This window comes from Carettochelys insculpta, chromosome 1 (genome assembly GCF_033958435.1).
Source record: "Carettochelys insculpta isolate YL-2023 chromosome 1, ASM3395843v1, whole genome shotgun sequence".
Classification (NCBI taxonomy): Eukaryota; Metazoa; Chordata; order Testudines; family Carettochelyidae; genus Carettochelys; species Carettochelys insculpta.
The window spans coordinates 9,603,113-9,674,984 of record NC_134137.1 but is presented as its reverse complement, the minus strand read 5'-3'; the positions used below and the strand labels follow the sequence as shown (position 1 = coordinate 9,674,984).

At 45.0% G+C, this 71,872-nt stretch overlaps 5 protein-coding genes and 1 pseudogene across 5 annotated transcripts; 4 read left to right on the top strand and 2 right to left on the bottom strand.

Annotated features, from left to right (window-relative positions):
* Positions 1–9,222: 9,222 nt before the first annotated feature.
* Positions 9,223–10,158, bottom strand: LOC142003380 (olfactory receptor 51G2-like). Its single transcript, XM_074980284.1, has one exon. The coding sequence runs from the start codon at positions 10,156–10,158 to the stop codon at positions 9,223–9,225; it is 936 nt and encodes a 311-aa protein (XP_074836385.1).
* Positions 10,159–22,447: 12,289 nt separating this feature from the next.
* On the top strand, positions 22,448–23,383 carry LOC142003372 (olfactory receptor 51G2-like). The gene has a single exon (XM_074980271.1). It carries the CDS (start codon positions 22,448–22,450, stop codon positions 23,381–23,383), a length of 936 nt encoding a protein of 311 aa, XP_074836372.1.
* Positions 23,384–34,038: 10,655 nt separating this feature from the next.
* Positions 34,039–34,974, top strand: LOC142003364 (olfactory receptor 51G2-like). Its single transcript, XM_074980261.1, has one exon. It carries the CDS (start codon positions 34,039–34,041, stop codon positions 34,972–34,974), a length of 936 nt encoding a protein of 311 aa, XP_074836362.1.
* Positions 34,975–50,722: 15,748 nt separating this feature from the next.
* LOC142007695 (uncharacterized) lies at positions 50,723–52,543 on the bottom strand (annotated as a pseudogene).
* A 302-nt stretch (positions 52,544–52,845) lies between these two features.
* LOC142003357 (olfactory receptor 51G2-like) lies at positions 52,846–53,781 on the top strand. The gene has a single exon (XM_074980248.1). The coding sequence runs from the start codon at positions 52,846–52,848 to the stop codon at positions 53,779–53,781; it is 936 nt and encodes a 311-aa protein (XP_074836349.1).
* A 9,355-nt stretch (positions 53,782–63,136) lies between these two features.
* Positions 63,137–64,072, top strand: LOC142003349 (olfactory receptor 51G2-like). Its single transcript, XM_074980237.1, has one exon. It carries the CDS (start codon positions 63,137–63,139, stop codon positions 64,070–64,072), a length of 936 nt encoding a protein of 311 aa, XP_074836338.1.
* Positions 64,073–71,872: the final 7,800 nt, after the last annotated feature.

The following is a 71,872-nucleotide window of genomic DNA, read 5'->3' as shown; positions in this document are numbered from 1 at the left end:
TGGGGCAACAAGCAAACAGTTTGTCTCCTTGCTCAGGAGCATGCAGGCACTTCACCTGAGTTGGCAGAAGGGGGGATGCTGCCACCCAGCTGGTGGATGGTAGAGGGGACTCACGTCTGCCCACTCCACTGCACCCCAGCCCAAGGCTCTGTTCGCAGCAGTGTCTGCTGCTGTGAGGGTTGGTGGTGATCCAGACCTCAAAATGCTGACCCGAGGCACTTTTATGGTTCTCGCTATCCCCTGGGCCACTTCTGCTTCCCTCTGAGTGCATATCTGGGCATCCAGTTGGGCTCCTGGGGGCTGAAGAGGTTCCAGGTCGTCCAGACCAGTCCTCCACTGCTTGCAGGTCTTGCTGCCTCAGCCAAACTTGGGCTGATGGCTAGGGCCAGTGTTCAGGCTGGTCCTCTGGGTCAGGCCAATCTCCAGGGGCTGCAAGAGCTTCCAGAGCCGGCTGGGGTCCAAGCAGTCCAATCCAGTCTGCAGCCACTTCCAGGTATTGAGGTTCCAAACAGACTTGGGGTGCAGGCTAGGGTTGAGTTCGCTCCTCAGGGTCAGGCTTGTCCCTCGCTGTTTCTGGGTTATCTGGGATCAGCTGGGATCCCGGAAGTCCAGGTGAGTCTTCAACCATATGCTACTCATATGGTTCCAGCAGGTCCTCAGCTCCCAGGCCAGGAGCACTGGGCAGAACTCTGGTTCCTCTGGAGGCTGGGCATAGACTGAGCCCTCAGACTTTGCTTTTTTTGTCCTGGACCTGCCTCCTGACTTCTGGTTAGGTGACAGGAAGGGATTAATTTTGGCACAAAATGGCTCCCAGAGGGGTTTCTATACCAATGGGTCAGGGGGTGGCCGCTCTGCCTATCCATAATGGCACCCAGATCTCTTTCTTGTTAATTCCTAATTTAGACCTGTCAAGACTGTTCCCCACTCTGACACTCCAAGTGTAGAAGGTGGAGACCTACAAGAGATCTTAAAAATCCCATTCTTCTATAAGGTCCTGCTTAAAAGCTTCCCAAGGTCACAGATTCCCTGACCTTGTGATGTAATTGCCACTGTGCAAGTGAGAAAACCCTTCTTTACAACCCAGCATGACACACTTGGGATATGTCCCTGTGTGGTAACAACAAACTCTTAATCCTCTGTTAAGATAGAGAGTTTGAGAACAAAGAAAGAAAAGAAAACAAAATTAAATTGCAATCTCTGATAGCTGATCTTTCAGTCTTAGGTGTGCATATATACAAATCCTTCTGTAGGACACAAGAATCAAGTCATTGCCTTAAAAAGGGATTTATTAACAAAACAAAAAGATATACATGATAAAGTGTATGTGGTCGAGATGTTACAGAACAAATAAAGAAAAGGCATAGATTAAAGCACAGAGAATTACTTCCCTGAGATTAAGTTTAAAAGTCACTGTGCACAGGTGGTTACGTCAGCCAGCCTAAGAAGTCCCGCACCAAACCCAAAATAAAAAATAAAGAACCTGATCATGTCTGGCTAAATATTTCCCTTCTATTTACATATCTGTATGCTCACATTTAACTCCATCATGAAGCTCCTGAGAGCTCTATGCCAGTCCCAAGCCTGGATGAAGGAGGAGGGTTGGTCAGTTGTGTGTCAATGCGCTGACCATCAAACAACAATATGAATGAAATCAGATGCAAATGAAATCTGTTGGACGGGATCAGGAGAGATATGTGGTTGTGAAGCCATTTGGTCAGGAAACGAAATGAATCATGAAGCAGGAGTTGGATTCCTTCTTAGCAAAACAGCTGGAAGAGCATTATTAGGATACAAACCAGTGAGTGCAAGAATAATAGTTGCTCAATTCAAAGCAAAACCGTTCAACATCTCAGTCATTCAGGTGTGTGCACACACGTTGGACAGTACGGAGGAAGAGACTGAGCTATTTTATAAAGACTTGACAAAGATGGTGGAGGCGATACCAAAGAAAGATGTGTTGATCATCAGAGGAGATTGGAATGTGCGGTTAGAACAGATAATGAAGGTTGGGAGAGAGTCATGGGAAGGTCTGGATTTGAAGAAAGAAACGAATGAGGTGAGAAACTGTTAGAGTTTGCTACAGAGCGTGAGATGGTGATTTGCAGCACGAGATTCCAAGAATAGGACTGTGGGAGGTGGACATGGCAATCGACTGATGGGAAGTCCAAGAACATGATAGATATGATTTTGATAAGAAGAAGATGGATAACATCAGTACAGCAGTGCCGAACTTTCCAAGGAATGGATATAGATTCAGACCACAGTCTAGTGATCGCAAACATCAAGATAAAACTAAAAAGAAAATGTAAGACAGTTTAAGAGAAGAAGAGATGTGGCGAGACTATGTGAGGAAGAAACAGGGAATGCATACAGAACAGCACTCAAAGAGAAGATTAAGAATATTGCCACAGAGAAATACCTAGAGAAGAGAGTCACAGGGATAGCCATTGCTATAGAAGAGGCAATTGAACAGACTGTTCCAGAAGAAGAAAAGATCAATAAGAAGTGGATTATCCAGAAGACACTGAAGTTGATTCAAGAGAAAAGAGTGTTGAAGATCAGAAGAAATGTTTCTGAGGTGGCAGAACAGCAATATAGGATGAAATGCAATGAGGTAAGGAAAGCAGCCAGAAAGGATAAGGAGAAATGGTTAGAGGAGCAATGTGAAGATATGGAGAGGTATCACAGTGAATGTAAGACCAGGGAGGCATATAAGACAATGCGGAATATTAATAGGAAATGGCAACTGAAGCAGATGGTGATCAAAGATGAGAACGAAGAAGTGCTGGTGAACAGGGAGAAGATTGCACTGATCTGTACAAAGGACAGTTTGACCCGAGAGCCTCAGAGAGACTGATTGAAGAATTGAAAGAGATATCTCCCCTGAGAATCGAGAGTGACATGGATATTTTAAAGGAGGAAGTAGAAAAAGCAGTGAAACGACTAAAGAAGAACAAGACCCCTGGAAATGATAAAATCACAGGAGAGATGATCAATTATGGTGGAGAAAGCATGATTCAGGAAAAACACCAACTATGTAGTACAGCATGGAAAGAAGGGAAGGCGCCTAAGGAATGGACAAGATCTGTGCTAGTCACAATACCCAAGAAAGGAAGTACAGTGGAGTGCAAGAACTAAAGAATGATTGTCCTAATGAATCATCTAGGTAGGGTGCTGATGATGATACTGATTGAGAGATTAAGTTCACAGATCGAAGAACATATAGCAGACAAGCAAGCAGGGTTCAGAAAAGATAGAAGTACCATACTGCAGATATTGGCACTGAGACTGATAGCAGAGATAGCTCGACGAAAGAACAAAAACATATACACTTGCTTCGTCTATTTTCAAAAGACATTTGACAGTATAGATCAGAAAGTGACTTGGGCAGTGTTGGAGTCATATGGAGTGGATAGCAGACTGATACGGTTGTTGAAAGATATCAATGATAATGTGGAGGCCATGGTGTGAACTTGCGGGGAGTTGGGAAGTTGGTTTAAAACAAGTAGAGGTACGAGACAAGGAGATCCAATATCGCCAAGTGTCATCATCACACATCTGGAAAGAGCAATGGACAAGATCAAGGAAGAGGTAGAAGGAATATCTGTGCACGGGAAAAGAATTAACAACTTGAGGTTCGCGGATGATATAGTTATCATTGAGGAAGATGAGGAGAAGCTAGAGAAAACAGTGCAGGTGTTAAGCGAAGAAGGGAAGCGGTATGGACTGATTATGAACATTGATAAAGCAAAAACTGGTATTTGGAGATAAGGAAATAGAAAGGAAGATCAGTGTGGATGGTATTGAACTAGAAAATGTAGAAAAGTTCACATATCTGGGAGCAACATAATGCATAATGTATGATCCTAGATTGTGGGAAGGAAATAGCGACTAGAATAACGAAAGCAAGAGTGAGTTTGAAGGTGATGGATAAGATCTGGGAAAAACAAAGCAATTAGCTTAAGAACGAAGCCGGGCATCTTGAAAACGTGTGTATTCAGCAGCATGTTGTACGGATGTGAGATATGGGTGATAACAAAAGATTCAAAAAGAAGAATATTGGCATTCGAAAGGAGTTGTTATAGAAAGATTCTGGAATAGGATGGATGCAGAAGGTCACCAATGAGGAATTATATAGGAAGATACAGCTGAAAGAGAACCTGCTGCAGAAGGTTATAAAACAGAAGCTACAACTATTTGGACATAGTTGCAGAATGAAAGACAAGCAAAAAATCAAGACCCTGGTATTGGGCATAATGGATGGTTCAAATAGGAGAGGCAGACGCCACAGAGAATGGGTAGATGATGTAGTAGATTGGTGCAGAGCTAGTCTACAGAAACTAAGCCACTCTGCACTGGATAGTGAAAGATTGAAGGAAATAGTGAGAGAGGCATCAGACCCCAACAGGCACTGAGCCCATGGTTATTGATGATGATGCCCAGATTTGTTCTGTGGGCTGTACATTTACTGAAATCCTACAAACTGGGCTCAGACTTAAACCATTTCTGTGTGTCTCCTCTGGCCACACAAAAGACTCCCCCAGCAGGTAAATGCTTCAATTGAAAAATCTCCATCTCTCTCCCCATTGGATCACCTGGCTTTTGGACACATAGAACCTACTATCTGTGGGTTTAACCCTTTTTTCCGGTCATTCAAAAATTACAAGATCCCATCATTTTGTATGTATAGTTCAGATTATGGTTTTCCAATATACATGTCTTTGCATTTATCTTCACTGAATTTCTTCTGTCATTTTGTTGCCCAGTTGCCCAGTTTTGGGAGATCTCTTCATAAATTTTTGCCATCTGCTTTGGACTTATGTACTTCGAGTATTTTTATTTTTATTTTCTGATAAGTTTGACACCTCATTGCATCTCCTTTTTCCAGATAATTTATAAATACGTGGAACAGTACTAGTCCCAGTACAGATCGCTGTGGGACAACACAAATTATCATTCTCTATTCTGAAAACTGTTTATTCCTACCCTTTGTTTTGTATTTTACTGGTTTCTGATCCAGGAGAGAACCTTCCTTCTCATCTTGTGATTTTTTATTATTCTTAAAGTCCTTTGGTGAGGATGAACTTGAAAAGACTTTTTGAAACTCCTAGAACAATATGTCCCATGGATCACCCTTGCCGCTATATTTGTTGGCCCTCTCAGAGAATTCTAATAGGCTCATGAGGCATGTTTTCCCTTTTCAGAATCTCTGTTGACTTTTCTCAAACAAATCATGCTGATGGATGCATCTGATAATTCTCTACTTTATGATAGCTTCAAGCAATTTGTTTGGTACTGAAGCTGGGGTTAATGGCCTGTTGTTGCTGGGACAACCTCTGTATCAACATCAAATTCACATGGGACAAAGGTGGATTTAAGTGATATATTACATGTCACACATAGTAGTTCTGAAGGTTGATACTGGAGTTCCTTTGAGAACTGGGTGAATTCCTTCTGGCCTTTGTGACTTATTATTGTTTAGTTTATCAATTTGTTCTAACGCATCTGTGACTGGAGGTCACCTCCAGGGTGCAGTCGGATAGCTATTGGAACCCCTCAGCACCCTAACCCTTCAAGCATGCTGGCATCTCCACTCTCCTGCTGACACAGCCAGGCTCTCTAGGCCGTGGTATCACCCAGCATGACAGCAGGGGGGGTGCCACACTGAAATGAGCTACTTGAGGGCTTTATTTAAGTCAGTCAAGGACAAAGCCGATGTTGGTATTTGTGTGTGAATGTGTCCTTGTGTAAATGGAGGGTACTAGACATGACTACATGAGTTGCATGTTGGCAACTGTTGTGAAGATTTAAGTTCAGGAGTGGCCATGTACTGTTTGCACAAAAAAACTTTGTTATGACCATGAGGACTGCAGAGACGTAGCAGAGAAGGGACTAACTACAGACATGCTGTTATGTAAGAACTGGGGGATGTGGAACATCTTGGATTGAGGCAGCCTACCCAGAATGGTTTTCCTGTAGTTACTGGTGGCAGGTTTAGTAAACTGAGACAAAGAACTAATGATGAGCTGAATGGTTAACTGAAATGTCTGAAATTTGGAGATGGACATTAATCAAGAGCCCTGATTTTGAAGAGGTGTGTATTGAGAGCTCCCTGTGCCATATTATTAGAGGAGACATCACATGGCCATCAGGACCTGGTTCTTATCTTCACACTCCTGTACAGTATGTTTGGGGAGTGAATGTGGAGTGGCTGGCATTTATACCCTAATATAGAAAAGTATTTAGACTACTATATATCAGGACAGTGCCCAGGGTCTGCTTACTCCCTTAACCAATAGTGGGGTCTATTTTACAGCCAGATTGCCAGACTACAAGATGGGGTTTCACAGTCTTTCGTGAGTTTAAAGAGTGGCTTCTTTATCTTAGGATTTGTAAAGTTGTGTGTGAGTGCAGCTAAAGTGTATGGGGAGATTCCATGTGGGGTAAAAGAAATAGGAAGAAGGGGCTTTCAAAGTCAAGGGTTTTTTCCGAAAGGGCCCTTGGCTACACGGGTGGCATGAGTTACGAAAGCGGCACTTTCATGTCAGGGCCTCATTAGAATCTTCCAAACTCCCTCATTAACATGCCCCTTCTGAAAGGGAGGAGTAGTGTGACCACAGCCTCTATGTCTCTAACTTGTATGATCTGGTTTTGTGCCTTTGCCTTTCTAATTTTTCTCCTATGTACTTCCGTCGTTTAAATACATACTTTTTAATTTGGTGTCTTTTCCCCTTTTTGTAGCACTCTTGACATTTTGAGATCATTTCAGACCTTCTAGTTAAGCCAGGATGGTCTTGTGCCATGAATAATGTCTCTTAAGAAAACTGCCAAATGTCTTTGATTTTCCTCTTAGACAGGCTTGCCATGGGGTCCTATCTACCAAGTGTCTGAGTTTGCTGAAGTCTGCCTTCTTGTAATCCGCAGTCTTTATTTTGCTCTTCTCTCTCCTACCATTCCTTAGAATCATGAACTTTATCATTTCATGATCTGTTTCACCCGAGCTGCCCTCTGTTTTCAAATTCTCAACCAGTTCCTCACTGTTTGTCAAATTCAAACCTAGAACAGACTTCCCCTGCCCGAGTAGCTTTCTCCACCTTCTGGTGTAAAAAAAAAAAAAAAAAATGTCACCGGTAGGTTCAAAGAGCTTGTTGGGTTATCTGTGCCCTTCTGTGTTATTTTCCCAACAAGTCTTGGTAGCTGAAGTTCCCCTTCTCCACCAAGTCCTGCTCTTTGGAGGATTTTGTACTGATTTTGTACTGACAAGACTCATCATCAAGATGTGTTAGGAAGACGTCAGGCCCTCGACTCACTGCCCTAATTTGTCTCAAAGAGCTGAGTGCAGTTATTATAACATCCAGGTACCTTGCTATCCTTAACATATTTATCTGTACAATTCCCCAGGGCAGCAGGGTGGTGTTATTAATAGAACTAGGCAAAGTGACCTCATGTGTAGAAATCAAAATTCCCAGTTATCACTTTCAGGGTGGGCAACCTCTTTCCCCAAGGTGAGGCCCCAAAAATTTTAAAATAATTATAGTGTTGAGCATTCTGCTGTGCACATGTTCAACACCCACACCACAGTACCTGTTTCATATTTGCAAATAAAGAATGTATTACTATATTTTGAAACGGTAGAGATAATATAGACAGTACATCTGAACTTGTATAATCACTCCATGTTGAGCAGAACAATCTTCATTGTTAGCCATCATCTTTGAGTCCATCCTAAGGCCTACATCTCCGTCTCTCATTGTCCTGGGATGCCATGTTTATAATATTTTGTGATGTTGCTGCTCTCTCTCTCTCAGCAGTCACTCGATCACAAATAGGACACCTTCACATCACTCTCCTATATGTGAGACCATTGAGGGCTAAGCAGCCTGATTCTAGAGCCGCAGATCTTATCACAGGAAGGGCAGTTGTTGGTAGCTGTTGGAAAGGCGAAGGGTAGTTTTTGATGCTCTTTTCTTCTTCTTTGCCTCTCCTCATCTGCACTGCGGCAGAACCTCTCAAATTTCACCAACCCCTCATGGACTACCATACTGATTCTTCAAAAACATCAAGAAGTCCTGTGGCATTTTATAGACTAACAGATATTTTGGAGCATAAGCTTTCGCCTGATGCATCTAACAAAGCAGGTCTTTACCCATGAAATCTTATGCTCCAAAATATCAGTTGGTGTATAAGGTCCCACAAGACTTCTTGTTCTTTTTGAAAATGCAGACTAGCTTGGCTACCTCTCTCATACTGATTCTCATATTAGTCTACTTGATGAATATTAAATTGAGGTTTCACCCTCTCTCTTTTTTGTATTTCCTCCCCTTACCTATGTGCAGGTGACTGTCTTCTATTGGTTAGTGTACTTGGAATTCCACCCCATTTTTGTATAGGTCATTTCTTTGCACCTTTTACCTCGTGAAAAGGGGGATCACCCTATAGTGAATGGGCTGGGCTGGGAAAGAAGCTATCCATGACCTTGTCAGGGAGATGAGGCCCATTTCCATCCTCTTCTAGGCACCTGGGTGAGGAGACCCAGAGCCAAGGCCTGAGTCCCTGGCAGGACTGCTGTGTGTCAGACCTTATTCAAACACACAGCTCTGCTCTGAATTAGTGGGGAGTGGGCACCATTGGTGTGTTGCCCAGAGCAACCCAAACAGGGAAGTGCTGCCTGAATGGCTTTTCCTGAGGCTCCGGAATTGATCATGTCTCTGACATGACTCAGTTGCAAGTTGTAGCCCTTGTGGATCATGCAGTACCCAGAGGACTTAAGGAGGACCAACGCTACCACTGTAGAACAGCTCCTCAGTTTTTCCCTTTCCACAGGCTTTCTTAACCCAACAATGGACAGTGACACAGCAAGTGTCATAGGAAACAACATCCACATCCCTTCACTGACTGTAGCAACCAGAATTCTGAAGTTGGAGCAGCCACCAAAATGTTTCTTCATGGCTAACGTCCCACTGATCCAATGGTTCTCCATGAAAAAAGTTGCTATTAAAATGCTGCTGTTGGCCTTGGTTTTCTTCCCGATTGAACTGTACTCCCTCAACTGCCCCTTTCCCATTGCTCTAGGCCTTCCACCCCATCAAAACATCTCTCTTTCCAGAACAAAGATCAGTAGCTCATGTCCTCTCAGCTTGAAGGGTTCAGGATGGAGGTAGAGGCCATTGTCCATGTTCTTTGTCTCCCATCTCCCCAGCAAACAGGTAATGGATGGATGGTTCACTTGATGAGCGCCCTGATGATCCTCGCACGAAGGTGTTTGCTTTTCACACTGTACACAATTGGGTTCAGCAGGGGAGGGATCAGCAGGGAGACGTAGCCAAGAAGAATCTGAAGCAATGGAGAAGAGCTTTTCCCAAATCTGTGTATCACAGACAAGGCAATCTCAGGTGTGTAGAAGAGCAGGACGGCACAGAGGTGGGAGACACAGGTATTGAGGGCCTTGAGGCTCTCTGTGTGTGACGCGATGCTCAGCACTGTTTTGAGGATCATCACATAAGAGAGGAAGATGACCAGCGAGTCCAACCCCATAGTCAGCAGTTTAGTAAACAAGCCATAGATACTATTGACACTGATATCAGAACAAGCCAACTTCATGACGTCCTGGTGAAGGCAGTAGGAATGGGAGAGGACATTGGTTTGGCAGTATGGGAATCTTTTCAGGAGAAAGGGGAGTGGGAATATTACAGCCAGTCCTCTTATTGCAAACACCAGCCCCATTTTAGCTATTCTTGGTAGGGTTAAGATGGAAGCATATCTCAGTGGGTCACGGATTGCGACAAAGCGGTCAAAGGCCATCAACAAGAGCACGGCAGACTCAGTACACTGAAGTGAGTGGATGAAGAACAGCTGTGCAAAACAGGCAGTGAGGCTGATCTCCCTAGAGTTAAACAAGAATACACCCAGTATTGTTGGTATGGTAGATATTGATATGCCAAGGTCTGTGAGGGTCAACATGGAAAGGAAAATGTACATGGGCTCATGAAGGCTTTGTTCTGTTTTTATAATGAAGAGAATAACAGAATTTCCTACTATTGAAATAACATACATTAAGCACAAGGGGATACCGATCCAGAGATGGATGTCTTCCTGCCCAGGTATCCCGGTGAGGAGAAACACTGCAGATTTGAATATGGTGTCATTGACAGCTGACATACTATATGGGGCAAGGTGTAGGAGATTTGATCTTTCTTTCCTGAAAGGAGAAAGAACAGGAGTGTAGAGGGTATTTAATAAAGCATTTTTATACTCTGAGTCATTCTGGAAACTTTGGGAGGTCATTGGGAAATGAACAAATTCAGTTTTACATTCATAGCACTGACAGGAAGACCTATATGGCCAGACTGGATTGAACCTGTAGTCCTTCTCGCCCAGTGGCCAGTGTCAAGTTTCAGAGGTAGCTATGACATACAGGCTGTGTCTACACGTGCCCCACACTTACTAATGAAGCGCTGAAATGCATATTCAGCGCTTCATTAGCATGCGGGCGGCAGCCGCGCTTCGAAATTGACGCTCCTTGCCGCTGCGCGGCGCGTCCAGACGGGGCTCCTTTTCGAAAGGACGCCGCCTACTTCGAAGTCCCCTTATTCCAATGAGCTCATGGGAATAAGGGGACTTCGAAGTAGGCGGCATCCTTTCGAAAAGGAGCCCCGTCTGGACGCGCCGCGCGGCAGCAAGGAGCGTCAATTTCGAAGCGCGGCTGCCGCCCGCATGCTAATGAAGCGCTGAATATGCATTTCAGCGCTTCATTAGTAAACTTCGAAATGGCCATTTGCATGGCCATTTCGAAGTTTGGGGCACGTGTAGACATAGCCATAATCTGCTCCTAGGGAAAGGTTTTGCCATCCACCCACTAGCAAAACATAATTTGTGGTATAGATCAGGATGATTTAGAGCTCTCCCTAAGCAAATTTTAAAAGCAATCTTCATTACTGTCATTGGGGTTTCTCATTACCATTATCAATATCCAGTCTCTCTTGGAATCCTGCTAATCTCTTTTACCCACTGTTATTTTTTCATGCATATTTGACAGCCTAACTGAACACTGCATGAATTTATAGTTGTGAGTTTCACACTGATACCCTTTCAGGACTTCTGCTTCTGATTATGATCCATTTGATTGTGACATGTAAACCCATGTCCAAGGTGTGGGAAAACAATATTATCTTTCCTGCATTTATGCAATATGCAAACATGTTTAATTACCTCATTTTCCAGGTTGAACTTCTCCAGTTCAGAACCCCCAGGTCCTGGCCAATGACAAAATTTGCCAGCCCATGGGAGATCAATATTTTCTAGCATATTACCAACACTTCCACTGCTTGCTGGGCTCTTTGAAGACATAGGGATAAATCACAGCTAAATAACAGCCCCAAACACTGAAACCCAGGACTGGTGTCTGTAAACAAACTGTATGGGGCCACAGGAAATTGGTCAGACCCCTGATAAGTGCTCACCTGGCTAACTAAAATCATTTTGGATTACGGATGTTGCCAGAGGAGAGAGTGACGGATTGGAGAGGCTCAACCTGTATGTAGCTAGATCAATAGACAGATAATTTCATTTTCCCTGTACCTATGAATCGAAATTATGCCATTGCCTCTTTGAAGCATGTGAGACAAATTCTTTGGTTTAAGTGTTTAATTCATTAACACTAACTTCAGTGGTATCCCTCTAGATTTACGTATATTAATTTAATAAATAACAGGCTCAATTAAGGCATCACAGATAGGTGAATAGTACAAATATTGGTACTTCACTAATATACAGCTGAGTGTGCAAATTATTTCGGCCGTGTTCATGTGAGAGGTGATGGGAGTAAATAACTTATAACCACTGTAGTATTCAACATTCCTGCACCTCAGTGCTAATCTTTGTTGAAACACAGACCAGCAGTGCTGTTCTCTCTGGATTTTTTGGAAACATTTATACAGCAATTGAGGAAAGGCTGTGTTCAGGACCCTGAATGTGTAAGAAACAACTTCTTGCCACTTGGCAGGAGCCAGAAACATAGAACTGCTCATGGAACATACACACACTTGGGCTAGGTCTACACTTACTGTGGAAGATTGAACACTTAATGACAACCCTGGAACACACATCAACCCCAGAACTTCTGTTGAGCAGCATGGTGTTGAGGAAAGTTGAGAGGAGGAGTGCTTCTGTTGACCCTCTGCCATGAAGACAGACAAGGAAGTCATCGGCTGCAAAGTCATTTTCTGATATGCAGTTGATGCACCAAAAATTGCATAGCAGCCATCAACCATCCAGGTAAGTGTAGATGTGGCCTTACTAGCCCAAACCTTTTACAAACAGTATTTCAAGTAGTTCCGAGATACTTTATAAAGAAAAAGCTATTAAGCAGTCATGTTACCACTGCTCCTCCTATAGAGATTACAACAGTTGTACTGTTGGCTGTATTCATGTAATCATAGATTCAATCCTAGAATCATAGAATACTAGGACTGGAAGGGACCTCGAGAGGTCATCGAGTCCAGCCGCTTGCCCCAATGGCAGGACCAAGTACTGTCTAACTGTCCAAGTACTGTAATGAAAAGTTGGGTTGTAATATTTTTATTACAATGAAAAGTTTTGGCATAACTCACATGTCAATCCCTTTTTTTCTCTCTGATCTCCTTTCAGAAAGGATTGCTCACGTTAACGTGGAACTTAAAATGTAACATCTGTCAGCTGGATGTCTTCAGAATCTGGCAAGCTAGCAGCCCCTCAGCCATAATCCAGTCATTTGTCAGCAAATAAAAGGGCAAAGACAGCTGACCTACAGTATGCTGTAGCTCAGGGCCCAGATGGAGAGTGAGAAAATCATGGGATTCCATACCACGAGAGGACAGGATGCAAGGTCCTACAGCTGCCATTCACAGGCCAAAGAGGGGCAGAGATGCCAGTAGCCTTGCAACTCTGAGGGACGTCTGAAGGGCAGAAACGCTGGAGACTTCATCCAGTCAGGAAACAGAGCTCTGCCCGATAAGACCTGTCACCATAACGTTACCACAGCTCTGATTTTCTGTCTACGCAATCATGCCACAGAATAAAACTTTTCAAAACACATTTGCTGATTAAATTTGCTGGAGGAAATAAACCTGAGGTGATTTGGGAACTAGTCACAAATATTCTGTGGGGTGTCCTCTCGCTCAGCCCATGGCAGAATCGAGCCCAGAGTACATGGCACGTCTAGAAATGGGACAGATTGAGAAATCCTGACCTGGAACACTGAGGTTTTAACACTTCAATCTTGTTTTCAGTTTCAATCTCTTACGCAGTTTGAATAACCACCGAGGCGCATGGTCAGAGGTAGGGTAGGGGTTCCCCAGCTACCTAGCACAGTCTGCTTTCCTGCCCTGTCACTGTCACCCCGAGAGCCCAGCTGAGTCCTCTGCTGCTGCACAGAAGCAGCAAATGGGAACAGCTGGCAGCCTTTTCCCTGCACTTCACGATGTATAGGTAGTGGAACCTGCCAACATACCCATTCCTTCTAGAAGGGGAGCCGGTGGCACGGGAGAGCTTCAGCCTGAAAGACAAGAGGTTGCACTGGCAGCATGCAGTGTCTGTTAAGTGTCTGTTAAGACAGAGGGGTCACTGTCTTTTTGAAGCATGTTTGTACTTACATGGGGGGAAACTTGGCCACCAAGGAAACTCCCGTGTGCGGCTGCCTGTGCACCAGCATTAACCCCCTTGGGCAGCTAATGGGAAACTGCCATCTCCTAACGGCGAAATCCCAGGGGATGGGGATATTGCTACCCAGCTGGTCTGCAGTGCCAGCCCCATGGCAGGCTGTCTTCATGGAATCCTGCCTTCTCAACACTGTTCATGTCGTTACTTTTAGTCACATGGCTACCACGGGTCATTAAAGAGCCAACAACATCACAATCACAGCAGTTATCTTGCTGAAATAATATTATTTCTGAAGGCTAAGATTATTACAGGATTAAAAAAAACTATCTATGTACATGGAGGATATGTACATAAGTATCTACAAGTGAGGATGGGCAGGGATATAATAATAATAATAATAATAATAATAATAATAATAATAATAATTCTCTGCTGCACCCTTTGAAAAACCTTTCTGAGTTAAACAGTCTTTCACCTTTTGATGGCCAGCACTCATGGCTGGTTGGCAGTGCTGCTCTGTGCTCAGGGCTTAGGTCTGTCTTGGTAGGGAGTCAGGGACCTTGTTAGTCCACCTACTTTTGACCTTGGGCCCTTGGGGGGATATCACTGATCTGGCAGCTGAGGATGAAAGGGTGACATGCACAGTGTATCGCTCTGGCATTTTAGAGGCTGGCTCAAGACCGAGCCACTCCCCTAGGCCTCACAATGTGGCCCTGCATCTGCTTCCTGTCCACTCCCCATCCTTCATGGGTTCCCCACTCACTGAGTCCCTTCTGTCCTCCACCCCCATTCCTCTGTGGTCCCACTTGACATTCCCTGAGCCCCACCATCCTCCTTCCCCTGGGAGCTTCACCACCACCCACTGTTACTTGAGTTCCTGCCTCCTAGCCTCCATCCTTGTGACAATTCCTCTACCTCCCACCCCTCCTTTCCTTATGATACATCAATTACATCTTTATCATTTGGACTCATGGTAAAGAGGCTCTAGGAGAATTCCACAGAGATTTCAACAATCTGCACCCCACCATCAACTTATGCCTTGACCACTCCATACGAGAGATACATTTCCCGGACACTACAGTACAAATCAATGATGGCCTGATCAATGCCACACTCTACCGGAAACCCACTGACCTCTATACTTACCTACATGCTTCTAGCTTCCATCCTGCACACACACAAAAATCTATTGTTTACAGTCAAGCCCTTAGGTACAATCACAACTGCTCTGATCCTACTGACAGAGACCAAAAACTACAAGATCTCTACCAAACATTCATAAACCTGAGTTGCGCACTGGGAGAAGTGAAAAAAAACCAAATCAACAAGGCCATATGAATTCCCAGAAAGTAACAACTCCAAGACAGGCCCAAAAAAGCCAATAACAGAACACCACTGGTCACTACCTACAGCCTCCAACTCAAACCACTGCAACACATCATTAAAGACCTACAACCTATCCTTAATCAGGATGCCACACTCCTGAAGGCCCTAGGTGACAGAAATGTTCTCTCCTGTAGACAACCTCCCAACCTCATGAGGATTCTCACCAGCAACCACAGGCTATACCACAATAATACCAATCCTGGAACTTTTCCTTGCAAAAAGCCCCATTGCCAACTTTGTCCACATATATATGCTGGAGATACCATTACTGGACCTAACCATGTTATTCACAGAATCATGAGCACGTTCTCCTGTTTCTCAACTAGCATCATATATGCCATCATGTGCCAACAATATCCACACACAAAGCATATTGACTGAACAGACTGTAAATACTCTTCAACAAAGAATGAATGGGCACAAAAGAGACATCAAAAAACTCCTAACTCACAAACCTGTCAGACAGCACTTAAATGGAGTGGGCCATTCTGTTAATGACCGGAGAGTCTGTGTCTTACTGAAAAGGAACTTTAACAATTATTTACACACAGACCTGCTCACTCTTTCTGTAAATGATCGTTAAAGTTTCTTTTCGGTAAGACACAGAGGTCCAAAAATTCTTATCAGGGTTGACAAATCAGAAAAAGTGTTATCAAGGTTGTCAAATCAGAAGAGCAGGGGGGGTGAAGGATGGAGAAGTCAAGAGTTAGATAAAGCAGAGTATGTAAACAAATGCTTATAATGGGCCATGTAATGGATGTTCTGGTTCAAATTTGACACACTAACACATGGTTTGAAGCAGAACAACCGTCACTTGGCCCATTATGAGCACCCATTTATATGCATTGCTTTAGCTGACTCTTGACTTCTTCATCCTTCATCCTCTGTGTTTTGTATATTGAGTCTGTTCTTCCCCCACTGCCTTGCCACAAATGCCTAAATGGCCCTTTAAAGGGTTGAACTCACAATGCTGAGTTCAGCTGGTTAACACTCAAACCACTGAGCTATGGCCCCTATGGAGAGTGAGTCCACAACTCTTGGCTTAACAGACCAATATTCAAATCACTGAGCTATCCCTTCTTTGGAGGGCAAGTCCACCAACAGCTACTAGCTAAAATGGTCAGAATGCAGCCCAATGCTCTGGAAATCTCCAAAATTCTGACTGTCAGATGCTCTCTGTTATAAAGCTGCCATAGCCATCCTAGCAGAAGTCTAGAGTCTGCTGAGTGAGGAAGGCTAATAGAGGCTAATGCTGCCATCTAAGATTTGGTGCTGTAGCTCTAGGGACAGCAGCTCACAACTGGGATTAGACTTAGGCTAGAAGACAAAAGGGTATGTCATGATCATGAGGGTTAGCCAGCAGCCTGGGAGTAAAAGGGTTAACCTCCTTAGCCAGGTGGAGTTGGCCCATAGACATATAGGTAAGAATTAATTTTTTTGGCTCCTCCCTTTTTCTGTCCTCTGGTCTTGTTTCTTCTTTCCAGCCATGAGGGAGACAGACACAGAATATCTCCCTCCAAGAACAAGCCCTCCAATCTTTTGTAAGTAGGGTAAAGTTTAGATAAGTCCATTAGGATTTATTGTTTTACGATTTGGGAAGTGGGATCTGATATCTGTGCACTTTTTAGAAATGTTCTTTTACTCTCCTTTGTATCTAAATTCTAGGCCCATGGTGGAGACTCCCCATGTGTTTTACTTTGTGACTGTTTCATCTTGTCATGAGGCTTGCAACACTAATATTGTTGTAATAATAGAAGTTCTCTCTTTTTCTTTTTGTTAACCTGGTATTGATTAATGTTTGTGTCCTGGTTTTCACTTTTGGGGCTGAGATTTCTCAAGTAGTCTCTGTCTGGTTTCCTTATTATTACTTGGGTGGTGGCCGCTAATTTTATCTCCAAAATCTAAGAATTTTAGGATTTTTTTTTTGGGGGGGGGAAGTTTATACCAAAACCTGGTAGATAAGGTTTAGGAGGTACTTTTGCTGGCCCCCACTTCTGCATTTATCTTGCTAGAGTGGAAAAGGAGCCATGACAGGGTATTTTCAGCTCCGTTTTTTTCCCCAAAACTAAAATGTTTCCTTTTTGTAGACTAATCAGAATCATAGTAATAGTGGTGAGAAGTGCAAATTGCAGGACTAGTGCCTGCAGCAGGGCTGATGTTGCAGTCTAATTTTATAGCACCAACTCCATCTCATGTGATTTGGCCTCCTGCCATTTCCAATGGCTGTGATGGGGTTAATGCTGGTGCACACAAAGCCAAATAGCTGAGGATCCCTTATGGCCAAGCAGCTCCCAAAGGATGTGCCAGGATGCTTCATAAAGGCAGTTGCTTCCCTATCTGAACACATACTGTCGGCTACCCAGGCAACCTCTCTGAAAATTCATAACCTTTAGGGTGAAGACAGAGGCTCCCCTTCCGGCAGCAATTGGGTACGTTAGCAGATTTAACCATCTTTAAAACACTAAGTGCAAGGAAAGGCTGCCAGCTGTTTCCATTTGCAGATGTTCTCTGCAGTGGCAGAGAACTCATGGGGCTGTTGGGTTGACTCAGTGGCTAGGCTAGAGGGCAGGCAGTGCTACTTAGCTTGAGGAATCCTTCCCATACATCTGTCCATGCTCCACTGTGGGTTACTTAAGCTACACAGAGATCCACAACAGCTGCGGAGTGTTAAACCCCCAATAACCTGAGTCTGCATTCTCAGTGGGTCCCATTTCTAGAGATGCCATGTGCTCTGGGCAAGATCCTGCCTGGGGCTGATATGCCAAACCAGCTCTGGGAAATGCAGTCAGCCAATGCATTTTCACATATTTTATTCTCTGGCTTTATTGTAAACACAGCCATTCAGAGTGTCCTGTAGAGTATATTTCTGTTTTCTGGCTGGTGGACGCCTCCAGATTTTCTCCCCTCAGAGTTACAGGGCTACCGGCATCTCTGCCTCACTCTGGTCAGTGAGTGCCATTTATCAGGCATGGTAGCCCTTAATCTCTCCACCTTAAGACCTGGCCCTAGGCTACCACATGCCACAGGTCAACTGAGCTTGCCCAGAATGTTTGAGTGCATTCCACACCTGTGATTCATCTGTTTGGGTGTCTGGGAGTATTTGTGATATCAGCGAGCACCTGGCCATTTCGAACCAAGGTACTGTGTAATCTGAACACTGGAAATAAAATGTAACATGGGAAAATAAGAGGGTTTTTGAACAACAATCTGCACACGTGTGACACCAAGTCCTCCCACTTTCAAGAGAATCCAGGCAGCCAGAGGACCTTTAGACTTCCTCAGCAATGTCTTTGCCTGTCAGTCCGACAAGCTTCTCAGCAACAGGTGTCCCACTTCTGCAGACTCCCAGCACTGGCAGAACAAGCCCAGAAATATGCTCTTCCCAGGTTGTAATTCTGGTGCGGTCTTTCCATCGCCTTGAAGTGCTCACTGAATGATGGCTTTCCTTGAGCTATTGCTTCCCCTACAACAGTCTGCTCTTAAGCTAAGGAGAATCAGATGGGTTTAATCCAATACATCGGCATTCCAACAGTCAACAGCTCTACGGCAAACTTCCCAGGAACTGGGTTTAACAGACACATTCATAACAGCAACTCAGCTCCACGTCTGTGCTAATGCCATTCCTGAGTGCTACATGTTTTATGAACATCTTATTATCTCTGTATAAATCCATGGCACATCCACATCTTGAATATTGCGTGCAGATGTGGTCACCTAATCTCAAAAATATACTTTGACATTGGAAAAGGTTCAGGAAAGAGCAACAAAGTAATTAGGGGTTTGGAATGGCTGCTACGTGAAGAAAGATTAAAAGGACTGGGACTGGTGTGGAAAAAGTGAATAAGGAAATGCTATTTACTTGTTTCCATAACAAAAGAACTAGGGGTCACCAAATGAAATTAATAGGCAGCAGGTTTAAAACTAACAAAAGGAAGTTTTTTCCTCATGCCTCACAGGGTAGTCTGGCAGCACTACATGCCAGAGGATGTTGTGAAGACCAGGACTTTAACAGGGTTCAAAGAACTAGATAACTTCACAGAGGTTACGTCCATCAATGGCTATTAAGCAGGGTGGACGGGAATAGTGTCACTAGCCTCTGTTTGTCAGAAGTTGGAAATGGATATTGAAAGGGGGATCAGTTTCATGATTACCACTTCTGTTCACTCACTCTGGGGCATCAGGCATTGGGCTCTGCTGGAACACAGGATACTGGGCTAGATGGACTTTTGATCTGACCCACTGTGGCTGTTCTTATGTTTTTAATGAAGGACAGACGCAGACAAAGAGAGGGATTGAGAGAGAAGGATACATTAGCGTTGTGTGGGAAATGAAGTTCCATTTCCATGCGTGCTCATGCATTTGACTTTTAAATCTGCGTCCTGCAAACCCTCATCTTACCTGAGTAACAGGTGTTAATAACACTTTGTACTACCCAGGGAGAGTTCAGGGAAAGGATATTTTATACACTGATCCCAGTGTCTGTTACCAGTCCAGATACAGGCTCCAGAATGACAGAACAGAACCTGAGGAGAAATAGTCAGTTACTAACTATGGAACAGAGACAACGAGGCTTTTGGTTACTGACAAGTACTTGAGTGAGAGCTGAGAGACACAAGCATCTTTTTAGTTGCTGAAGAAATCCACCTGACTGATGCTAAATTTGAGGTCCCTCTTTAACCAGAGAAATCATCTCTGAAAGAAGGTGAGAGGGGAAAGAATGGGTTGATATCTATGTACTAAAGTACACAAGTGTGAATGCTATGTCAAAACTTTTCATTGTAACACAAATATGACAAACCAAACATTTATGACCTTCTTTTATATGGAAGGACAGAGGCAGTGTATTTCGATTATCTACAGGAAGGAGCAGTAGCAACTTTATTTCTTTAAATCATTTGTCTTGTAAAACATGGCAGAAGTACACCATATGCCATTTGCAAGGTATTTTTGCTATTAACTCTTTTTTCAGTGAACAGTTGTAAGATACCTTCTCCTGATAACAACTGACTGAATGCTATTTCCTACACTTACATTCAGGGTCATGAACACCTCTGGAACACCTGTGCAAAAATTTCCAAAATGTCCCAGAAGAACAGAACTTCTGATGTGTATTTCAGCAAAGAGTAAAGCTCAGGTGTCAGAAAGAGGACAGTTATTGTATTTTTTTAAATAATTTATTCCCATCACCTGTTATATGAATATGGCCAAATTAATTTGCCCATTCATATGAAGATGTCCTACTTGTTATCAAGTGACCACCAGGAGTGCAAATACAATATTTGAACTATTCACCCATTCATGATGTCAAATCCTCTCTTCCATCCACCTGAAGTAACTATGTAACCTTGTAACCTGTCAGATATCTACATATCCTTGCATGGGGAGAGTGTGCAGGTCCTGTAATCATGAAGAGAAACCTGTAGAGTGGCCATATCTGTGGATACAGACATTACTAGGAAGGCAAGTCATTTCACTTCTCTTGGAGGAAATCTTGGAAGGTCCATGTGTCTTACCTGGTATTTGAAGTTCATTGAGTGGCCGTCTGATGGAATTTGCATGTGTAAATTCAGAGTGATGCCATTGAAGTCAATTTTAATGAATTATGAGCCTTTCCCTATGAATTTATCACATCCACTGAAAAGAGGAAATGACATAATATGGAGTATCCAAAATAAAAAAGTGTATTGCATGAGGCAATGACATACCTTTGTAAATAGCTTCAAAAAAACCTCAGATAAATACAATGACAGTTTTCTACCATTGCTATCTTTGTGCATACTCAAAAGTAGTGAGCGAGAAACGATGGTGGTGGTAATATCAGAATTGTATATTCACACAGTGATGAAGGAGTCTGTGGAACTCCCAGACACAAGATTTCAATGGGGCCAAGTGTGGGCCTTGTTGAGTGTCACCTGAGGTGTTGAAGATATCACTGAGCCCAAATTATTGGCCAGCCAAGGCACTGTTTAGTTCTGTCTTCCTGAGTCTGACTCTTAAACCTTCTCCAGAATATATACAGGTAGGGCCAAACCCAGCTGCAGAACAATTAAAACACTGAGATCAGGCTCTGGGTGGGATTAGTTTCAGAGATTTGCCACCAGCACCCAGATGTACACCTCAGCTGGGGAAACACATCTCAACTTATATAAAATTTGCATTCTTCCTCAATGTGGAGGAAGGTATTCATGACTTCCTGCTCCCCCAGCTAGACATTTCAGAAGCTGGGTATAGCATAAACAAGGAAAAAGTGTATTCTCTGCTCAAAGGTGTACTCTAAGATGTAGACAACAGAACAAAGCAGATTACTGAGAAAATAAAATGAAGCATGCAAAGCAAGCCAGACTCACTAAAGAAATTGGTTCAAAATAATAACTCCTCATCCTAGATATTGTCTTAGGAAGAGTATTTCACAGGCTCCAGGTGTCTTTCTAGCCTGATTTTTGTAGTTTTTCCCCCATGTCCTCAATTCGAGTCCTCTTGTTTCTAGTTATTTTCAAGTATTTCTTTGAGTGGGGAGGTGAGCGTGAAGCTAGCTAAAGACATTGATTGGTTGCGTCCCCTGCCTTTTAAAGAATTTCCGTAAGGCAGGAGTCCTATGTTTGATTCCACCAGTTCCCAACAGAACATTCCAGGATGGAGGTTGTTGCCAGGTGGCGAGGTCATATGAGTCTGTGGCATCACAATAGCAGTATGGAGCAAACTATTATGGAGCATACTAGGCCTTTCCACAGTCCAATGTCTTGGCTGACGGACTATGAGCCCTTGCTGGCTTTTCCATTATGCTACATGAACTGTTGGCATTGAGTGTCACCCACAGTAGCACAGGTGGAAGACAGGAACACAAATACTATTTATAACTTTAGATACACAGTGATACAGGCCTAAAATAATTATGTGCACTAAATGATAAGCTTTCCAATGATGCCTTACATGAGTTTTTTTTGCATAAAGTACATCTCAGATAAGTTAAATTTCTATCATAGGCATATTTTCACAAAGTACATGTAATGTCACACCAGGATTTGAGCAGAATTCAAAGAGGACCTGATGTTTAAAAGGTAACTAGAAAATCCACTTACTCTAGTGAGAACTGGTTTGAAATTTCTTGGAAGGGTTATAAACATTCTGGATTTACAACAAACATGTGTCTAGATAGTGGGGGCAGGCTGTCTCACAGCTGCCTACTTCAGGGCTTCTTCCACCAGCCTTCGAAGCATCTGGAACTGGTCACTTGCTACAGGAGTATGTGCACTACAGTTCTGTTTCACTCTGATGCTATCTTTCTGCTGATGGTGCAAATCTTTCTTCAAGTCCTGGGTGCCTCTAAATTTGCACTGAGAACAGAGACTATATCACTAAATAACATCTAATCTGTTATTTTTCCTTTCAGGAAGGAACAGAACTCATCTGACCTAGTCAGTACCTTATGTCGTCTGTCAATGACACCAAATTCCAAGCGACAATGTTCCTACTCACTGGGATATCTGGGCAGGAAGCCATATATCACTGGATTTCTATCCCTTTCTGCTTTGTGTATGTTATTGCAATAGTAGGAAATTCATTCATTCTTTTCATGATAAAAACTAATCCAAGCCTCCATGAACCAATGTACATTTTCCTTTCCATGTTGGCCTTCACAGATCTTTCCTTATCAATATCCACCCTGCCAACGACACTGGGCATATTCTTGTTGAACTCTAGAGAGATCAGCCTTGATGCTTGTTTTTCCCAGGTCTTCTTCATTCACACATTCGAATGCACTGAATCCTCTGTACTCCTATTGATGGCCTTTGACCGCCTCATTGCTATCTGTGACCCTTTAAGATATGCATCCATCTTAACCCTGAGGAGAATATTCAAGATGTGGTTTCTGTGTGTGATGAGAGGGGTGGTTGTAATGCTTCCACTCCCCATCCTCTTGAGACAGTTCTGGTACTGTCGATCCAACGTCCTTGCCCACTCCTATTGCCTCCATCAGGAGGTCATGACGCTGGCTTGTGCGGATATCACAGTCAACAACATTTATGGCTTGTGTATCACACTTTTAACAGAAGTGTTGGATTCACTGCTCATCTTCCTCTCTTATGTGATGATCCTCAAAACTGTGCTGACTGTCACATCTCGCACAGAGAGCCTCAGGGCCTTGAATACATGTGTCGCCCACCTCTGCGCCATTCTGCTTTTCTACACACCAATAATTGGACTGTCTGTGACGCACAGATTTGGAGAGGGCATTTCCCCTTTACTTCAGATGCTCCTGGGATATGTCTACCTGCTGGCTCCACCCCTGGTGAACCCAATTGTGTACAGCGTGAAAAGCAAACACCTGCGTGTGAGGATAATAAGGGTGTTTGTCAAATGAAGGGTCTTTTCATCACCCTGTTGTGGTGGCACTAAGATGGAAGACTTCAACACAGACCCAGGATTCCTGCTCCACCCTGGACCTTTACATCAGACAGAACATGACTCAGTGATCTCTCCCCCGGGAAGAGAGATTCCGAAGGGGTAGAAAACCTGGGGTAATGGGAGAGGGAGGACAGTGCAATGGGGGAAAGAAATCAAGACAGACAGCAGAATTTAAAAAGTAGCCTTGTGGTGGATCATTGGGATATTGGCCCATAAAGAGCCTCATCTGTGGCTGCTCTCATCTCATAATTAGTTTTGTTACAGTCAATAAATAAAAGGGACGTGTATGTTGTTTCCCGTGACACCTTAACTGTCACTGTCCCCTGTCTGGTTGAACAAGCAGGGGAAAAGAGAAAAAGCTGACGAGCTCTTCTGTGGTGGTAGCCCTGGCCCTGTATGAGCACTCTGTGCTCTGCATGATCTGTGGGGGCTGCACCAGGTGTGGGCTGGGTCTACTCAAGGGACATGGAAACTCACCCTTTCCCTATGCTTGTGACTGAATGATGTGAGAGACACAATTCATGCAGGGTCCCCTGGGAAAGCCATTTAGGCAGTCGCTGTCCCATTGTTTGCTCTGCACAGACACTCACCAAGCTCACCCCTCGATGATTCAGAGCACAGCTGTGTGTGTGAGCATGTTTCTGATACACAGGAGTCCTGCTGGAGATTCAGGTCCAGATTCCCTCCTCCTTCTTTCCTCTGTTTGTGCTGATACAGCTGCTTGGAAAGGGGAGAAAATGGTTCCAACTCCATGACAGATTCATGGTTAGTTCTTACCCCAGCACATTGACTCTAAGCTCTTTTCAAATGGTAACAGGACAGAAGCAAGAGCCCCACCACCTTTGTGATCCCAGTCCTGTCCTTCTTCCCTCTGAAGGTCCCTCTGCCCATTCCTCACCTTTACCCAGGCCCCATCTTCTTTTGTGTATCTTCCCCCGAAGCCCTACGTCCCCAATTCTTCCTTACTGCACAAGGCTTTGACCACTCTCCAGGCCAGAACTTATAGGTGGGCTATGATAAGAGGTGCCCAGGGAACCAGAGCGACTGCGAGGAATCCCAGACCCTCCATCTACCCTGGAGAATGGGCTTTGGGTTTGAATAGAAGCACCAAAACTCTGTCCCTATGCCCAGGAAGCAACCCACAGGGAACGTGGAGAAATGAGGCCTCCACACAGCAGCCTGGATTCTTTGGGTAGCTCTCACTACAGATGATCTGTGGTGATAGGTATCAAACTTGCTAATGATTCAAAATTCATATATCTCCCTTTGTCATCTGGTGTCAAAATCTCCTCATAGTAACATCACCAGGGCTAAACAAAGATCTCAATTGTCTTATGCATTACAAGGATAGTTCCCCCACCTGTTTATTTGCTGGGATGGTAGACATCCTACTTAACTTGACACTCCCCTGAGGATTTTTTGTTACTACTCCACCTTCCTTTTCCCACTACTTCCTGTTAATTGTTTATATTTAGCTGATTCCTCTGTTCTCTCTTAGTTCTTCTTCTCCAGAATCTGAAGAAGTGGGTCTTTCCCACGAATGCTCATTACTTACAAAATAATATGTTAGGTGCTGGAGGACTGCTTGCTCTTTTTTTGCTGAGATACAGACTAACACAGCTACTCCTCTGAGAATATTCTTCTGTACAGTTCCAAAAAATCTTTGCCAAGATTTATTATTTTCCCTCCAAATATCTCAGCATCCAATTAATTCAACACACTGACCCCAGCTCCAACAGCACCAACAATGTATTCTCCTGTATCTTATTTACTTCTTGTTGTTCCATATCTGCATTGTTATTGCAATATATGTCAACCCATTCTTCCCCTCTCATCTTCTTTCAGAGATGATTTCTCAGGTTTGAGAGGGACCTCAAATGTAGCATCTGCTACCTGGATTTCTTCAGAGACTGCAAAGATGCAGCTCTCACTCAAGCACTTGTCAGCAAACAAAAGACAAGTTATCGCCTCTGTTCCATGCTTAATAACTGACTGTTTCTCCTCAGGTTCTGTTCTGTCAGTCTGGAGCCTGCATCTGGACTGGTAATAGACATTGGAATCGGTATATAAAATATCTATTCCCTGAACTTTCAGTCACTAGCGCAAAGTAACCCTCCCCCACCTGTTACTAAGGTAACACAAGGGTTTGCAGGAAGTGGATTGCAAAGCCAAATACCTGAGTAAGTGTGGAAATGAAGCTTCATTTCCCACAGAACACTAATGTATCCCTCTCTTTGTCCCTCACTCCCTTTTTTCACCTATGTCGGTCCGTCGTTCACAAAAATATGTAGCACTCAGGAATGCCGTTAGAATAGACATGGAGCTGAGCTGTCCTGAAGAATGTGTCTGTTAAACCCAGTTCTTGGGAATTTGGGTCTTTGGCTGCCCCTGGGAGCTAAGAGTGAGGGAGGTGCCACCAGCTGACAGCTCAGGCTCTGCTGCCCCCTGACTTTTGTGATTAAACGCCATCCTTATCTACATCTGTGATCACAGTGATGTGGTGAATGGGGAAATGCTGGAACCCCAGTGACTGAGGCAGAAGACACGTGTCAGGAAAGAGGAACAACAGTTGCTGACTGTCTCCAGACTCCAGATCTGTTTGCTCTGGGGCTCAGAGTGTCAGCTGGTTTTTCTTAAGCGCTGATGGATGGAATGCTGTTGCCACTGGTAATGTTTCTCGAGTTGCTTCTATCCTCAGAGATCCAGAATTATCAAACTCGATAGAAAAGGCACCACTCTTTTGTGATCTTCTGAGGGTAGCAATATTAAGAAGGCCGATCCGCCACCCCCAGACTGATGGGAATGTTACAGAACATTGATGGTTACGGTAAATAAGTTATCAGAGGGGTAGCCATGTTAGTCTGTATCTGCAAAACCAGTGAGAAGCCTTGTGACACCTTATAGACTAACAGATTTATTGGAGCGTAAGCTTTTGTGGGCAAAGACCAACTTTGTCAGATGCATGGAATGGAAATTCCAGAGGCAGGTATAAATGTACAGGGACATGAAAAGAAGGGAGGACCAGTCCAGAGGAAGGCCAGAGTTAACAAGGTCAATTCAGTAAGACCTCATCAACCCTGGCCTTTCCCCAATTGGTACTCTTCTTTTCATATGTCTTTATAGTGGGCCTTTGCCCACAAAAGCTTATGCTCCAATAAATGTGTTAATCTATTAGGTGCCACAGGACTTCTCATTTTTAGTAAACAAGTTGGTAGCCTCAGAATCCAAATGCTGGGACCAACTCTTCCCGTTGCTTCCTTTCATTGTCAGGAAAGTGCCTCAGGCCTCCAAGTTTTCTCCCTCTGAACTGCTGTCTGTGAAGCAGCCTCGGGGCTGTCCACACCTGCTCAGAGACACAATGATGAGCAAACACACCAGACCATGAACACATTGCAATGCTTTCTTCCGTTACGAAATTTCCTCAAGGCTTTGTGAGTACTTCCGAAAAGAGTTTTTCTGAATTCACAACATGTACAAGAGGAAGCCTATCACAACGGGATCCTGCTGCAAGTGTTCACAGCCAGCTGCCTGGCTTGGAAGCATTTGGGCCAGTGGGTGTGACCGAGCTATAACTACATTCCAAATACAGAAACATAGTCATCATTCATAACTTCCTATAGAAATATAGCACAGGCACACAGATAGACTAATCATACTGTGCAAACCCATAGACACCTCACAAGACCCATTTTGTACTAAATGCATTATATCATCATTGTATCATGATGGTATCACTGTGATGTGTGTGGGGGCAGCGTCATAATCTCAAATGCCCTGGAACCTCAGGCTCTTTGAGAGGAGACAAACTTTTCCTGTGTGACTGGAAAGGCTCAGGGGCTCCAAAAGGCTCAGGGCTCCTCTGATTATGAGATTGGAACTCAGTGGCAAGGGATGATGTAAAGTGGAACAGTGCAAATGGTCCAAAAATGAGTTAGGTCAGTACTTGAGGGACAGGTCCATCAATGGCTATTAGGTAAGATGGTCAGAAAAGCAGCCCAATGCTCTGGGGATCTCCGAACTTTGGACTACCAGAATCTGGGAGCAGATGACACAGGATGGATCACTCAATAATTTGCCTGGCTCTGTTCATTCCCTTTGAAGGATGTGGCCCTGGCTATGGTCAGAAGATAGGAGACTGAGCTGGATGGACCACTGGTTTGACCCAATATTGTAGTTCATATATTCTTGGACTGTTCCACTGATGGCTGCGCAGACAAGCCTTTTCCAGGCGATCTCTCTGTTATACAGCTGACATTGCTGCCCAAATAGATGACCAGGGCCTGCTGAGTGAGGGCGCCTGGGATGTGATCCTACAGCACAAGAGAAAGATGCTCATACTTGGAGCTGAAGCTGGGCTGGAAGACTTTTCCCCCTCTATGACAAATTTGTACCCCAGTTAAAATCTTTCCTTTGAGGCCATTTTTGGTCTGTGTTTTCACTGAAAGTGGATCATTGTTTTCTGTAAGCTCAGCTGCTGTGATGCAATCAAGTTGCAGCAGCCTGGATCACCAAGAGAAACTGGAGGCTTTTCATCTGACTCTTCCTTGTAACATATATAAAGTTTGCATTAACTGAATCTATGACTGCACTCTGGGGATGGAAAAATCAAAATCTTTATTTCAGTCTCTGGCAGGGGTATTGTGCACATCAGCTCCTCTAATCACCTTTCTTTTCTCTGTGCAGCCCCCTACACTCTGTACAATGGTGCTTCAGCAGATCTTGCAGGCAGTGACTATGTGAAAGGCCCTGGTAGCACATCTCTGATGAAGCTAGGCTAGCAGGGAACTGGAGAGGGTCCCAGAGTATTTGAAAAGGCCCAGAGATTGGTTGTGAATGGGCCTAGCTACTAGTGGATCACTGAGATCTGTTCAGAACTTGAGGGATCTCTGGATTCTGGGTTCCCTCTTTTCTTTTATCCAGGAGAAGGGAAGGGACATCCCCTCTTGGAATGATTGCAGGGAAATTTCTCTTCATGGAGCCTTGTGGAATCTCTGCTCCCCGGCATGCAAACTGAGTTTGTAATGCAGGAAAGGCGGCAGCTGGGAAGAAATCTGGTCCTATCTTCTTCTCCTTCTATCTTCTTTCATTTCAGCAAGATCACAGCATCATCATTACTACTACGCCTCCCCCAAGGGAGCCATATGATTAATTGGAACTGTACAAACAGTGCTGATGAGATTCCAGGAACGGAGCCTGCAGAACGATTGGTGCTACAGTCCAGTGGTGTAGTATAATCCCCAAACACCTGTTATTTGGCCTCCTGCAGTTTGCCATTGACAAAGATAGGGGTTAAAGCTGGTGCACATAAAGCCAAGCAGCTGAGCTTCCCCGATGGCCAAGTGGCCCCCTAAGGAAATGTGCAAACATGCTTTAAAAAGGCAGTTGCCTTCCTATATGAACAGTGCTGCCAGCTGCCTGGGCAACCTCTCTGAAAATTCATAGCTTTAACGGTGAAGACCTCTGGTGTCAGCAGCTCCCTTCCTAGCAGGAGTTGGGTATGTTGGCAGGTTTCACTATCTTTAAAATGCGAACTGCAGGGAAAAGGCTGCCAGCTGTTTCCATACGCAGATGTTCTGTGCAGTGGCAGAGGACTCAGGGGGACTGCTCAGATGACTCAGTGGCTGGGCTGGAGGGCAAGCAGCACTAGGTACTTGGAGAACCCCTCCCCTGCATGCTACACTGTGGGTTATTTAAACTACACAGAGATTTAAAACGAGCATGGGGTGTTATACCCCCAGTGACCCCAGTCAGTACTTCTCAGGGGGTCCCCTTTCTGGAGGCGCCGTATGCTCTGGGCAAGATCCTGCTGGGGCTGAGGTGTCAAATCAGCTCAGTCTGATTTGCTCTGGGAAATGCAGTCAGCATATTCATTTTCAAATATTTTATTCTCTGGCTTGACTGTGAACTCAGGAAATTAGAGCTGTGTCGCTCTTTAGTATCAGGTCCAATGGGCATATTTCTGTTTTCTGTCTGGCTGAGGGCTGTGATATTTCTGCCCTGCAGATACTCCTCAGAGCTAGAGGGCTACCAGCATCTTTGCTCCACTCTGGTCTGCGAGTGACACGTGTCAGGTCTGGTTCCCTCTGTCCTCTCACTTTCAGACTTGGCCCTGAGCCACAGCACACTGCAGCTCAACTGTGCTTGGCTAGCATGTCCAAGTGGGTTTGGTACTTATGATTCTTCTCTTTGGGTGTCTGTGAGCAGTGGTGAGATGAATGAGCTGCTGGGCATCTTGAAGCAAGGTACTGTGTAATCTGAGCACTAGGAATAAAGTGTAAGATGGGCACATAAGAGGTTTTTCAAACAGTCCGCACATATCTTTGACCTCAGGCCCTCACACTCTCATGGGTACCCTGACAGGCTGAGGGCCTTCAGACTTCTCCAGCAGTGTTAGTCTGAAGAGCTTCTCAGCCACAGATGCCCCACCTCTGCACAGACCCCCAGTGCTGACAGAGCAAGCCGTGTGATCAGGTTGGATCCCAGAAATAGGCTCTTCCCAGCTTATTACTGTGGTGTGGTCTCTCAGCTGCCCTGAAGTGCTCCCTGAGACACGACTTTTCTTCAGCTGTTGCTTCTCCTCCAGCACTCTGGGCTCAAACTAAGAGCCAGACAAGTTTAACCCAACCCAGCTGCACAGCAAACTACTACATTTAACATAATGGCAGCTCAGTTCCACATCTGTGCTAAAGCCATTTCTGAGTAAAACATATTTTATGAATAAAAGACAGACACAGACAAAAAGAGGGAGCAAGAGACAGAGAGGGATCCATGGGTGTCACGTGGGAAATGAAGGTCCATTTCCACACAGCTTTTAAATCCACTTCCTGCAAACCCTCATCTTACCTGAGTAACAGGTGGCCGGGGTTACCTTGTGCTAGTGTGTGAGAATTCAGAGAATGGATTTTTACTATACCCATGCCAATGCCTGTTACCAGCCAGGATACAGGCTCCAGACTGACAGAACAGAATCTGAGGAGAAACAGTCAGTTATTTACTAAGGAGCAGAGGAGACAACCTGACTTTCGGTTGCTGACAAGTACTTGAATGAGAGCTGAGAGACAGCCTGAAGAAATCCACATGACAGATGCTACATTTGAGGTCCCTCTCTAATCTGAGAAATCGTCTCTGAAAGAAAGTCAGAGGGGAAAGAATGGTTTGACATATATGTAGTAAAGTACACAGGTGGACATGTTATGTCAACATCTTTCATTGTATTATAAATATAACAAGCCAAACTTCCATGGCCTTCTTCTTGTATACAGTAGGACAGCAACAGTTCGGTTGGACTAGCTACAGGAAGGACAGTGGCAACTTCATTTCTCCAAATCATTTGTTTTATAAAATATTGCAGCCATATGTCAAATCCCGTTTGCAAGGGGTTTGTGCCTATGCTTAATTCAGAGTCATGTACACCTCTGCAACACCTGTGCAAAGATTTCCAAAATGTCTCAAGAAAACAGAACTTCTGATCTGTGTTTCAGCAAGCAGTAAAAATGAGGTGTCGGAAAGAAGAGCTTGATAGCTTTTTTTTTTTTTTTTAATTCCCATCACCCGTTACATGAGCCTGGCTGAACTAACTTGCCCACACATATGGATACTAGTGCTAACCCCCACTCTGCTGGGGCAGAAATCTAGAATTATGCAATATTTACCTTCTGTCTCAATGTGGAGGAAGGTAGGCACAACTTCCGTCTCCCCCACCTAGAAATTACAGAAGGTGGATGTAGAAGAAACAAGGAATAAGTTTATTTACTACGAAAAGGTGTATTTTAAGTGTTGAGGAGGAAGAAAACAGAATGAAGCACAGTACTAAGAAAATAAAATGATGCATGTAAACTAAGTCAGATTCACTAAAGAAATTGGTTCAAAATAGTAACAGAGAGGAAGCCGTGCTAGTCTATACACTATCAAAACAAAAAGCAGTCAAGTAGCACTTTAAAGACTAGCAAAATAGTTTATTAGGTGAGCTTTCGTGGGACACCCACTTCTTCAGACCGTAGCCAGACCAGAACAGACTCAATATTTAAGGCACAGAGAACCAAAAACAGTAAGCAAGGAGGACAAATCAGAAAAAAGATAATCAAGGTGAGCAAATCAGAGAGTGGAGGGGTGGGGGGGAAGGTCAAGAATTAGACTGAGCCAGGTATGCAGACGAGCTCCTATAGTGACTCAGAAAGTTCCCATCACGATTTAAACCATGTGTTAATGTGCCGAATGATTTGGATCCAAAATACAGAGGCTCTAGAAGAATTCCACAGGGACTTTAACAATCTACACCCCACCATCAACTTATGCCTCGATTACAACATGCAAGAGATACATTTCCTGGACACTACAGTACTAATCAAGGATGGCCTGATCAGTACCACACTGTATCGAAAACCTACTGATCGCTATACTTATCTACACCCTTCTAGTTTCCATCCTGCACACGTGACCAGATCCATTGTTTACAGTCAAGCACTTAGGTACAATCACATTTGCTCTGATCCAACTGACAGAGACCAAAAACTACAAGATCTTTACCAAATATTCATACACCTGAATTACCCACCAGGAGAAGTAAAAAAACAAATCGACAGGGCCAGACGAATACCCAGAGACCAGCTACTCCAAGATCGGCCCAAAAAAGCCAAGAACAGAACACTACCGGTCATCACCTACAGCCCCCAACTCAGACCACTGCAACGAATTATTAAAGACTTACAACCTATCCTTAATCAGGATGCCACACTCCAAAGGCCCTCGCTGACATGCCTGTTCTCTCGTACAGACAACCTCCCAACCTCATGAAGATCCTCACTAACAGCGACAGTCTATACCCCAGGAACACCAGTCCTGGAACCTTTCCCTGCAACAAAGCCCGCTGCCAGCTTTGTCCACATATCTTCTCTGGAAATACCATCACTGGACCTAACCAGGTTACTCACAGAATCACGGGCACTTTCTCATGCTCCTCTACTAACATCATATATGCCATCATGTGCCAACAATGCCCAGATGCTTTGTATATTGGACAGACTTCTAACTCCCTTAGACAAAGGGTCAATGGGCACAAAACAGACATCAAAACACTCCAGATCCACAAACCAGTTAGTCAACATTTTAATGGAATGGGGCATTCTGTCAATGACCTCAAGGTATGTGTGTTACTGAAGAAGAATTATTGCACCGTTCTGGAAAGGGAAGCAGCTGAGCTGGCTTTTGTATTCAAATTCGGCACTTTAACACATTCAAATTGTGATGGGAACTTTCTGAGTCACTATAGGGGCTCGTCTGCATACTTGGATCAGTCTAATTCTTGACCTTCCCCCCCACCCCTCCACTCTCTGATTTGCTCATCTTGATTATCTTTTTCTGATTTGTCCTCCTTGCTTACTGTTTTTGGTTCTCTGTTCCTTAAATATTGAGTCTGTTCTGGTCTGGCTATGGTCTGAAGAAGTGGGTCTGTCCCACGAAAGCTCACCTAATAAACTATTTTGCTAGCCTTTAAAGTGCTACTTGAATGCTTTTTGTTTTGGTTCAAAATAATAACTCCTCATCCTAGATATTGTCTTAGGAAGAGGTCTTCACAGGCTAGAGGAGTCTTTCTAGGCTGGTTTGGCATTTGTTTCTTCCTGCCCTCAGTTTGGGTCTTTTTGTTACTAGGTATTTTCAAGTGTCCCTTTGGGTGGAGATGGTAGAGATGCATCTAACCGAATAAAATGGTGGGTTTCCTCCTCTGCCTTATATAGAAATTCCACAAAGTAGGAATCCTTTGTGTGTTTTCATCATCTCCCAATGGAACAGTCTGATATAGAGGATAGTAACAGGTGGCCAGGTCACATGAATCTATAACATCCGAGTCTATGAAACAATAGCAGTATGGAGCATCCACATCAAGGCTAGGCCTTTCCACAGTCCATTGTCCTGGCTGATGAATCGTCAGTCCCCCTTCCGGCTTTTCCATTATACTACCTGAACTGTTAGTAGTGAGCATCACTCATACTACCACAGGCGGAAGACAGATAAACTGATAATATTTATGACTTAAGATAAAAATGATACATGTGTAAAATAATTATGTTCACTAAATGATAAACTTCCCCATGATGCCTTAGATGAGTTTTCATGCATAAAGTACGTCTCAGAAGTGTTGAATTTACATTATAAGTATGTTTTTATAAAGAACATGTAATGCAATGTCATACCAGGTCTGAGCAGAATTCAAAAAGTGGATGTGTTTATGGCAACTAGAAAACACAATTACCAAAGTGAAAATTGGTTTAAAAATTCTTGGAAGGGTTCTAAACATTCCAGATTTGACCAAAAATGTGTCTATATAGTCGGTGCAGGCGATCTCACAGCTGCCTATTTTAGGGCTTCTTCCACCCGCCTCTGAAACATCTGGAACAGGCCACTAGCTACAAGGCTAGGTGGACTACAGGTCTGCTTCAGCTGGTGCTGCCTATCTTCTATTGGTGGTGCATCCTTTGTTTTTCTTCATCTTCTTGAACTCCTGGGAGTCCCTAGATTTGCACCGAGACCAGAGACTATATCACTAAATAACATCTTGTCTGTTATTTTTCCTTTCAGGAAGGAACTGAAATCATCTATCCTACTCAGTACCTTATGTTGCCTGTCAATGACACCAAATTCCAAGCTGCAGTGTTCTTTCTCACTGGGATACCTGGTCAGGAAGACATCCATCACTGGATCTCCATTGCCTTCTGCTTCGTGTATGTTATTGCAATAGTGGGAAATTCATTCATTCTTTTCATGATAAAAACTAATCCAAGCCTTCATGAACCCATGTACATTTTTCTTTCCATGTTGGCCCTCACAGATCTTTCCTTATCAATATCCACCATGCCAACAACACTGGGCATATTCTTGTTGAATTTGAGAGAGATTGGCCTTGATGCCTGTTTTGCCCAGGTCTTCTTCATCCACACACTGGAATGCATTGAATCCTCTGTGCTCTTGTTGATGGCCTTTGACCGCCTCATTGCGATTTGTGATCCCTTGAGGTACGCTTCCATCTTAACCCTGCAGAGAATGATCAAGATGTGGCTGGTGTGTGTGCTAAGAGGGGTGGCTGTAATACTCCCACTCCCCATTCTCCTGAAATTGTTCCACTACTGTAGAGCCAATGTCCTCACCCATACCTACTGCCTGCACCAGGAGGTCATGACGCTCGCTTGTTCTGATTTTAGATTCAATAGCCTCTATGGCTTAACTGTTGCACTCTTAACAGTGGGGTTGGACTCACTACTCATCTTCCTCTCTTATGTGATGATCCTCAAAACAGTGCTGACTGTCACATCTCGTACAGAGAGCCTCAGGGCCTTGAACACATGTGTCTCTCACCTTTGTGCTGTCCTGCTGTTCTACACACCAATAATTGGTCTGTCTGTGATACACAGATTTGGGGAGGGCATTTCCCCTTTGCTTCAGATTTTCCTGGGATACATCTACCTGCTGGTCCCACCCCTGATGAACCCAATTGTGTACAGCATGAAAAGCAAACACCTGCGTGTGAGGATAATAAGGGTGTTTGTCAAATGAACGGTGTCTTCAGCAGCTGGTTCCAGTGGTAGTGAGATGGAAGACAAAAGCACAGACCAAGGACTTCTGTTCCATTCTGGATCCTTACACCAAAGAGATCATGAGCTGTTGATCTCTGTTCTGGGGAGAAAGATTCCTTTTGCACCAAAATTCTGGGATAATGGGAGAGGGAGGACAGTGCAAAAGGGGAAGGAGAGCAAGGCAGATAACGTCATTTAAAAGTAAATTTGTTCATGGAGAATGAGTGAATCGCTGGAATACTGGCCGATGAAGAACAATATCAGTTGTTGCTCTGACCTCAGAATTCCCATTGATATGTTCAGTAAAAGAAAAGGGTGTGGGTGTTGTTTCCCATGACACCTGAACTGTCACTGTTCCCTGTCTCATTAAACAAGCAGAGGAAAAGAAAAAAGCTGACAAGCTCTTCTGCCGTGGTAGCCCTGGTCCTGTAGGAACACTCTGTGTGCTTCGTGATCTGCGGGGGCTGCATCAGGTGTGGGCTGAGTCCACTCAAGGGGCACAGAAATTCACCCTTCCCCTAGGCTTGAGACCACATGATGTCAGAGACACAATTCATGCAGGAGCCGTTGGGGAAGCCATTTAGGCATTACCTCTCCCACTGGTTGCTCCGCACACCAGACACTCACCAAGCTCACTCCTCAGGGATTCAGATCAGAGCTGTGTGTGAGCAAGTCTCTGACACACAGGAGTCCTGCTGGAGATTCAGGTCCAGATTTCCTCCTCTTTCTTTCCTCTGTTTGTGCTGATACAGATGCTTGGAAAGGGGTGAAAATGGCTCCAACTCCCTGACAGAGGAACAGATAGTTCCTACCCCACCCCGTTGACTGTAACGTGGCCATCATTTCAAAGGCAACAGGACAGAGGTAGGAGCCCTGGCCCCTTCTTTGTCCCCACTCCTGTACTTCTCCTTCCCTCTGGAGCTCCCCTCTCAACTCTGTTCCTTGCCTGCACTCAAGGCCCCATCTTCTTTTTTCTATCTTTCCCCAAATCACTCACTACCCTGATTCCTCCTTACTCCCAGGTCCCTAACCATTCTCCAGGCCAGAAGTTAGAGCTGGGCTGTGGTAAGAGGGGCCCAGGGAACCAGAGCCACTGTGAGGAATCCCAGACCCACCATCTACCCTGGACAATGGGCTTTATGTTCGAATAGAAGGACCAAACTTCTGTCCCTGCACCCAGGATGCAACCCACAGAGAAGGTGGATAGGTCAGGGCTCTACAAAGCTGCCTGGATTCCTTGGATCATTCTCACCACACTTTGTCTCTGGCCTGGCATTGCTTTGGGAGTCAGGACAGCTGAGTTTGATTCCCTTGCTGTGTGTGACAGTGATTGTCAATTTCTGAGCCTCGGAAAATTTGGATAATAGCTCTGCCTGGATTCACAGAAATGACCGGAGGTGCTCAAATACTCGGCGACCCTAAGGTCAAGGCTGTGTCAGAGTTCCACAAAGCAAGAGTTCTGATTTTTGCCTATAAAACCCTCCTTATTACAGCCTCCTGTGACAGTTGGCTTCTGAAAGGCCCATGACTTCATCAGCTGAGTGTGGCAGATTAGGAGGTGCTTGGGGAAGACACTGAGGTGTAGATAATAGTTTTCTGCGCAGAGCATTAAATTGTCAGAGGAGTGCTGAGAGATTCAGCACAGTCGCCAGACCCAGGCTGTGTCTACAGTGGAGAGTTCTGTCGCCAGAAGGGGCTGTTGTTTGCCAGAACTCAGGGAGAGTCGACACTCATAAAGCCTTCTGTTGACAGTCTCGACAGAACTGTTCTTTTGCCTCATCAGAGTTATCCCTCAAAAATTTGGGCTGGGCCTACGTGGTGCAGTGTTCCTGGCAGATCCATGCTAATGAGCAGCCTCAAAATTGCAAATGGCCACTCATTAGCATAGTCCCATGGTTCATTAGCATAACTGTGTGGGAACTCGGTCTTGGCGGGGAGGGGGTGCCAGCAGTAAAGAGGCTGTGTGGATGTGCCCCCACCAGCAAATAGCCAGACCCTTATGCCTGATTTTTTTTCTTTTTTCGCTGGCAGGGGAACTTCCACACGGACTCTTTGCTGCCAGCACCCACCTCTGCTGAGACCGAGCTCTCGCTCAGCTATGCTAATGAGCCATGGGACCATGCTAATGAACATCCATTTGCAATTTTGACGCTGCTCATTAGCATGGATCTTCCAGAAAAGCTGCACTGTGTAGACCCAGCCTTGAGGAATAACAGGCTGTCGATAGAGTACTGTCGACAGAAGTGCAGTGTAGGCACTTCTGTCCACAGAGAGGGCTTCTGGCAGCCAGGGAACTGCCATTGTGTTTTCTGTCACCAAGGGCAGTGCAGTCTGGCAGTTCTCTGTCAACAGAGCATATGGTATGTGGCAGCAATCTGTCGACAGAGGTTCCAGCGATATTTCTCTGTGAAGAGTACCTTCTGTCGACAGATGCTTCTAGTGTAGACAAAGCCACAGTGTATGTACGGTCTGGCTGGGAGAAAGCAGGGGCAAAGATCAGCTTCACTCCTTCACCTGCAACACAGAGCTGAGCACTATGGTGATTGGGCCCAGGCTCAGATGGGTTTTGGCAAAAGCTGCTTCCACAAAAAAGGGGCAAAGCGATGGGAAGGTTCTCTCAGTGGCCATGTCTACACTAAGGGACAAAGATCAGAGTGGTAGCCATGTTAGTCTGTAGCTTCGAAAACAACAAGAAGTCCTGTGGCATCTTATAGACTAACAGATATTTTGGAGCATAACCTTTCGTGGGCAAAGACCCACTTCATCAGATGCATGAGTGGGGGGTGGGTTTCAGGGGGGTATTTAAAGAGTGGGGGTCTGTGATGGAGTGTGGGGAGGGCATGTGTGAGTCAGGCTGGATGTGAGAGGCTAGCAGAGCAGCTCCCAGTGGCTAAGGATGACCCTGGGGCTACAACTGGCAGGTAACACCTCTGCCCTGAACAAAGAGGAAGGAGGAGCTGAGCTGGGTTTTTGAATTGGGGGCGGCAGTTAGAGGCTAAGGGAAGAGGAGCTGGAAGGCAGCCAGCCTGAGAAGGGGGAAAGCTACACCCCAGAGGGGCACCCCTCAGGGTCTTCTCTCCAGGATGGGTTGGAAGGAATGTCTCTGACTGCTGTACTGTCACTTCTGTGAGAAACTGGGCATCTGTTGCCTAATAAACCTCCTGTTGTACCTGCTGAGTGAGAGTCACTCCTGCCAGCGGACGGGGTGCAGTGCAGAGGGACCCCTGAACCCCATCACAGGGTCCCAATAAGAGGGCTGTCCTGTAAGATTGGTACAGATTTTCATCCAATAATGGAAGAGATCCTCCAGCAATCCATGGTGGAGAACTTGGAAAAGGGGGAAGTGATCAAGAGTAGTCAACATGAATTCACAAGGGCAAGTCATGCCTGACCAAACTGATTAACTTATATGATGAGGTAACTGGCTCTGTGGACTTGGGGCAGTCAGTGGATGTGATATAACTTTACTTCAGCAAAGCTTTTGATATAGTCTCCCACAACATTCTTGACCATAAGTTGAGGAAGTATGGATCTGATCCATGGACTATAAGATGGATAGAAAGCTGGTTTGACGGTCAGGCCCAACGAGTAGTGGTCAATGGCTCAATATGTGGATGGTGGTCAGTTTCAAGCGGAGTGCCCCAAGGCTCGGTTCTGGGGCCGATGTTGTTCAACATCTTTATTAATGACCTGGATGAGGGACTGGATTGCAAGTTTGCAGATGACACAAAGCTAGGGGGTGAGGTAGATATGTTGGAGGGTAGAGATAGGATCCACGGTGACCTGGATAAATTGGATGATTGGGCCAAAAGAAATTTGATGCAGTTCAACAAGGAGAAGTGTGGAGTCCTGCACGTTACGGCTTAACTTAATATACATCTATGTCTACATCTATATGTATACAGGTAGAAAAATGGAGTTTAACATCACATGGTCCGGTCCCACGGCCTTGCACGCTGTGCTGCATGATCACAGACATCATCCACAGTCTACCTGAAGCATTCTCGGGAAGGCTCACCTAGAGGAGTATGAGCAACATGGGGGGATGCACATGGGGCTGCATGGACCCCCCCAGCGACCACACACCATCAGTGCTGTGCTGTATTGCTTCTGGTGAGTGCAGGTACGGCCCCACCACTCCAATGCAGAGTCATGGCCAGAGAGCAGCAGCGTAAGTGTTAGACGCTTCTTACTCCGGCGGCACCACACAGCTTTTGGTGAGTCCAGGGACAGTCCTGCCCATCCCCCAGAGCACAGCAGCTCTCGACCCGTTTGAGCTGAGCCTGAGTTGCTCTCTCACCATGCTGCTCTGGTAGAGGGGCAGGGCTACTCCTGCACCCACCACACTTCTGGAGGAAGAGGCAGGCAGGAGTGGAAGAGGACCTGGGGGGGTAGGTTCACCATGTCAACCACACTGCTTGTATATTTGTTTAACTCTAGGGGATCAGTCTCAATGCTTGTTTTGCTCAGCAGTGCTTCACTGCTGTGTTGCAATGCACCAAATCTCCCATGCTCTTGCTGATGGCCTTAGACTGCTTCGTTGCCATCATTAACCCACTGAGATACACTTCCATCTTAACCCTCCCAGAATAGTCAAGATGGGGCTGATGTTTGTGCTGAAAGGAGTGGCTGTACCAGTCCCACTCCCCTTTCTTCTGAAATGGTTCCAATACTGTTGAGCCAATGTCCTCTCCCATTGCTACTGCCTACACCAGGACGTCACGAAGTTGGCTTGTTCAGACATTGCAGTCAATAGTATCTATGGCTTGTTTATTAAATCTTAACAATGGGTTTGGACTTGCTGTTCATTTTCCTCTCTTATGTGATAATCCTCAAAACAGTTCTGAGTATTGCGTCCTGCTCAGAGTGTCTCAGGGCTCTGAACACCTGCATCTCCCACCTCTGCACTGTCCTGCTTTTCCACACACTTGAGATCAGCATTTCCATGATAAACAGATTCGTGAAGGGCTCGTCTCCCTTGCTTCAGGTTTTTCTGAGCTACATGTCTCTGCTGATCCCACCCCTGATGAATCCAGTTGTGTACAGTGTGAAAAGCAAACCCCTTCATGTGGGGATAGTCAGGGTGTCCATCAAGTGAAGACACCATCCATCACTTGTCTCCAGCACTGATGACGCAGGAGGAAAAAGACAAACAAACAAAAAAAAATAAACACAGCCCATAGCCACCTATTCCACTCTAAGTCCCTTACAGCTGATGCCAGAAGACCTACTGATACGCTCTGTTGACAGAGTTATGAGGGAAGGAAGGGAGTAAATTGAGAAATGGGCGAGAGGCTGGTGAGGGAGGCCAGAATAATTTTGGAGGGGCAGGATGGAGACCAAGGAAGGCAGAAGTATTTACAGAGTGACTGGATCCATGGATTGCCAGGGGTCTGGTGGGATTTGGGCACATAAAGACCTGCATCAATGGCTGCCCAAACCTCACAATTCCTGTTGGTACAGTCAATAAAGGAAAGGGATGGTGGTGGTGTTTCTCACGGTGCCTGGCCTGTCACTGTCCCATTTCTGGTTAGTTGCACCAAGACGTTAAAAAATCTGCAGAGCTGTTCTTCAGTCCCAGTCCAGGCCTTTCCTCAGCACTCTGCAAGAGTCCAGCACACCCAACCTTCATCTATGCCCTCAGCTGGGTGCTTGTGAATGAGTCATGTCAGAGACATGAGTAACGTAGCAGCCCTAGGGAACACCACACAAGCAGCCTCCAACGATTCTGTTGATGCCTGTCCCCACAGCACATCAGCTGAGCCACTCTGCACCAAGGCGGGGCAGAGCCAAATGTATGATGACTGTCTGACTCACAGGAGTCCTCCCAAGAGACTCAGGCCCAGATTCCTTTCCCTTCTCCTCCATTTGTGCAGTTTTATCTTGTCTAGTTTCCTGGCTTCCAACAGTGGCCAATGTCAGGTGGCCCAGAGGGACTGATGAGAATCTGCAATTATCCAGGGAGCCATCACAAATAGAGGCTTTGTGTGCCCTCCCTGCCCATCCTGGCTAATAGCCATTGATGGACCTATCCTAGGCAAATTACATGGCTCTTTTGCGTTGTAGTTTTGGCCTTCACAGGCTTTCTGTGGTTGTTTGTGCACTGTGTGAAAAAAATACTTCCATTTGTTTGTTTTCAATCTGTTTCCTATCAATTTCATTTGCTAGAAGTTGCGATGAAACCTGTAAGGAGGCAATTGGGATGTCAAAATCTCTGAGGGAAGACTAATGGGTTTTGTGTTGTGCCTACTACAATGAGTCAGAAGCCAGAGTGAAAAGAAAAAGGGTCATAACTCTTTTTGCATCTGATATGCTCACTGTTCTCCAAGAAATGCCAGAATCTCCACAGGGAGCCATGTCACTGCTAACCTTTCCTAAGGTTCTGGCACCTATCGCAGCCATAAGAAAATATAAAGGTTTAAAAGCAAAATTCCCTATGTACATTGTTTACTGTTAAAGCTGCCCAAACTTGGAAGATACCAATTCTGCTAGAGGAAAAGGAATGTAGACTCCTCAATCTAACTATAAAGATGGAGAAAGAATGTATTTCTAATGTACAACCAATAAAAATCTGTTATGTTGTTTCTCCAATAATGCCAATAACTAATATAAAAACAATAAATGCCTTTGCAAAAATGTGAGGAAAGGAGATTCTTGAGATTCCTGAGATTCAATGAAACAAGGAGACCCAGTTACAGAACCTGCAGCACATTTTGAAACAATAGTAAAATAGTTTCAGTTAGATAAAAATGATTTGCTTATGATTTTACAGTTAATTGAGAAGAAAGCTTTGTAGGATACACAGTTTTCAGAATTACAAGAAGAGAAAAAATCATTTTAATACACTGTGCCTCTGCTAGAACAGAATATACCCCCAGGACAGTCATACTGGGAGCTAAGGTCAGACAGAGGAAGGGAAATTTCAGTGTCTTTCATAATAAACTGTATGCTGGTAATCTAATGAAATGCATGGAAAGGAAAGTGTTGCAGAGAAAAGTGATAATGTGCTGCCATTAGTGACCAAATATACAGATACTTTTGGAAAACACAGCCATGAGTGTGGAAGAGTTACCAAGAGAGGTGTTGGGATCTCCATCCCTATATTTTTTTTTAAAGTCCTGGCTTGACATAGTCACGGCTGGGATGATTTAGTTGGGGTTGTTCATGCATTAGGCAGGGGTCTGGACTAGATGACCTCCTGAGGTTCCTTCCAGCTCTAGGATTCCATGATATGATATAAGAATGGAAGTAACCATGGCAATCATAGAATGAATTTTCCTCCACTCTTTTTAGGTATTACTTTCTCTTCCAGAGGTGAAAAACAAGCCCAACAAAAGGAGAATGCAATCTGAGAATTGCCCATGTTCACTGGCTTAACTCTTTTGTGATCTGTTCTAGGATTGGCAGGACACCAGCAAGGTTTCCTTCCTAACTTTGCTGTCATTACAGGTTCACTGTATACATTTCAGGGGTAAAAGGACTGCTTGGATAAGGGCAGATCAGCACACTAATGCATTTGCAAAAATGGACCTACAGAGCAACACAAAGGGCAGTCGGAGGCTGGGGGCAGGGACATGCTGGCACCATTCTCCATGCAGCATTGAGGGCCAGCTGCCCTCAGCCCTGTCCCTTATGCCCTCAGCAGCACTCCTTCCAGAGAAGTACTGGAGAATGCCAACAATTTCCTCTAACTTGGACATCATCACTCATCCAAGGCAGACACTGATGCAAAAATCCAACATCATCAGAGTTGTGCCAGTGCAGCCTTTGCTCATTTGTGGCACAAGGCTTTTGAAGATCACGACATTTGAACAGATACCAAGCTTCTTGTTTACCAAGCCATGATTCATCCAACACAATTGTATGGGTTTGAAACCTGAACAACGTACAGGCATCACTTGCAAGTTCTTGAGAGGCATCACCATCGCTACCTCTACAAGATCGTGAAGATCAAATAGAAAGACAGAGGCACTAAGAATAGTGTTTGGGAAGAGGCAAAGACCACCACTATCAAAGTAATGATTATCCATCAGCAACACCGTTGGACTACTCATGTTGTACGGATGCCAGAACATCAATTTCCAAAACAGATCTGGTTTTCTCAACTGAAAGAAGGTTACCATAATGCAGTAGGATAACGGAAGCCTTATAAGAATTTGTGTGAGGATAATTTAAAGTGCTATGTTGACATTGACATGCATGTGATGCCTGCTCAGCATTGCTCAAAATGGAGAGAAGTCCTAAGTGATGGCCCCCTGTATTTCGTACTTGGCCACCAACAAGTTGAGGACAAAAGGTACCGAAGGAAGAAGAGACTGTCTTCCGGCCATGGTCAACAACCTCCTGCATCATCTGGAAACATCTGTCCTCACTGTAATAGAGCTTGTGGTTCAAGCATAGGCTTTATCAACCACCTGAGTATCCACAATTCCTATGGGAAATTATCATACTTGGCAATGAGCGATTGCCAGCATGAAAGGAAATTTATGGTTAGCAACTAGGAAATGATTTATGGTGTAAAATATCCATGAAATAAACACATGTCTTAAGGAAACTCAAAAATAGCATGAAGTTATAAATAATTGTAATCAGGAAAGAAATCATTAATTACTAAAAGAAGTTATTTGTTTATTATATGTTGAACATGTAACAGACACTCTTGCTAATACCTAATTATTCTTGGAACTGAAATGGGTACTCAAATTAATCAGCAATTATCAAATTTTACATCAGTCTTATCCAAACCGTATTTAAGAACAAGGAGAAGAAAAGGTCAAAAGCCAAACCAAATACATATATATCTTCATTTTGTTTAATTAGAAACTTGGGATCTGTGACACCACATCCAAATCATGACATGTTTAAGCAAAACTTGTGACATTTTTTTCAATTCTGATATGTCTCATTTACATTATCGTTACTCATCCATATAAATCAGGCTCATGCACTAAGCTCCCATGGTATCGGGGTCCAGTCTGCTGGTGAGGGTGGTTACAAGTGGGAGCTCATCTGGGATTTCAACTGGGTCTCTGAAGCTTGGGTTGTGCTTCCTCAAGCAGGGGAAATATGTAACACACACACCTGGGATGTGGCTCATTGCCCCATATAGTGGCACCTAGATCACTTACGCAGCAAAAGAAAGAGCCTCCTTGAGAGCCTGGTGGTGTTTTAACTCAAATTGAGAGGCTCCTGCATTAAGATCTAGAGATCTCAAGTTTGGGCCTGGTTGTGGGTGGTTACATCATGATTATGCTATGTCATATATATGTATATAACACGATGCCCAGACATTATGAGAAAAGAAGCACAAAGTGATAATATTGCACAAAAGAAGAACAACTAAAATGATTAAAGGTCTAGAAAATAAGACATGAGATAAGATTAAAAAATGTCCATGTATAGTTTGGAATTGCGTATGTTTAGTGTTTCGTCTCAGATATGTCTTAATCGTGTGTGAAAGGTTGTGAATCAATGCTAATGAGAATAAACGGAACTTATCCATCTAATAGAAAAATGGGGTCCCTTGAGTTTCCGGGGGTTAGAGACCAATAAGAGAAAAGAGGATTGACATTTCTATGGACACATGCAGAATGTAGGTGTAGACAGAATCACAGTTGAGGAAGGCCTCACCATTCATGGAAGTTACACTGCAGAGAATGCTGCATATAGCAGAAACTGTGAACAAAGGGCAAAGCAGTGGTGAGGTCTGGTTGGAGGAATGTTTGCAACATAGAAACAACACGTCATCTGCAAAGAATGTTTGTTACCTTCTGTTTTATAGTCAACAAACAAGTTTAGCTTAAACACAGTAAATTAACAGCCAAACCGGAACACAAAGATAATGAAATCAACTTCAACCTTAATCACCCAAAACAATTATTTGAACTGGCTGTCTGGGAATCTCATTGCTCCTCGGGGAGGGGAGGGTTAACAGGATGGGTTCACGATGGAACATTGCAAGGGGAGATTGTTTGGGCTTCTTCTTTAAGACATTTAAAATTTCCTGGTCTGGCATTTTTTTTGTACGTGGACACGATCTTTCAAAAGAAGTATTTTCAGAAGATCTCTTCTGGAAGAACTTGTTTCAAAGGATTGCTGTAGTGTAGCCGCAGCCTACAGGAACAGGTGGGTCATACATACATACCACTGGCACATTCCTTGCGCAACTTTCTGGAACAAGCATTGATGGTTGAGGATTTTATTTCATCACTTGACTCCTTGTTGTTAGTGAAGCACTGAGCAATGTTGTACAGTCCTTCCAGCACTGATAGAGATCAAGCATTTCATCAGCTTCCAGTGCATCGCGCATCTGAGCGAAGACACACCTGGTGTAACAGGCTTTAAAAGTTGTCATTACACCCTGGCTGAGAGGCTGGATGAGGGAAGTTGTGTTAGCTGGCAGGAAAAGCACTTGCACATCAGGATGGGCAAATTGCAGAGCATTGGGTTTGGGAGAAGCTGAGGGTGTTGTGCGAGATAAGTAGCACTTGGAAGGGCACCTTTTGGACTGTAGGTATTTTTCTACCTCATGGACAAAATAGTTGCGGGACGAGTCCATAAACTATATCAGCTGTGACCCAAGCCCTTCTGTATGACCTTCAAAACCTGGCAAATTGTTTATTCTTTCCCTTTGATGCCCTGGGATTCAGTGCATGGTGTGACAACAAAAATTTCACCTTGAAGTCTCCAGAGGCATTAGCACAGAGGAGAAAGGACAGCCTGCCTTCTGTTATCTTTTAGCCCGGTGCTGTCCTTTCCTCATTGGAAAGGTATGTTCTTGTGGGCATCCTTTTCCAGGGCAAGCTGGCTTCAGCAGCTTTGAAAGCTTCTTGAGGACACATAACTCTTTCCTCAGCGATTTGAAGAAGGTGTGAAGATAATCCTGTGCTGCATTATGGTCGGCTGACGCTGCTTGCCCTGTCAGCTTCATGTTGCATACACGGGGCCTCTTTTTAAATTTGTGAAGGCACCTCCTGCTTGTGACAAAGGATGCCTCATTGCCTGGACTTCCTCCCTCATCACCTGAAGCTTGTGCAAAATGCTTCCATGAGCTCAAAGCGTTTTCTTGACTCACAGCAACCATGGGATCACAACTCTCATGTGACACCTTCATACAAGTTGCAGTACTTGCAGCAATGCTGCCCCCTAGGTTTTGTTCCTGTTTTTCAAACTATAACACACCTAGACTTATTATTGCTGTACAGTCTAACTACTAAGGCCACAGCGTGACACTTCCCAGCTTCTCCAGTAATCCTACTTTCTGGCTTAATGTAGTCACCGTTTTTTCCCGTCTTAGCCTGTTGATCATTGTCTATCTCACTTGTTATTCTTTTTGGTGCCCTAAGTAAAGGTGGGTGTTCCTTCAGTGGCCTTCACATGGTTGTGAGGGAGCTCTGAGAAAGCGCTGGCAAGCTGAAACGTGCAGCACGGTGCAGTGTGGAGTAATGAACTGCGGCACGGTGACCCACAAATAAGTGAAATAATGAGTCCATGGATGGTGAGGCCGTCCTCTGTAAAAAGGGGATGTCCAGAATGGGGAAACTGAGCTCCCTTTGGGAATCTTCAGCAAGAACCATCTCTCTCCTGCACAAGCCATGGGAAAACCATCACCATTGTCACGGGTGTGAGTATAACTGCATTTCTAGCTTGTGCATAGGTTGTATTGGCTTTGTAGAGCTTGGGCTCATCATACCTTCAATGGAAACTTTAATGCAAATGATAAAATGGACTAAGAAAGCAGTCCAGTAGCACTTTAAAGACTAACAAAATAATTTATTAGGTGATAAGTGTTTGTGGGACAGACCAACTTCTTCAGATCATAGGAGTCTGTTCTGGTAAGTCTCTGATCTGAAGAAGTGGGTCTGTCCCACAAAATGCTCATCACCTAATAAATTATTTTGTTAGTCTTTAAAGTGCTACTGGACTGCTTTCTTGTTTTGGTCTTTATATGTTCCTAGGGAGTCTAAATTTCAAGCAAGCCAAACAATTGACTTTCACTCTGTTAAACATGATGCTGTAGCCAGCAGAGCCAAACCCCCCAGTGGTGTCACACCACATTACAAAGACTAGTTTCAATGAAATAAAAAGCTGCAGTGCATCCCTGTGATTTGGTTTCCTACCATTCGGTATTGACTCTGATGGAGGCTATAGCAAGTGCACACAAAGCCAAGCAGCTGAGGTTCCCTGATGGCCAAGTGTTCCCCAGGGGAATGTGCCTGTCTGCTTCATAAACACAGTTTCCTCCCTGTTGGAGCACACACTGCCTGGTGCGTGTGCAACCTCTCTGATGACGCCTTGTTCTTTAGGATGAAGATGTCTGGTGTCTGACTACCCTCCTAACAGGAACTGGGTATGTTGGTAGGTTTCATTTTCTTTAAACAGAGAAGTGCAGGGGAAAGGCTGCCAGTTGGTTCTGTTTATAGATGTTCTGTGCAGCAGCAGAGTGTTCAGCAGGGCTGTCGGGGTGACTTGGGGGGCAGGCAGCGCTAGATAGTTTGGGAACTCTCCCCTACATCTCCCCATGCTGCACAGTGTGTTATTTAAGCTACACAGAGACTCAGCGTGAAGTTGGAATGTTAAAATCCCGGTGCCCCATGTCAGGATTTCTCCGTCGGTCCCATTTGTAGAGGTGCTGTGTGTTCTGATCTAGGCAGGTCAGAGTCTAACCAGCTAACTGATAAACTAACGCCTATCGGTTTCTGTTACTGGTGCACCTCTTCTAGGGTCCCACCTTCCAGTTCCACACCCAGGCTGCTTTTGCAGCGGGGAGGGATAGCTTAGGGGTTTTAGCATTGGCCTGCTAAACCCAGGCTTGTGAGCTCAATCCTTGAGGAGGCCATTTAGCAAGTGGGGCAAATAGATGGCAGGGATGGTGCTGGCTCCTGCCAAGAGGGTAGGGGATTGGACTAGATGACCTCCCAAGGTCCCTTCCAGTTCCAGCAGATGTGTATCTCCAATATCCTCTTTTGCTGCCTGAGGGTCTGCTGCCACCACTGCATTGCATGCTGATACACAGTCCCTCTGGGGTCCACTGCAGGGTTCCCTTCATCTGGCCAGCCTCCAGCACCAGCTGTTGCCCCACTCCCAGGGTGTCATCTTCCCTGCATGGCAGACACTGCAGCTGGCAGCCTCTGGCATGCACTGGCTTCCAGCTGCCAGCTCCATGTCCAGCCCCCTGCTGCAAACTCTGCCACACCCTCTCCCAAGGTGCAAGCTGCCAGCCCTGCACTGGGGGTCCCTGCTGCTGCTTGGCATCCCAGTGTATCCAGGTTGAGTCTCTCTGGCCTGCCAGCTTTTGCCTGGGATTATGCTGTTGCCCAGCATCCTTCGTTTATGTGCCTCACAGTGCAGCTTGGGACTGCACCTGAGGTCCCCACTAAAGAAGTCCCAGGGCCAATGGCTCACAGTGAATCTACCACACCACTGTATTGTCTTTATCCAGAGCCTTTACTAACTAAAAAAACAGCTCAGTCTTACACATAAAAATAAAAAATAAAAATCATCTTGTAAACACTTTGGCTACGTCTACACGTGAAGCTTACATCGAAGTAGCTTATTTCGATGTAGTGACATTTCGATGAATAACATCTACACGTCCTCCAGGGCTGGCAACGTCGACGTTCAACATCGACGTTGCGCAGCACCACATCGAAATAGGCGCTGCGAGGGAATGTCTACACGCCAAAGTAGCACACATCGAAATAAGGGTGCCAGGCACAGCTGCAGACAGGGTCACAGGGCGGACTCGACAGCAAGCCGCTCCCTTAAAGGGCTCCTCCCAGACACAGTTGCACTAAACAACACAAGATCCACACAGCCGACAACTGGTTGCAGACCCTGTGCATGCAGCATGGCTCCCCAGCTGCAGCAGCAGCAGCCAGAAGCCCTGGGCTAAGGGCTGCTGAACACGGTGACCATACAGCCCCGCAGGGGCTGGAGAGAGAGCGTCTCTCAACCCCTCAGCTGATGGCCGCCATGGCGGACCCCGCTATTTCGATGTTGCGGGACGCGGATTGGCTACACGTGTCCTACTTTGATGTTCAACTTTGAAGTAGGGCGCTATTCCCATCCCCTCATGGGGTTAGCGACTTTGACGTCTCGCCGCCTAACGTCGATGTTAACATCGAAATAGCGCCCAACACGTGTAGCTGTGACAGGCGCTGTTTCGAAGTTAGTGCCGCTACTTCGAAGTAGCGTGCACGTGTAGACACGGCTTTTGTGTAATATCCCTGAGCTGTCCAGACCCCAAACCACAAAACACCCGACCAAACTTATAATTCTACTGTTAAATTTTGTTAAGAAACTGCAAAGAAAACACACATCCCACATGCACAGACATTCCTGCAATGCACAGATAACTGCCAGTTTTCCAGCCCTTGGAAAACACTGTGCATTGACCTTCCACCCTTTAGTCGTCCCCATTCCAACGAAGGACAAGGCTCTCCAAAGTAGCTTTCCAAGTTCATTTTCCACTGCGTGTGCCTCATTCTCCTTTCTGGTGTAACTTTCACCCAAGAGCACCGCTATAGCACTGCCTTTTTCAACGTTGGCTCTGTTGGCTCATCCAGTTCAGCAATTTCCAGTTGTGCCCTAGCGCTTGGAGGATCTTCTCTTTCTTACCTTGACACAAGTCCCAGAAGCTTTGACTTAGCAGCAATCTGGACAACGGGCAAAAGAAACCACAAGTGTTTATGATGTGGAGCTAAAAAGTGGGAAATAAGGGCAGGCTTGGCGGTTATTTCAGGATCACTGAGGCTTGGTCTATGCTAGGCAGGTAAGTCTGCTGCAGATACACAATTCCAGCTAGAATCAACTTATCTGCAACTGATTTATCGGGGTGTCTTCACAGAGGGAGTTGACAGGAGAAACTCTCCCGTTGACCTCTCTCACTCCTCATGGTAGAGGGGAGTGCAGAGGCTCGACTATCAACCCCAGATAGTTCGATTTTGCATGTCCCTACCAGGCACGCAAAATCAAACTCTGAAAGATTGACCCTGACCCGGTTGATCTTCCGCATAGTCTAGGTGTACCCTGGGTACCCTGGTGAAACTCCAGAGAGTGACAAACAGCAGCTCTGAAAGCAGAGACTTTTCTATTTCAAACAGAAGCTTGGAGCTTTGAGAAGACTGTTGCAAATTGAACAAATATTTGAAACTGACTCTTCACCAGAGATGGCAGCCGTAGCACACTATAAAATGGAAAGTACTGGTAAGAAATCCTCGATGAATTTCCAGTGCTCCTCATGTGGCTGAAGCATTTGGGCAGCAGGTTGCTTTGTTAAAGTGGAATCTGAAAGCACAGATGCTATAGCCCAATGAGTCTTTCAAACATGTCATACGCAGGCTGAACCACTCTTGTCTGGCACCCTTAGGATCTGACTGGTGCTGAAGGAAACAATTTGCTGGATCATGAGAGGTTAATATTGTCTAGCAGCATTACCAATGCTTCCACTGCTTACTGGGCTCTTAGAAGATATTTAGGGGTACATTACAGCTAAGTGATAGCACTGAACACTGAGAACCAGGACTAATGGTAGGAAATAAACTTCATGGAACCACAGGAAAATTGGCCACATCTATGATAAGTGGTTGTCCAGCTAACTAAAATCATGCCAGATTATGGATGTTGCTGGATAAAAGAGTTCCAGATAAGAGAGGTTCATCCTGTACTAAATTCCAGGGAAGTTTACATCACTGGATCTGATGGTGCTCCTGAATCTGAGGCTGAGTTCATTTTCTTCCAAGTGCTTTTGCAGCTGTGGTGCTGTGGCGGAAGTGTGCAACTTGTCTATTTCCAGCTGCACCGGCACAACTCACAAGGCTGGAAGAGAATCCATCAGTTATGGCTAGATGCAAGGTCTGGGCAAAAAAAATAACTGACTCCCACGCAAGGTATCTTGGGTCATTGTCGAGCACAATGCTGCTTGCATTATCATGTACCACATGCCAAAGCATAGCCTGCCAGTCCCCAGCTTTCTAACACAGTGTATCATTTTTCAGCCAGGCTTTCTTTTTTACGCCATTCTACTTGTTTGTAGTACACAGGATTGAAACCCCCAGATGTAATGGCAAGTGACGGTCATGTAGCTTTCTGTAGTTGATGCAGTCCAGCAGTCAGCGGTGAAAGCTCTGTTAGAAGCGTTTTCGATTTTTCACAGGCTTCATAGCATTTTACTAATCACAAAGTTATCGTCTGTCTCATAGGCACATACTATTCACGCTCTACAAAATCAATCCGTGCACAAAAACCTGTACCCTCAATAACACTTAAATGCAACATCTCTGCAGTAAGCACGGTGTGCAACAATTCCATTCGCTGGTCCTTGCACTGTGTGTTGCATTTTCTTGAACTTTCAGAAGCAAAATGAGGTCAGTGTTGTTTGATCCCCACTTTCCTTCGTTATGGGAAACGGGCGTTTCTGCTTCAAAGGGTTGAGCAGCGATTGGGTACCCTTGGCATACCAGTGTGTTGGTGTTGTAAAATGATTCCAGGCAGTACTCTTGTTTGATCACTCCATCCTCACTATGGAACAGTAGTCACACACAACAAACAAACAAATAAAAATTAAAAATGAAACATTGTCTGTAGGAAGGGTGCTGGGATATGTAGGAGCTGTTAGGGGCCTGGGAAGACCATATGATGATAGTGAGGGGTCTGGTCAAAACAGGCTTTGTCTTTGATGATCTATAAACATTTTTTTCTTGTTTCTTGTGGCCTGAAAAGATTGATGTCACAGACTCATAGGGCTGGAAGGGACCTCAGGGGGTCATCCAGGCCAGCCCCCTGCTTCAAGCAGGATCAACCCCTGCTAAGTCATCCCAGCCAGGACCTTGTTGAGATATGCATCCAGTTGAACCAACACTACAATTTTGATGGATACATCTTTGTTGACAATATCTCTTTGCGTTTCTCCTGCTTATTCCTGCCCACTCAGGGAGAATACTGCCTGGGCCATGTGCTTTGCTCCCTCTGGAACCTGCTGATTTGGGAATTATGAAAAGTAGGAAAGTGCTGATCTAACTGATAACCCTGTGAACGATAACCAGAAGCAGGTAAAATAATATTCATCACCAGCCTATTAATATTCACTGCATGGGAGTTTACATAACTAACTGAGGGTTTCACGGAAGTGGTGATAGATGTGTGGATTTACATACTAAGATGGGTAAAAGAATGTGACTGGTGTCAAATTATTGCTCACTCGGAACAGTGTGGTGGGGGTTCGAGGCAGAACAAGTACTGGCAATATAGCAGTCTGTTTACTCCATCTTCTCCTCAGTCTCCTGTTGAACAAAGGTCAAAATTGTAAAGTCACACAGTGAACAAGCAGGTTATGAAACTCCCAGCCACAAGATAGCAATGGGGCTAGGAGCTTAGGAGGATGGAAAGAAGGATTGGTATGTTTATATGGGTAACCTGAAAATCCAAATCAATTGTGAGGACAGAGTTATAAACTCCTAGAACAATTCTCGAGCTTCCTAAAGTACACCACAAAATATGTCTAATTACTGGATATTGGGGGAAAATTCCCTGAGAGCAGACTGTATCATGCCTTCGTATTTCAGAGGTTCCTCCAACTTCCTCCAAAATATGTGGAACTGGCCCCTTGAACCTGCACTAGATTGACTACATGGCTGATACAGTCAGGCAGTGTCTCTCTTCTAGTAAGAGTGAAAATGAAAACAAACAAACAAACAAAAATACAAATAACCTCTGTATTTATTAATCTTCATTAATCTCCTAGGTTGGCATAGACATGCACTGAGAGCAGGATATTTCTCTATATGATTGAGTTTATTCTTGTTGCTTTCAGGAGGTAAATTCAAAACTCCTCACACTTGACCAGTGTATTATGTCAGCTATCAATGACACCAAATTCAGCTATGCTGTGTTCCTTCTCACTGGGATACCTGGGCAGGAAGACAGCTACCTTTGGATCCCTATTGCCTTCTGTTTCATGTACATTATTTCGATAGTGGGAAATTCTGTCATTCTCTTCATTGTAAAAACTGATGAAAGTCTCCATGAGCCCATGTACATTTTTCTATCCATGTTGGCCATCACAGACCTTGGCTTATCAATAGCCACCATACCAACTGTACTGGGCATATACTTGTTTAACTTTAGGGACATCAACTTTGATGCCTGTTTTGCCCAACTGTTCTTCATCCACACACTTCAATGTATTGAATCTGCTGTGCTCTTGTTGATGGCCTTTGACCGCTTTATCGCAATTCGTGACCCACTGAGATATGCTTCCATCTTAACCCTGCCGAGAATAGCCAAGATGGGGCTGGTGGTCGCAGTAAGAGGGGTGGCTGTAATACTTCCACTCCCCTTTCTCCTGAAACGGTTCCAATATTGTCGTGCCAATGTCCTCTCCCATTCCTACTGCCTGCACCAAGAGGTAATGAAGTTGGCTTGTTCAGACATCGCAGTCAACAGCATTTATGGCTTATTTACTACACTGTTAACAATGGGGTTAGACTCACTGCTCATCTTCCTTTCTTATGTGATGATTCTCAAAACAGTGCTGAGCATCGCATCCCACACAGAGTGCCTCAAGGCCCTGAACACCTGCGTCTCCCACCTCTGTGCTGTCCTGCTCTTCTATTCACCAGAGATTGCCTTGTCTTTGATACATAGATTTGCAAAGGACTCTTCTCCCTTGCTTCAAATTCTCCTGGGCTATATCTCCCTGCTGCTCCCGCCCCTGATGAACCCAATCGTGTACAGCGTGAAAAGCAAACACCTTCGTGCAAGGATAATCAGGGTTTTTGTCAAGTGAAGGGTCTGCTCATTAACCTGTTCAAGTGCTAGTGACATGACAGACAGATAACGTGGGAGAAATACAGGGCCACAAATTCCATCATGGATCTTCCATGTGAGACTGCATGAGTTACTGATCTCCACTCTTCATACAAGTATCAGCAGGGTATCTGAGTTAGTCTGTATCCTCAAAAACAAGGCGTCCTCTGCCACTTTATAGACTGACAGGACTTCTTGTTACCCTTCAGAGGTTCTGACTGGGTCTCAGGCCCAGAAGAAAGGGAGCGGGGCTGGCGATGGAGGACAGGGCAGGGTGGGGAGGAGACCAAGGCAGGCATTAGCTGTTACAAAATAATTGTGTTTATGGGGAGCCAAGAGACTGGTTGGATGTTCACTGATGAAGAGCTGTATCAGAGGGTTCTCCTGGCTGAGAATTCCTCTTAATATTGTCAATAAACAGAAGGGATGTGGCTGTTGTGTCACACTTACACCTGGTCCTGCACTCTCCTGTTTCTCCAAAGACATCCACAGACAATGAAGAAAGCTACAGTGCTTTCCATAGTCTCAGGCCTGTCTTTCCCTGAGCACTCTGGGTGCTGTATAATCTAGGGTGGCTGCACCCACTATGGGTAGGGGATTGTAGCCACCCAGGCTCAGGTTCCCCAGAGACGAGGCTGCACCCAGAAGGCGAGTGCTATATTTGGTTTATTGAAAGCGCGTGACACCCGCGACGGGAGCCCCGGAGACGCCGCAGTCACCAGTGGGGAAACCCGACGCGTCGGAACTTCACTCGGGGAGAGGCTCTACACAGGCCTCCTAACACTAGCTGATAAAGCTGAGCTCATTAACATAAGATTGCCTAAAATTGCCTATGCATTTCTTATCACTACCTCTAGTGGCCTCCTGCCAGGCTATAGCCTTGGAGTTTTGGCGAACACAGCATAGTTCGCAGGTGTGAGTTGTTTTGCAGCTTTCATCTTGCACAGACCGGTTCCGGTATCTCTTGTTTGTTGGCAGCATGCTTTTGTATATGATTCCTGTGAGAGTTCACAGAGGGGTCGGACTGCTCTCATGAGACCGTTACAAAGTCTTCTCGCACCCTACAGGGATATTCAAGGGGCACAAACACCCCCCCCCTTTCTCCTATGCCCTCAAGGTATGTGCTTGTGACTGGGTGGTGTTATAGACATAATGAATTCAGAAGCCCCAGAAGAAACCATTCAGGCAGCCCGCACCCTCCAGTGATGACACTGCACACTACATACCTGCTAAGCCCACTCCTCTCCGAGGCAGAACGAAGCTGTGTGTGTGACTCAGGGTCTGACACAAAGTATTTCTGGCCAGAGACTCAGGCCCAGATTCCATCCCTGGCCCCTCTGGTTGTTCTTCCCAAGCAAGGTAAATGCATGAAACCAGGCATTTACTCAAACTTTTAGAGCCCCGTTCTTCTTCAGTAGCCCTGCCCCTGGTAAAGGGTTGATGGGTGCTGAACATTTTAGGGGTCAAAGCTTTATTACGATGGTGTCAGCATAGGAGGTTGTGGGGAAAAAAAATCATAAATTAAAAGGTAATAGCTCTCCTGGACCAGATGGTGTTCAAGTTTTCTGAAGAAGCTCAAACTGAATTTGCAGAACTGCTACTTGTGGTATGTAATATATTATTTAAATCAGACTCTGTGCCAGATGACTAACAGAGAGCTAATGTAATGCTGATGCTTAAACATGGTCCAGATCCAATCCTGGCAATGCAGACGAGCATTACAAACTCAGTGCAAGGCAACTTTGTAGAAACCACTGTAAAAAAAATGAATGATCAGATACATACAAGAACATGCTTTGTTGGGGAAGAATTTATACAGATTTCCAAAGGGAAATCATGCCTCACCATTCTAGTGGAATTTCTAAGGGGATCAACAAATGTGCATAATGGTGGTTCAGGAGATATTGTACATTTGGTTTCTCAGAATGCTCCTCACAAGGTGTCTTACCAAAGGTCCTTAAGAAAGTAAGCAGTCTGGGGATAAGAATGAAGGTTCTCTCATGGGCTGGTAAATAGTTAAGAGAGGAAACAAAGAGTAATAATAAATTGTTAGTTTTCAGAATTGAAAGAGGTGATGTCTCCCAGTGCACTTCTACACACTTATAAATGATCTGGAGAAAGTGGTAAACGGTGAGGTGGAAAAATTATTCAACATACATAAATCCAAACTAATTACATTTCTAACACAGGTACAGAGCTAAAATCTATAACTCTACCTACAAACATGGCACAGACATGTAAGTAGCATACATAGATTCAGGGTATCTTCAGCTTCCATTAGACACCTCACATGGGCCCCATACCACCATATTTAGTGCCAATAGATACAATGGACACATAAAATGGCTTCCATATCTAACATAAAAATATAGTCATGTGACAGCCTGTCACAGTAGTCACTGCCCACAGGGTCTTCTGATGGGGTGTTGTACAGGGTGGAAGGGGCTGCACAGAGATGGGAAGGCTACTAGAGGAGCTGATGGGCATAACTCCCCTGATTTAGACTGGTCAGGAGGTTTTAACTTTTCCATATTGTAGTGAAGCCAGAGACTCCACTAGTGACACCTTCTTTTAATTTACAAAGGAGAGACAGATGGACAGACTTCAGTTTTTCTTGGGGATCCTGACAGCTGAGTTAGCAGAGAAAAATGATCCATTTTCTGTGAAAACACACCACAGAAAAGTGAACACAATGGAAACATTTCATTTTGGGTCAAAATTTTTGGTGGAGGGAAAAATTTCAGTTTTCTAGCCCAACTTATAGAATCATAGAACACCAGAACTCGAAGGGACCTTGAGAGGTCATCGAGTCCAGTTTCCTGTTCTCTTGGCAGGACCAAGCACCATCTAGACCATCACCTATAGGTATCTATCTAACCTGCTCTTAAAACTCTCCAGTGATGGAGATTACACAATCTCCCTCACTAATTTATTCCTGTGTTCAATCACCCTGACAGTCAGCAAGTTTTTCCAAATGTCCAACCTCAACTTCCCTTGCTGCACTTTAAACCCATTGCTCCTTGTCCTAGCCTCAGAGGCCAATGAGAACAATCTTTCTCCCTCCTCCTTGTAACCCTCTGTAAGGTACTTGACAACTGTTATCATGTCCCCTCTAAATCTTCTCTTTTCCAAACTAAACAAGCCCTGTTCTTTCAGTCTTCCCTCATATCTCATGTTCTCTACACATTTAATTATTCTTGTTGCTCTTCTCTGGACCTTCTCCAATTTCTCCACATCTTTCTCGAAATGTGGTGCCCAGAACTGGGCAAAGTACTCAATCCATGAGCCTCTTTCCCTCATGCTACAGGACCACCCCACGAAGTAGCACAGCCTCCCACGCAGAGCAGAGACACCCCACAAAAGGCAACAGGAGACCCTGAGCCAGATGTTGTTGCCTGTTATTTGAAACTGACGGGAGCACTCAGCTTTCAGGAGGCTGTCACCTTTGGCTGGAATGCTGACTCCCCTCCCCACCCACACATTTGGACTTATCTCCTTTGGGGGGGCTGGCATCTCCTCCTACCTCCCCTGAATCTTCCTCTACTCCCTTTGACAGAAGTGGGTTTATGTTCACTTTGCTGTTGCCAGCGGAGCAAGTCAGCAAGAGCAGATGACACTAATGCCTCTTTATGGGGGGCGGGGGAAGCAGCATGGCTGGGTCAGGGGTTAAAAATGGGCCTGTTCTGGTGAACCTAGGATGTACGGTCACTCTACCATGGATGTCTGATAAGTTGGATTGCACAAGCTCTGCAGCAGAGACATCCCCTGGAAGAGGCTTGGCTGCAGCAGCCTATGTATCAGTGGCGCAAGTTAGGAACATAAGAACACCCATATCGGGTCAGACCACTGGTCCACCATGTTATATTGTCTGGAGTCACTGAATTTAGGAAGAAATCGCTTCAACAAATAGAGCTACTTTTCCATATAGTCCATCTTGCACTACAAGCTAGAACCAACCAAAACTGTCTGGGCTAACCCCCAATGATCTAACTCAGTCACTATGACAACAATCAGATCTATCACAGTGACAACCCGATACACAAAACCTAGCCCTACAACAACCCAATACATGACCCATCCAGCCCACGGCCTGTGACGTTACTTCAGATAGAACAAGCAGAACAAGGTAATTATTGAGTCATTCATCCCCTTCTGTCTGCTCCCAGATTCTGGCAGTCAATGATGTAGAGACAAGGATGTCCTGGACAGTTTTGGGTAACAGCTATTAATTATCAGCTATTAATTAATGTATCCTCCATCAACTTGTGTAATTGTTCGTGAGATGAGTTCTACTTCTGGCCTTGACAACACTCCTTGGCAAGGAGTTCCACAGGTTGACTGGGCATTTTGTAAAAAAACACTTCCTTGGTTTGTTCTAAACCTTTGGCCTATTAACTCTGGGAGAAGGGGAAGGAACCTCTTCTCCTGGAACAATCTGAGGGAAATTTCCATAAATGGAGACCCATGAAATCTCCTTTACTTGGCTTTCACCCTGGGATTTTTGTGCAGGACAGGGGGCTGCCAGGCAGAAATCTGGTTCTATATTACAAGTTGAACCTCTCTCAGCTGGCACCCTTGGGACCTGACCAGTGCCAGATGATGTGGGGGGTGGGGGAGGGGTCAATATTTTCTAGTACATTACCAACACTTTCTCTGCTTACTGGGATCATAGAAGACATTTAGTGGCAAGTTACAGCTAAATAACAGCACTGCTGACAGCCAGGACAGGTGGCTGTGAACAAACTTTATGGCACCACAGGAAACTTAAATCTGTATTATTATTATTATTATTATTATTATTATTACTAAATTCAGCAGGATCACAGCTGTTACAACATTGTCACTACCACTCAGTTGCCCTTTATTTCACCTCCTGCAGTTTGCCATTGGCTCTCATGGGGTTAAATCTGACTCACACAAAGCTAATCAGCTGCTGCTCTGGTGGCCACGTGGCCCCCAAGGACATATGCCAGCATGCTTCTTAATGGCATTCTCCTCCTTATCTGAATACGCTTCCTGCTTCACATACAACGTCTCTGATGACTTCTTGTCACCTAGACAGAAGAGCTCAGGCATCAGTGGCGAAGAATTCTGGTGTCAGTACCCCTTAGCAGGAGGTGGGTAAGTTAGCAGGTTTCACTATCTTTGAAATAAAAAGTGCAAGGGAAAGGTTGCCAGCCATTCACACGTGCAGATGTTCTGTGCAGTGGCAGAGGACTCAGCAGGGCTGCCACAGAAACTCAGTGACAGGAGGAATGAGCGGAGGTAGGAGAGCAAATAGCATGAGAAAGTTTGGGAACCCCTCTTCTGCTCATGATCCATGGGGGCGGGGGGTTGTTCCAACTACACAGACGTGACCTTCAAAATGAGCTCAGACTGTTAAAACCCTAATGAGCCCTAACAGGATTTCTCAGTGGGTCCCAATTCTAGATGTTCCATGTGCCCTGGGCCCAATCCTGCCAGGGCTTGAGCGAGTGTAGACAGTGATGAGTTCTCCGATTTCCTAAAATGCATTCGCTTCAGGCAATTTAACTCCCAATCCACTTTTAATGGCATTACTTTCTGACTCGATTGTGAAGGCAGAAATTCAGAGCTGTATTGTATCTAATAGGGCATATTTCTGTTTCCTGGCTACCTGAGGGCTCGAGCATTTTTTCCATGGAGGTAACCCTCAGACTGACAGGACTTCTGGCCTCTCTGCCCCTCTCTGATCTGTAAGTGCCAGACATCAGGCATCGTACCTCTCCCTGTCATGGGGAGTAATTCCACAATCCTCTTACCCTCACACTGGGCCCTGGTGACAGCATGATGTCAGTCAACTGTATCTGCTCAAAATGTTTACTGTGCAGGTCTGAGTGGCTTCAGCACCTGTAGTTCTTCTCTTCAGGCACTGACTAGAGCTGAGATGATCAACCAGCCCATTTTCTTGAACCAAAGCACAGTTTAATGCAAATGCTAGGAATCATGCAAAACATAGGAGAATTAAATAAAAAACAAAAACAGAAACAGCTGAGGAGTCCTGTGGCACCTTAAAGACTAACAGAGATACTTGGTATAAGCTTACATGTGTAAAAACGCTTTATCAGTGGTTGTTGAGGTGTTGCAGGATTCCTTGTGTTTTTTACGTTCTTTTTCATGTGCAGACTAACACAGTTACCCCTCTGAGACACAGGAAAATAAGAATAGTGACAGCCTGTGTTAGCCTGTGTTAGCCTGTATTCTACCAAAACAAAAAAGCAGTCATGCAGCACTGTAAAGACTAACAAAACAATTTATTAGGTGATGAGATTTCGTGGAACAGACCAACTTCTTTAGATCGTAGCCGTACCAGAACAGACTCACTATATAAAGCACAGAGGTCCACACAATTGTTATCAAGGTTGACAAATCAGAAAAAAAATGTTGTCAAGGTCTGATTTGTCAACCTGGGTAGCAATTTTTGGACCTTTGTGCTTTATATATTGAGTCTGTTCTGGTATGGCTACGATCTGAAGAAGTGGGTCTGTCCCACGAAGTCTCATCACCTAATAAATTGTTTTGTTAGTCTTTAAAGTGCTGCATGACTGCTTTTTGTTTTAGGAGAATAAGAAGATATTCAAACAACTGTCTGTACATGTCTCTGACCCTGAATCTCCCTACTCTGACAGGTCCCAGAAGGCAGGGGGGCAGTCAGATTTCCCCTGCTGTGTCTGCACAAGTTGGATGGGTCTACATGTGCCCCTTCCTTTCAAAAGGGGCATGTTCATGAGCAGGTTTGAAAGATGCTAATGAGGTGCTGAAATAAATATGCAGCACCTCATAGGCATAATGGCATCTGCAGCTATTCGAAAGTGCGGCTTTTCAAATCGCGCTCCGCCCGTGGAGACAACGCCTTCCAAAAGGACCTCCTCAGTTTTCGAAAGCCTCTTCTTCTGATCACAGATAGGAAGAAGGGATTTCAAAAAGTTGGCGGGGGGGTCCTTTCGGAAGGTCCTGTCTCCACGGGCAGCGCACAATTCGAAAAGCCGCACTTTTGAAGCGCCTCGGCCACCATTATGCTAATGAGGCACTGCATATTCATTGCAGCGCCTCATTAGCATCTTTCGAACTTGCTCATGAACATGCCCCTTTCAAAAGGAAGGGGCACGTGTAGACCCAGCCATTAGGTTGAAGAACTTCTCAGTAACAGCTGCCCCGACCCTAGACAGACTCTTTACAATAGCATAACAAGCTGTGTAATGTGGCTGGAGCCCAGAAATTGGCTCATACAAGCTTGTAGCGCTGATGCTGTCCCTCAAACTCCCCGAAGCAATGGCTTTTCTTCCCCGTTGCATCTCCTCATGCCTATTTCCCAGTAGCCTGCTCTTAAAATAAGTTGAGCGAGACGGGTTTAACTCAATGTAGCCAAAACATCAACATGCCAAGAGTTAACCTAACACAGCAACACAGCAAACATACCAATGACTAGATTTAACAGACACACATTCATTCTGGCAGTTCAGCTTCATGTCTTCCCCAGTGCCCTTCCTGGTATGACTTATTTAATGAACTGAGGGTATAGATAGTCAGAGGGAGAAAACAGCAGACTACATTCTTGTGTGAAATGAAGTTCAATTTCAATGAATACTCATGTCTTTGACCTTGAAATCCTTTTCCTGAGAACCTTCGTCATCAAAAACAGGTGCTGTCGTTATTATGTATTAGAGGGTGAATGCTCAGAGAATGAGTGTTTCATATCCTGCACATAATGCTGGTCACCCTTCCAGACACAGGCTATAGACTGACAGAACAGAACCAGAAGAGAGACAGACAGTGATTAACCCAGGCACACAAGGACTTTTGTTTGTTGACAAGAGACCTGATGGGTGAGAAGTTGTGATCGTTTCAGGTTCTGGTAGATGTTATATTTTAAGTCCCACTCTAGCCTGAGAAATCCCCTCCAAAGGAAAATCGGAAGGAAAGAATGAATTGACATGTGCGTACTAAAGTACTGTTTTGTAAATGATATTCCAGAGCTTTCACAGTAATACAAATATAATGAAACAAACGTTATTGACGTGGATTTATGTGAAACAACAGCAGTAGATACGTTGGAATCTCTATAGGAAAGAGGACTGGGAACTTCAGTTCTAAGCGAGTATGCTTTTAAATGTACTTCGGGTGTACTTCAAAGGCTGTTTGCATTGGGTGTGAGGTACTTGCTCTTTCTTCAGTAAACACTTGTATGATTGTGCATTCAAAGACTGTGAAATACGTGGGCAAGTCTCTTCTAAAAGACTCAAAAAAACCCACACCTGCTGGTCTGTGTTTCAGCAAAGACCAGAACTGAGGACACAATAAGGGGAGTGGGAGTCCGATTTTTTGTAATTTATACCCATCACCTGTCACATATACATGGCTCAAGTATCCTGCACACTCAATTAGATATTAGTTGAATCTAGGGTTTGCATATTCACCTGTTTGTGACACCATCCCTGCCCCCATGAAATAAGTGTCCTTTGTCAAGAGGTAGCTGGACAAATATCTACAGTCCTTTGCATGCAGGAAGGATGCAAATTCTGTGAGGAAGAAAAGAAGTCTGTAGAATGATTGAACTCTCTGGATTAGGTCAACATTAGCCAGGTGAAGCACTTCAATTCTGAGGGTCAGAACGTATTACTGGAATCATTCAATAAGGGAGAGCGTGTAAATCTGGAGTGACATAGTTGAAGTCAATGTCATTGTGATAAGAGTCTAGCCTGGAGCATATCCTACATTAGAAAGGATCACAAACAGAAGCTGAGGCCCAGAAATGGTGGCTCTGTAAAGATCACCATTGTGCACTGTAAATTCACACAGAGTTTTAGTTTGTGGAATTCCCAGCAATAAGTCGTCAGTAGGACAAGAGCTTAGCAGTATTCACAGGAGGGACAGGATGATTTAAGGGTACGCAGAACATTCCATTATTAGTGAAGATATTTAAGAGTTTTGGAAGGGCTCTAAACCTTCCATACTGGCACTACAACATATGCCTAAATTGTAGATGTCAGGAGCAAATTTTCCCTGGAAGAAGGTTATCTCATAGGAGCCTGTTGCAGGACTCACTTCTCTTTCTTGGCAAACTTTTGTACTGGTGGCTGGATACTGGGAGAGAATGACAGAAAGGTAGGCACTGCCTGAATTTATGTGATTGTGGTGTAGATCCCGGATTGTTTTTGCTGATCTTCTTGATCTCCTGGAAGTCTCTTGACCTGTGCTAAGAACAGAATGATGTCTCACTGCATATCTCCCAATCTCCCTTTTAGTTTATTTAATTGTATTTTATTTTTCATTTCAGGAAACAGAGTTCAAGACTGTTCAGGCCTTCCCATTACATTATGTTGGCTGTCAATGACACGCAGTTCAATTCAGAGGTGTTCCTTCTCACTGGGATAGCTGGGCATGAAGACATCCAGCTTTGGATCGGTATCCTCTTCTGTGTAACGTATGCTGTTTCACTAGCAGGAAATTCAGTCATTCTCTTCATTATAAAAACAGATTCAAGCCTCCATGAGCCAATGTACATTTTCCTCTCCATGTTGGCCATCACAGACCTTTGCTTATTGATAGCCACCATACCGACGATACTGGGTGTATTCCTGGTTAACTCTAGGGAGATCAGCCTCAATGCATGTTTGGCTCAGATGTTCTTCGTCCACTCACTTTCCAAAATAGAATCCTCTGTGCTCTTGTTGATGGCTTATGACCGTTTTATTGCTATCTCTAACCCACTGAAATATACTTCCATCTTAACTCCACCGAGAATAGCTAAGTTGGGACTGGCTTCTGTGCTACGAGGGGTGGCTGTCATATTACCACTCCCTATTCTTCTGAAGCAGTACCGATATTGTCAGTCCATTGTCCTCTCCCATTCCTACTGCCTGCACCAAGACGTCATGAAGATCGCTTGCTCAGACATCACAATCAATAGCATCTATGGCTTGTGTGTTAAAGTCTTTACAGTAGGGTTGGACTCATTCCTCATCTTTCTCTCATACGTGATGATCCTCAAAACAGTGCTGACCATTGCATCCCGTACAGAGAGCCTCAGGGCTCTGAACACCTGTGTGTCCCATCTCTGTGCTGTCATACTCTTCTACATATCTGATATTGGCCTGGCTTTGATACATAGATTTGGGAATAGCTCTTCTCACATGTTTCAGGTTATCCTGGGATATATCTACCTACTGGTTCCCCCTCTGATAAATCCAATTGTGTACAGTGTGAAAAGCAAACATCTGCGTTCAAAGATAATCAGGGCATTTGGAAAGTGAAGGGTTGATTCATAACCCACTTCCAGAGCTAGAGATATGAGAGAACACAAGCAATGGCCATGGCCACCTATTGTACCCTGGGTTTTCTTCCTCTCCTTGTGCCCCATCTCTTCCCCCAAGACCTGTCCTCAGTACTTCCTTTTTTTTTCCCTCGACTCTGTTGCTCTGCAGACTGGAGGATAGAGCTGGGCCATGTTAAACGCTGCCCAGAGAGATAGAGCCTCTTTAAAGAGCCGCAAATTCTCAATATCTCTCTACCTCCTTTCCACAAGGTGTACAACACAAGGAATGTGGAGAATCTAGGACTCCCCACATAAACCTGTTCTTCTGGAGCAACTCTTACCATATCCCAACTCTGACCTATCGGGAAGATGGGGGTTGGTGGAAAATTAAGGAGCAGAGAGCAGGACTCTGTGGGAAGAGATGGAATAGGGGTGGGATCTCAGGAGGAAAAGTTGTGTAAGGTATGTGGCCAGTCTGAACTAAACCTCATACCAGTGAGAAAGATGATGGGGGTACTCCTGAGTAAAGTAGGAGTATGGGCTGGAGGGTAGGAAAGCCTGTGTGTTGGAAAAACACTGAATTCATATATAATACCACAAAGAAGGTTCCAGGCAAGGATCTTAGCAGGAGGGGCTGTGCACCAACAGAGCTACCTCAGGCCCCAAGCAGGCACTCTAAGGTAGCCCCTATCTACCGAGACAGGGCCCAAGCTGATGTTATCTTGGAAACCAATATTCACAGACAGAGGTCAGCCCAGCTCTCAGGCAGCTTGAAACTCTGCAATGACAGGGGAAGAACAGGCCAGAAAATCCAGCCCCTTTAACCAACTACTGGCCATCCCCACTCTCTACAGTATAATGGGGAACTGGGCCAGCACAGCAGAGAATCAATTTGCACTTGTCGTCACTGAAATGGCTGGCGGACTGGTCCTTTGGTCATGGCCCTTCTCTGTTACTCAAGATATCTGGATTTGATTCCCTATCATGTGTGACAGTGGGCAAGCCACTGGCTTACTCTGAGCCTCTGCTCAGATGGACAAGATCCCTGGTCTGTCTCACAGTGGTGGTGAGATTAATATCTTCCAGGGACTCAGATACTCTAAGACCCTGACTGTGGAGTGATGGCAGGGTCCCATGGAGCAATGGAGTCTTACAGCAGCCTCCCATGACAGCTGGCATGTGAGACTCCAGCACCTTGGAGTCTATGTGGTGGATGTGGAAGCGCACGGTGGTGACAGGGAGAAGTGGGCAGTGAATTTCTGAGGGAAGTGTTGCAGAGTTGCAGGGATGTTGAGAGTTTCAGTACAGTCACAAGACAGGTGTTTATGCTCCATTAAAGCTGAATGTGTCTAACTGCCAAGCAAGGAAACAACAGTCACATGGGCCTCATCTTAGAGATCTGCTGGGGAGAAAGCAGTCTGAGGGCAAAGTTCAGCTGCAGTTTGTCCTGCAACATTCTGGGTGAGTACTGAGGTGACTGGCCCAGGCCAACATATGTTTCAGCAAAGCTGCCTCCACAGGCAGGAGTGAAACGGATGAGAAGATGCTCTCAGAGACCCAAGGAAACTAGGCTAAGTCCTAAGATCTCCTTGGCTTCCCAAAATGACATAATTAGTGCCAGTGATGTTCCTGTGTCTCCAGAGCAACACTTACCTATCTTCCTTGTACTTATACGTGAGATAGAGAAATGTAAACACCTGACACCTACCTTTGATTTTAATACCATTTTCTCTGATGTTTTGTGCTGTTTGCTAATAAACCTTCTAGTTTTCAGGAGGTTGTTGATAGAGCAGAGTTTTGATGTTCCTCTTATTACTGGGGGACCATTTTTTTCTTGTGCAACACCAAGGAAACCCTCAATGGATTCAAGCAAAGCGATGCCCTCCGCATATGTCAGTTTATGTATTCGTGTGGCAGGGGGAGATACACTTTTACAGGCACAAAGAAACAGGAAGTGCAAACAAATAACCCTGAGCGCCACTGATCATGTCTGAGTTCCTGTATATCACAGGCTGCAGAATTTCACTCCACTACCCCTGTATGGAGCTCAGTAACATGTTTTTGATTCATCATCATCATCATCACCATCATCATCATCAACAACCATGGGCTCAGCTCCCGTTGATGTCTGATTCCTCTCTCACTATTTCCTGCCATCTTTCTCTGTCCAGTGCAGTGCCTTAGTTTCATAGACTAGCTCTGCAGCAACGTACTATATCATCTATCCATTCTCTGTGGGGTCTGCCTCTCCTAGTCGAGCTGTCTATTATGCCAGATACCAGAGTCTTGAATTTCCTTTCATTCATTCTGCAAATATGTCCAAATACCTGTAACTCGTTTTGAGTAACATGTAACTTGTGTTCATCTAATGTATATATCTCAGGAAGGCATCCTGTGTAGGTTTGTAGATAACAGGAGAATCCATTGCTTCCTTTGGGTGTTTCTTCCAGTGGTTACTCACCTGTTCCATTAAAGATATGCGCCTCCTTTCCAAATAGTTTCAAGCCATTGGCTCTTGTTGTAACTTTCCCTGATCAATTAAAGAGCCCATCAGTAGCTGGTTTTGTGTCCCTGTGAAGATGTTCATACACATGTTTTCAATAAGCTGAGCAAACTCAGCCCCTGAAGTCTTTCACTGTCAGGCATTTTTTCAAGCCCTTTAGTCATTTTTATCAGAGGGATAGCCGTCTTATTCTATATCCTTGAGAACAACAAGAAGTCCTGTGTCACCTTATAGACTAACAGATATTTTGGAGCATAAGCTTTTTGAGGGCAAAGAGGCACTTAATGCAATTTTTCAACCAAAGTACCACACCTGTATTCAATAGTCCAGCACACGACTCAGCTCTCTAGTTCTGGTCTCTACCTTTCTGTTTGTACAGCCAAAGTTATGTTGGAAACAACAGAGGAGGGAAAAGACCTGCGTGTGTTACTCAGACCCAGGATGACTGTGAACCACCGATGCAGAGAAGCTGTGTATAAGGACCACGAGATCTTAGACTATATCATACATGATAGGGAAATATTAATACCCTTACCCTTATCTCAGGCACCTCCTCTGGCAAACTATGTAAAATTCCAATCAATACTATTCCAGAAAAATGAATTAAGCCTGGAAGAGGTGTAGAGAAAAGCTCCTAGGATGGTCAGTGAAACAGAGGACCTGGCCTTAGAGTAGACTGGAAGAGTTAGTCTGAGCAAGAGATGGCATTCATTATCAACACAGCAAGGGAGTCAACACCAGGAGGGAGGAGGGGTCCAGAAGGTAAAGGACATTGTTAGTGTAACTGCCCACAGGGGGACTCAAACTTGGGCCCTCTGGAGCTTCATGCAGAAACCACTACAGCTTGCACTAAAGGACAGTTGGTTCTCAGTTTAGGCTGTAGAGGATGCTTATTCTTTCTGTGTGCAGTAGTCTTGCTATCACTGCATGGGATGGTTGGGTTACATTAGCACAAGAACAAATAAGGAGAAACTAGACAGCAGTAACCTGAGGCTGGGCAGGAGAAGGAGGTTTTTGACCATTTGCACAGTAAGGTTCTGGAAAAGCCACCAAAAAAAAAAAAAGGCCAACAACTCAGCTAGTTTTAAGCTGAAGCTTCACAGGTTCATGGCCTGGACAATATACCAAGGTCACTGCCATAGCAGAGTTGCCTGAGGTGTCCCTTCTATTGCTGTATCCCTATGAGTCACATTCACTGATTTTGTATCACACCAGGAACCCATGTGGAGTTTCTTATCCACTGTGACCTTGCTCTGGCCTGGCCCTCCCTCTGTAGATTCACAACAAATCATAATTCGGCATTCAGCATTCAGCATTCTTATCTGGAAAATGAATTGTTCTTGCATTCCTGCTTAGTGATGTCACAGGAGTGTAATTTCCTGGGTTTCTAGCAATCTCAGCAGGTGGAGCTGCCAGCCGCCCCCTCCAAGCCACTAGGCCTTGAGAGGGTGGTTCAGGGGTTAAAGTGCTGGCCTGGAACTCAGAAGCAGTGGGTGCAGTTGAAGGCTTTTCCACAAACTTTGCCTGTGACCTCGGGCAACTCACATAGCCCTGTGTGCCTCAAAAATATATGTGTTTGAATACAGCTCAGGTGTGTATCTATGAAAAAGAGACTCAGACCCTCCTTACTGGGACACTGAGAAGGATTTGGGGTGGGGGGGTCATAGCGGACAATCACCTGACCAGCACTGTAAAGACATGTAAAGCTCTCCAGCTACCTCAGTCTCTGAAAGCATGTCCTGAATCACCTTCTTACTGCCCAGCTTCAGGAGGGACACAGAACTCTTCCATCAAAGGGAGCTCTGAAGATCACAGCTGCCTTCAGTTAGGAGTCTTGGGAAGAGTCCAGGTTCTCCACCCAGTGCTTCAAATTTCTCCTCTGAGGCATGCAGAGCTGAAAGCTCTTTAAGGCACTTAGTCAAGGCCCCAGTTATTGCAGAGTCTGAGTACCTTACACTCTGTAACATATGTATCAGTGCAACACCCTTGGCATAGAGACATGCGACTGATGCCTTTGAAAATATCCCAAAGCCAGAAGGCACTGCTGTGATAGCAGCTGAATGAAGGCCTGAGGATTGAGGTCTTTCAGCAGAGGCCTAGTACGAGGTCTGATGCCTTGGCTAAAACAGCAAAAAACATTGCAGCTATAAAGAAAATTTCAGTTGAGGGCAAGAGTCTGGCCTGTCTCCCAGCATCTGAAGAGAACAGGGTTTCAGGAATTGCAGAAAAACAAATTCCTAAGGAGCGCTAGGCACAAGAATTTATATGCATATACATTCCAGAAAGGTGCTGTCAGAACACCTCAACACAAAACACATTGCCAAAGGTTACAGGAGCACCCGGAACCCTGACCCATCTTAAGAGTAAAGGCAGGATAATAGCATGATGGGTGAAGAGCCTTGGATCTAACTGATGTTTAAAAGATAACAGGAAGTCCCTGGACATGTCAATGTGTGGAATCCTAAAACATTAGAAGTTGGCACCCAGATACCTCAGGAGCAGTGGGGCCGACTGCTGCCATGGGGACTGTTGCAAGGGGGGAAGGGCCCCCAGCTTTGTGCCCTAGAAGGGGTGGGGGCTAGGGCATTCTGCCCTCAGTGCCACCCTGAATACTGTGCTGCCCACCTACATGCCCTCACAGCCACACACAGATGAAGCAGGACGGATGTGGCATCTTGTGGCCCCTTGGAGATGCCAGACCAGAGGACAACTGCCCCCCTTGCAGGCCCGTTGGCAGGCCTGGTCAGAAGTAACACATACCTTGTTTGTAGCTGTGCATAAAGATATACCTCGGGAACCGTCTTTGTCTGGCTGAGGGGAGAATGGAAAGTCCTGCCATTCACTGAGCTATTTCATTAGGAAGAGCATACATACCCCATAAGGCAATGAATGCGTGCAACCCTACTCTAAAGACTTTAACACACACATCGATCTGGGGCATTAGCACCAAGCCTTGTGGGAAACAAATCTGAGCAAGCTGCTGACCTGAAAACTGAACTGTGGATTTATTAGGCACATGGCTCAATTACTGTGCCAGCTGTCTGCCCAGACCTGTGGCAGAACACAGGAGAAAATGCACACACAGCTGAACAACCATCAAGAGTAAACATGTCATCTGACCCCCTGCACAGCACAGGCCAGAGACCTGCCCAAACTAAGTCCTTGATCAGCATCCTGCCTTGACTGAACAGTTGTCAGTGGTGGAGAATCTACCGTGGCCCTTGCTAAATTGTTCCAGTGACTAATTACCCTCATCGTGGGAAAAAAATGACATCTTAGTTCCAGGCTGATTTTGTCTCACTTCAGCTTCCAGCCATTGGACCCAATTATAATTTACTGTGCTAGATTGAAAGTCATATTCTTAAACATTTGTCCCTTTCAGACTGTGATCAAGTCAACACTTTTCCTTGTCTTCATTAAAATAAATAGATTGAACTCCTTGCATCTATCATTAAAATGCAGGTTTTCTAATCCTTTAATCATTCTGCTGGCTATTATCTGAACCATCTCCACCTTATGAACATCCTCCTTGGACTGTAGGCCCCAGAAATAAACACAGGTTTCCAGCAGTGCTCACACCAGCACCAAACACAGAGGTAAAATAACCATAACCTCTCTGCTCCTACTGAAAATTCCTCTAGTTGTATATCTCACATCAAACTAATTATTTTGGCTACAGAGCCACACTGAGTTGGACCTGCTATCTGCCTCCCTGCCTGCATGCAGCCCTCATCCCCTCAGGCCTTGTCTCAGGCCCATGCAGCCTGGCTGGTCTCCCCCAGGCCTCGCTCTGTGTTTGGAAGCCCCTGTAGCTTCCATAGCAGACAAGTCTCTCATGCTCTGCAGCTGAAACAAGAGTCCTCTTTCCTCCAATCCTGGAATTCCTATTTATACAAACCTAGCTGGGCCCTTATTGGCAGATAATTGACTCAGCTGCTGGGTCCATGACCTCACCCTCTTCTAGGGCTCAATTTTAACTCCTTCTTTGCAGAGGTTGGGCAGCCATTCCACTACAGTCCTACATGGAGGCAAAGTCATGGAAGATAAGCCCTCAATAGCTTCTGTCCAAGATGATCAGGGATGCTGCCCCACGGTCGGTGTGTTTCTAGACCTCTGACTTTCAGAAGCTGTGAGCAGATGTGGGGGAAGGAAAACTCGACACTTATGCTCTCCTGCTTGCTCCCTCTGAAGTATCTGCATGGGGCCACTGTCAGAAGACAATCACTGGACCACATGGACCACAGTTCTGACCACATAAGGCCACTCTTCCATTCCTAAATCATTCCAGTAAGGTGCTGGGTCACAGAGATGGCACAGCCCATCCTAGCTTTGGAAGGGAAAGAGCAGGGGGGAGCCAGAGGCAGATAGGGTAGACGGACCTCTCTATTGCGGATTCTTCTTCTACCTCAGATCCTAAACTTGCCTGAGAGAGCACCAAATTAACCTCAGGTACACTCTTGTTTCCAATTTAGGATGTAAATACCCATATCTATTATAACACCCCTTGAACCCTTCTTTAGTAATCTAAAGACCCATCTAATCAACCACCTGATGACTATAATTATGCCCACCCCTGTTTACAGCACTTTTAGCTGAAACATGCAGTTTTCACAGCACAATCTCCCTTACACAGCAGCTAACAGGGAGGGGGAAAGGGGCTACGACCCGGAATCAACAGTTGTACGTGGCTGGGAAAGGAAAAGGGAAGAAAGAGAACACAGCTTTATAGATGGGGGATCATCCGAAGCATCAGCATTTTATTTATTAAGCACAAAGGTTCAGAAAGGGGGAGCAAACACAAGCAAAAGAAACAGCACTTGGCTTTGCCAATCCTCCTTCTTCCCCGGGACTGGTTCTGTAGGCTGTTATTTAATCCTTACCTAGCCCAACATCCAGCAGACCTCCAGTGGCTGCTCAGTGTGGGAAGCTGATGCAGTGGGGACTTGGCTAGTGCTGGAAATAAAGGGTACAATCCTAAAGCACAAGGACAGAGACACATTGGGCTGGAAGTGGGTTGGAAACTAAAGAGTTTAATCCCACCCCCCATGCCCTAACCCCCCCCCAATATTTTGACACCCAAATGTTTCCTTTTCACCCATTTCTGGTGGAAAGGCTTCATAGAGAATGGTTTGTTTTTCTTGGATGGCTCAGCTGCCACAGCAGCCTGGATCCAAAAGAAGAAGTGGAGGCTTTTCATTGACCTCTTCCTCCCAGTGTAAATGAAGGTGTCACTGACTGATCATAGGGCTTCACTCTGGGTATGCAAAGTTTGGTACCTCCAGAGCAATCTGCCAC

What these genes read in the sequence shown, in the direction of transcription:
- LOC142003349 (XM_074980237.1), top strand. Translation starts at nt 63,137, where the DNA reads ATGTTGGCTGTCAATGACACGCAGTTCAATTCAGAGGTGTTCCTTCTC.
- LOC142003380 (XM_074980284.1), bottom strand. Translation starts at nt 10,158, where the DNA reads ATGTCAGCTGTCAATGACACCATATTCAAATCTGCAGTGTTTCTCCTC.
- LOC142003357 (XM_074980248.1), top strand. Translation starts at nt 52,846, where the DNA reads ATGTCAGCTATCAATGACACCAAATTCAGCTATGCTGTGTTCCTTCTC.
- LOC142003364 (XM_074980261.1), top strand. Translation starts at nt 34,039, where the DNA reads ATGTTGCCTGTCAATGACACCAAATTCCAAGCTGCAGTGTTCTTTCTC.
- LOC142003372 (XM_074980271.1), top strand. Translation starts at nt 22,448, where the DNA reads ATGTCGTCTGTCAATGACACCAAATTCCAAGCGACAATGTTCCTACTC.